General features: G+C 44.7%; 1 protein-coding gene across 1 annotated transcript; it reads right to left on the reverse strand.

Annotated features, from left to right (window-relative positions):
• Positions 1-2,492: 2,492 nt before the first annotated feature.
• On the reverse strand, positions 2,493-56,913 carry TPST1 (tyrosylprotein sulfotransferase 1). Its single transcript, XM_080940874.1, has 6 exons — positions 56,762-56,913; positions 35,267-36,212; positions 23,517-23,715; positions 8,124-8,174; positions 3,582-3,626; positions 2,493-2,881 (listed from the first exon to the last, which is right to left on the reverse strand). The coding sequence occupies exons 2-5, from the start codon at positions 36,109-36,111 to the stop codon at positions 3,609-3,611; spliced, it is 1,113 nt and encodes a 370-aa protein (XP_080797000.1). The 5' UTR covers positions 36,112-36,212; positions 56,762-56,913; the 3' UTR covers positions 2,493-2,881; positions 3,582-3,608.
• Between the last annotated feature and the right edge of the window lie 4,035 nt (positions 56,914-60,948).

The following is a 60,948-nucleotide window of genomic DNA, read 5'->3' on the forward strand; positions in this document are numbered from 1 at the left end:
ATATATTCTTAGACCAGAGCATGTTTCACATCTACAATCCTGGCAGAACTCACACCTGCAATCCTACAATTTTGAGGCTAGCCTGAACTACATAGTTAGACTGGCTTGGCCTACAAAATGAGACCCTGTCTCAAACAAAGCAAAACAAAACAAAACAAAACAAACAAACAAAAAAAAAAACCAGAAAACAAACAAAAAATTAATTAAAAAAAAAAAGAAAAAAGAAAGAATATACTTAGGCCAGAAAAAGATTTAGTGAATTAGGGGTGAATTGGGATTATTAGTGGGGGTTCAGAAAACACACACATCATGGACTTTTGTCCAGCCGTGAGTGAGTCCCTTAGGAACCTGGTGGAGCTATTAATAGGTCATTAGAGGTGTCTTAGTCAGGGTTTCTATTCCTGCACAAACATCATGACCAAGAAGCAAGTCTGGGAGGAAAGGGTTTATTCAGCTTACATTTTCCACATTACTGTTCATCACCAAAGGAAGTCAGGACAGGAACTCAAGCAGGTCAGGATGCAGGAGCTGATGCAGAAGCCATGGAGGGATGTTATTTACTGGCTTGTTTCTCCAGGCTGGCTCAGCCTGCTTTCTTATAGAACCCAGGTCTACCAGCCCAGGGATGGCACCACCCACAATTAATGGACTAGACCCTCCCTGCTTGATCACTAATTGAGAAAATGCCTTATAGCTGGATCTCATGGGGAGGGGTTGCTCAAGGAAGGTTAACTCCCCAGGTCAGAAATCTGGCCCCAGGGAAGCCTGTTAGCCGGGTCTCAGTAGGACTGTGCTGGGGTCTAATGGGAGACTGCTGCAGTACTGTGGATTCTAGCCGTCCCTTCTTACGGGGTGCACCTTTGAAAGTTAGAGCCATGTTTGGCTCTGGCCACTCTGTTCCCTGGGCAATCAGGCTCAACATCCACTCTCCCTTGCCTTCCCTCCATGATGGACTAGAAACCAAGAGCAGCTTTTCTTCTTGTGAAGTTGTTTCTGTCAACTATGTTGGTCACCAGCAGTGCAAAGGAAACCAGCACAGTTGTCTAGTTTTAGTACTAGAGCTGGGAGAATCTTCCAGAGGACTTGCAGAGACCTCAGGATAGAAGCGGCTACCAGGCCAGAGGGGAAGACATCCTAGGGTGAGAAACAATGTACAAAGAGGCCTGTGGAGGGGTGGGGCAGAGAGCTGCGGCTGGATTGCAGTAGTGTGGGCTCTATTCCCAAGGAGAGGCGGTCAGGACAAGAGTGGGACTGGTGGGTGGTTTAGACAATCTACTGTAATGGTGACTTCACAGATAGTGGAGTCTTTGATTAGGGTTGGGCAGAGGAGCTGGAGATTAAGGGGATAAATTCAACAAATCTTTGACAGTAGGATCAAAGGTCTTGTATTCCTGTATATGCAGGGGTGGGAAGAGAGGAAAAGAATCAAGGGTGACCTTTACATGTCTGGCTGAGCGACAGGGCACAAGGGACTTTAGTTAGTGACGCAGATATGACTAAACCGGGTACAGATGTGAAACCGGAATACCGCGTAAAACATCTTGTTCTGTGCCTGGCTCAGGAAACATAATCAATAAATGTGATTACTATTATCTATGCTAGACTGTGTTCCACAATAATGGCTTCTTGGAAGCAGTGACTTATTTGACCTTAAACACAGTACGCCAGAAGCAACCGGAACAGGGTTCATAAATGAATGGCAACGAGTCTTTGAAATAAGTTACAGAAAACTTCCCTAGGAAACTGAGCATAAGGACGCAAACCTTAACCCCTGTGCTCTGGAGGCAGAGGCAGGTGGATCTCTGCAAGTTCAATGCCAGCCTGATCTACCTAGTGAGTTCCAGGGCAACCAACCAGGGCAACATAGAGACCCTGTCAAAACAAATAAACAAAATGTCATTAAGAAGTGATCATGCCAAGGGCTAGGGAGATAGATGTCTTACCCAGTAGCGGGCTTGCTGTGCAAGTGTGAGGTGGTGAGTTCAGATCCCTAGCACCTGTGTAAGCCAGGCATGCTAGCTGTGCAAGGCTCTGTAACCCTGATGCGGGAGAGTAAAGGCAGATGCCTAGGGCTGCTGGCCAGCTAGTTTAACAGCCAGCCCAAAACAAACATTCCAGGTTCACTGAGAGACCTTGTCTCAAGAAATATGGTAGTGGGTGACAGAAGACACAGGACATCAACCTCTAGTCACACATACAGGCACGAGCATGCACACACACCCACACACAGAGAAGACAGGGGAGGGGAGAGTGAGGGAGGTAATGGGTGGAGAGAGAGAGGGATGGTGCAGAGAGTGCAGCTATAACACAGACCACAGAAGGAGTCAGTTCAGCACCATCTGAAGTCTGTGCCTCCGAATGACAGCACCGACAACAGAACCATCAAATGCTTCACATTTAAGCTTTTATTTTGAAAAATAAAATACAAAAGTCATTAGGTTGTAAATGTATACAGTAATTTCCAAACGTCTCTGAAACAATACAATGAATTATTTAAATAATTAAGGTATTTACTATTATCCACATCAATACATTTAAACAGGCACAAGTGTTCTACAAAACATCGGAACGTGTACAGAAAACCTATTCTGAATGAGACTGCCTGGTGTTTTTTTTTTTTTTTTAACAGAATGCCATCTTCAAACTCTCCTTTCTTTGAAATTAAAGAAGGATCTGGGAAGGAAAGACAAGGACAAGAGGAGCTGTGACAGAACTGGGTCCCTGCTGGGCTCCACATCTTGAGGGCCATGCATGTTACTGCGCTCAAGACCACTTGGGACAGGAGGCTGGCAGGTGATCGGGATCCACCGGCAAGGACACGCCCTTCTCCCAGCAGGCAGCAGTTCCGGAGATTTCCCTTCTGTAGACAAGGCAGTCTTCCCTAGGAAAACACACAGCATGTGGTTACAGGAAGGATGGGGCTGCTTCTCCTCTACCTCCCCCACCCCCGCCTCACTCCTTGTTTGTTCGAGGGGGTGAGTGGGCTTCTGCAGCCCAGGGGCATGAGGACTGACACCCATGAGCACAAGCCTCTGAGGGACAGGCATGAGGAGCATAGTTTCCCATCTGTGATGTTTCCAGTACCTGCAAGTAAGTTCAAGATACCAAGCAAGAGAATAGGAGGGCTGCCTCAGACCCTTTCAAAGGATGGTGACAGTCCCCTGCACCTGAAGCCACCACCAATGTCCACGGCTGGTCTTGTGACATAACCTTGACAAATGAATTCTCTGGGATCTCTTCCCACCAGCACACAGGTGGCTGGGCTCCACATCTCTTGAGCTCGCTGCCTAACGTTCCATAATGCTACAGTCCCCTTGCCTATGCCATGGCCACACTTTCTCTGTGCCAGACTCTGAAGAAGCCATGTTGGTTAGGTCTTACCACGGACCTCTGCTTAGCATACTCTTGCTTTTACAGATAAGGAAACAGACACAGAACTAAGCTACTTGGTGCCAAGAAGTGGCAGAGTCAGTGCCAACCCAGGCTGTCTGAGGCCAGAGGTGTCCTCTCCACCAGAACACACGGCTATCTCTGCTAGCCCACGTAGAAAATCCCACCCAGTAGCACCCACCAGGCCTCACCTCACTCGTGGGAAGTTATGGGCTCAGCTACTCCACTTGCTCGGTCTGTTGAAGGAACCAAGAGGCATGTTAAAACCCTTGGAGTTGGTCAGTTAGTAGAAGAGGTGACTGTTCTCACCAACACACCAGGTAATGGCTCAGCAGATTGTGAGGATTAACATTACATTTAAGGTTTACACTTACAGTGACTGAGAGAGAAAAAAGTCCCTAGCGTGCACAGACTGTACTATAGTGATCAACTTCCTTTTCCCCAGACATTGAAACCTATTCTTAAAACTGACCGATCTTGTAATATCCGCTGTTCCAGCAAGATCGTGGGTCATAAGACTTAACTGCTATTTTGTTTGTTTGTTTGGTTTGGACTTGGGTTTTTTGAGACAGGGTTTCTCTCTGTAGTACTGGGTGTCCTAGAACTCTGTAGACCAGGCTGGCCTCGAACTCACAGAGATCTACCTGCTTCTGCCTCCTGAGTGCTGGGATTAAAGTACCTCCTGATGACTAACTACTATTTCTGCTTTTGTAATAAAACTTCAAAGAGATGATTAGGACAGCTGCAAGACGTGTATGATGAATTAAGACCTCAAGCCCTGGGCTGACATGGATAGGAGCTGCATCTTGGGAATGCTCTCAGGTATAACCCTGGACCCGTGTTGGGGGTCAGTGACTAAATAAAAAGCCTCTTGTTAAAATTTATTCATGGTCATGGTAAATCTCCAAGGGACCCCACACTTGTAAGAGTATCTGCCCAGACTTTCAGATAAACTCAGCCTTAACTGTTTGAAGGAAGGAAGGAGGGAGGGAGAGAGACAGAAAGAAAGAAAACGAACGAGCCACCACCCACCCATAACTGGACTAGTCTTTCCCACACTCCAGGGAGAGCCTGACTCCTTTAGCATCTCCTGAGTAACAGGGACGCCTTTGTTTCTCATGAGCCCCATGGGACATGAGATCTCAGGGTGGGCTCGTCACCAGAAACATCAACACTGTGACCAGATGTTTACACTCTGAGCCAGCTTAGCCTCAATTCAAATGCTGGGAGCTAAAGTTCAGGGAACTTTTGGTTATTGTGGCCATGAACAAGGAGAAGAACTCAGACTCTGATTGGGAGAGAACACAGAGCTGTCTCTGAACCTCCCCCATCCCCAGACCTGGCCTGTGTACCTCTTCCTTAGTCCTGACTGACCTTGAACAACTCAACTATGTAGGAAGCGGTGGACTTGCAGTGGTCCTCCTGCCTCTACCTCCTGGTTCTGGGATTACAAACATGTGCTGCTGTGTCTAGCACATTCCTATTTTCTTTTTTCTTGCTGTGATAGGGTCTCTTGCAATCCCAGATGGCGTTGGACACTCCGTGCAGTTGGAGATGACCTGGACTGGAACTTGATCCTTCCACTTCCAATTCACAAGTGCCAAGACTACAAGCATGATCTTTCTTTTACATTTTTTTTCTTTATTTAACACATACGGGTATTTTACATACTATGTGTATGTTGGTGTCTGAAGAAAGCAGAAGAGGGCATCGGATAACTTAGAACTAGAGTTACAGGTAGAGTTACAGGTAGTTAAGAGCCTCCATGTGGGGGCTGGGAATCAAACATAGGATCTGGAAGAGCAGCTGGTGCATGCTACAACATGCATTTTCAAGATTTTATTTCTATTTTTAAATATCTGTATCTATCTGTCTGTCTAAGAGTACATACATGTAAGTGTGATAACCGAGTGTCAGATCTCTTGGAGCTAAAGTTACAGCCAGCTGGAAGTTACCTGACATGGGTGCTAAGAATGGAACTAAGGTCCTTGTAAGACCAGCTGGTAATCTTAATCACTAAGTCATCTGCACAGTCCCTAAGGCACAGTCTTTCATGTTCCAGCATGCTTTTAGGAAAGATTAAATAGTTGCCACAGTATTTGAAATGTTTATCAAGGTGTTCTAAAACCTTATTCACATGAAGACATATCTATTGTCAACAATTTAGTACTGGATTTAAAAAGTAACTGTTCTACTAAAGGCTTATTTTTACTATTTATTTATAATTCTTACAGTCCCAGCACCTGACAGGAAAAGGAGGCTGTATCTCTGTGAGTTTGAGGCCAGCCTGGTCTACACTGTGAATTCCAGAACAGCTTTGATCTACAGAGTGAGTTTCAGATAGCCAGAGCTACAGAATAGAAAAGACCTTGTCTCAAAAACCAAAATAAAAGCAAATTTTATTATTGGACTGGAGAAAAGTCTCAGTGGTTAAGAGTATCTGTTGCTCTTCCAGAGAACTCAGGTTTGATTCATGGCACCCACATGGTGGCTCACAACAACTGAACTTTAGTTCCAGGAGGTCTGACACTCCCTTCTGGCTCCCTCGGGCATCAGGCACACATGTGGTCCACAGACATACATGCAGACAAAACATACATACACTTAAGATAAAAATAATAATTTAGGTTTATTACTACTATTTTGGGACAGAGTCTCACTATATAGCCCTGACTGGACTGGAACTCATGATGCCCAACTCTGGCATTCAATTTTTTAAAAAATTACTTATTTAATTACTTATTGTGTGGCTGGTGCTGGTGTGGATGCTCTGCGGGGGAATGTGTGTACCTGTTAAGTGTGTGTTAAGTCAGAGGACACCTTCAGAAGACACTTCATTCCTTCCATCTTTATGTGGGTTCCTGGAATCAAACTCAGATTGTCAGGTTTAGTGACAACGCCTTTACCCACTAAGCCGTCTCACCAACTCTAGCATAATTTATTTGTTTTTTGTTTTCATTTTGTTTGGGAAATTGTTTGTTTAAGATAGGGGCTGGCAGTGGAGCTCAGGCTGCCCTGGAACTTACTGTCTTCTTGTTTCTGTCTCCCCAGTGCTGGGAAAACAGGCATGTGCCACACTGCCCAGCTATGATAAGTTGTAGTAAGTAAATATCCACAGGTCAGGTGTGTAATTTGTCATTATTTAAATCCATGCCTGAAGACATCTTTTCCTCAGGAGGACATGGGACACTCCTCTGGATGGCCTTGTTCCCGTTTACCCACCTCCTTCTCTATCTGGAGCGGACTTGAGTGTGTGTGAAGCACAGGGACGCCTTCAGTCCATTCTCAAATCGCCTTTCTTGGTTTCCTCAAGTTTCTCCTGCCTCCTGAATTGCTTTCTGGCCCCAGGTTCCCCAGCTATGAGTAACAGTCCATTCAGGAACTCAGCCAGGGCTCTGGGATGTCATGTGCACTTTCTGGCCCCACACTCCCCTCTATGCAAGAGTCAGAGTTTTGAGGTGGTTCAGGAGTTCCTTGAGGAGACCTTTCCTTTTCCTCCAACTCCTGAGGATGGATCCTAATTTCTCACTTGTAACAGATCCTTAGCAAACAATTGTTGAATCCATGAAAAGAATGGAAGAGTGTTAAAAATAGATTGCTAAGAATATGCCTTAAAAACACTTTTCAAACTCTCTAGTGTCAGCAATCAGTATGGAGGGCTGGTAACTCAGAGAGCTCAGGTTGGGCGGAGCCTTGTGTCTGGTGGGAGGCAGCGTAGTGCCGGAGGACAGCCTGCTTGCTTCCTCCAGGTATGCAGCAGGAGACACGGCTCACACAAACACACACGACAGCATTTCCCCAGCGATCAGCATTTCCCCATCGATCGTAACTGAAATGCTGTCTAAGCTCAGTACAGAGAGCAGCACCCAGCTTCATGCTAGATAGCAAAGCTGTGCAGATGGCAGGGACTATCCACTTCCCCCAGCTGTTCACAGGTGACGGGTGCTGACAGGACACTCTGGGCCACTTTAGGACATCTGCTATAACAGTCTCTGTTCTCCAACTCAGGACACAAGAATAGAATGCAAATGAACTAAAACATTACAGCTGTCATTGCAGACTGGTTTCTGCTCTTCTTCAGGCAGAGTCTTACTTTGCAGGCCTGGCTCTCCTGGCACGTACTATGTAGACCAAGCTGGCCTCGAACTCACAGAGATCCACCTGCCTCTGCCTCCAAGGTGTTACAGGTGCGCCACCACGCCAGTACTTTAAGTTCCTTTTAAACACAAGGACTGCAAGCTTTACCTCTCACCAGCTGTGGACAGCCATGGGAGAACAGTTGACACACCACAGATGTGAATGATAAAAATACCAGTGGGGGCTGCAGAGTCTTCACGCAAAGGAGATGCTCAGCAGGCTGGGCGCTCTCCAGAAGTCTCCTTATTTATATGTGAAACACTTTGTGGCTCTGTATCATTGTTACCAAAGCACTTCCCTAGCTTTGGAAGACCCTGGACTCTCTCAGATTGCAGCAGTCTGCTGCTTTTCCTATAGTCCATCTTTGTTTGCTTGTCTGTACACTGAGAGGGGTCTGACCAGGACCTCTGTGTAGCCTAGGCTAGCCCTGGACTTGTGATCCTCTCATCTCAGCCGATGGCTGACATTAGAGGCCTAAACCGCCACAGCTGGCTTTTATTCTCTCATTTTCACTTGAGTCTCGTTGTCGCTTCAAAAGCGTACTGGCTGGAAGAGGTGGTCTTACATAACAACAGGAAGGAGAAGCAGTACAGTACCTGGGGTTTTTCTTTCAGAAAGTCAGGTAGCTGAAATTCTCCTTTATAGACCTGGAAAGAACAGAGCAGGGTGAGTGTAAGGAAACAGGTGCACCCTGCCACACACGTGACCTCCATGGCCGCTGGGCTGCGCTACTCTAGGAGTCTGGAACCAGGGGCAGCAAGAGAAGCAGACCTTGATGAGAACCCCCCGCTCACTCTCTACAATCCCCCTGCAGTAACAGCTCAGTGCTCCTGAGCTGACTGGCTAAGAAAGGGCAGGTATGTCTGAGGAGGGGATCCAAATCAGAATGTCAGGGCTGCTCCTAGTGACTAGAAGAACCCAAGCCCTAGGCAAGCTGCTGCAGGATTCACTTTGGTTAGGAGCAAGCTTCTCCTGGCTGCCCATCAGTTCTCCAGTTACAACCCTGGAGTTGAGTCAACTTTACTTTCCTCAGTTTACCCAAGATCCTATTTAAGATGTATTATTAGAGGATCCTTAAAGTGATACCTAGTTTGAGACAGGGTCATCCCAGACTAGCCTCAAGATTGCTAGTCAACAATCACCTTGAATTTGTAATCCTCTGCCTCCACTGTCCTGGTGCTGGGATTACAGGCAGCCTTCACTAAGCTCAGTGTACACAGTCCTAGGGATCAAATCCAGGACTGTTGGCATGCTGGGTAAGCACTCTACCAACTCAGCTATATCCAGGCCCAAGCTCATAAAACTTTATAATAAAAACCAGACTTTTAATATGACAAAGGATGTTTCTAGTTTATGTAGTAACTAGGCAATGGTTTTTATTTTATATTCTAGGTTTTTTTTTAATTGTTTGTTTAGTTTTTTTTTCAAGACAGGGTTTCTCTGTGTAGCTCGTCTGTTCTGGACTTTGTAGACCAGGCTGTCTTTGAACTCAGAGTTCTGCCTACCTCTGCATCCCAAGTACTGGGATGAAAGGTGTGATATACCAATCCCTGCAAATTTGTTTAGATTTTTGTCATTTTATATGTGTTTTGCCTGTATATGTGTCTGTGCACCACATTCATGCCTGGTAGTGAGGAGGTGGTCAGTCTTCATATGGGTGCAGGGAATTGAACCTGGGTCCTTTGCAACAACAAGGGCCCTTAACCACTGAGCCAACTATCCAGCCGCGGTTTTTTTTTGTTTGTTTGTTTGTTTGTTTTTTATTTTTTAACTGCATTATTTGAACTTTTAAAACCCTATCAAATATCTAACAATAGATATAACAGAAGGGTCTGGGAGATTCAATACAGTAGTGATGGCTCCTTATATTAATCCAAATTAAATTCTCAGCATCTTTTTTTTTTTAAAAGAACAGTAAAAAGTATACTGTAAAAATTACATAGGAATGCATAAGGCAAGGTCTGGAGAGATCACTTTGTTGCTTTCTATGTAGCATGAGGATCTAAGTTCCATTTCCAGAACTCACAAAAATGACTGGATGTGGTGGAGCACATTTGTAATCCCAGAGCTAGGGAGACAGAGGCAGCAGTACCCTGAGACCCACTGGCTGGCAAGCTTGGCCTAATCAGCAAGCTCCCATTCACAGAGAGGGACCATGTTTTAAAAGACAAAACAAACACCTGAGGAACAACACTTCTACATACTCTTACATACAAACACACACACACACACAGACACACAGACACACACACACTCACAGAGAGAGAGAGAGAGGGAGAGAGAGAGAGAGAGAGAGAGAGAGAGAGAGAGAGAGAGAGAGAGAAACACATAGGGCAAAGAGTCAAAGAAATCATGAAAGAAAAAGCAAAGTGTGAAGGCTTATGTTACCAGATATCAACACACTGTACTCTACACTGTATTCTAATATATTAGTGCACTGTGGTGGTGGTTTAGACAAGAATGGCATCCATAGGCTCACGTGTCTGAATACTTGGTTCTCGGTTGGTGGGACTGTTTGGGAGGGGCTAGAGTGTGGCCTTGTTGGAGGAGGTGTTTCACTGGGGGAAGGCTTTGAGGCTTCCAGAGACTCATACCATTCCCAGAGTATTCTCTCTCTCCCTGCTTCCTGCGGATTAGGGGTGAGCTCTCTTCTGCTGCTTCTGTGCCAACATACCTGCTGCCATGCTGTTCCTTCATGACGGACTCTAACCCTCTAAAACCTTAAGCCCAATTAACTGCTGTCTTTTATACCCTGCCTTGGTCATGGTGTTATAGCAATCAAAAAGTAGCTAATACCGTGTGTATGTGTATAGTACATAGATACAGAGAGACACAGATAGGCACCTATGCATTCCTCCTAGACTAACTAGGTAGCTATATGATGAGGACAATAAAGTTTGACATAAGGGCATACGATGTAATAAATTATCACTTCTGGATGCAGCAGTCCTGTAGGACAACGTGATCAGAATGGCTATGTAAGCCAGGCCAGGGGTGCCCATCTATAACCTAAGCAGTGGGAGGTAGAGGCAGGAGAATCTCAAGTTTAAGGCCATTTCTGAGCGACATAGTGAGTTCAAGGCCAGCCTAAGCTACCTGACACCCTGTTTTATCAAACAAACAAACCTCCAAATGGGCAGGGTGTATTGGTGACCTCAGAAGCTGCACGCATGTTGTATATAAACATACATGCAGTCAAAGTACTCATATGCATAAACGTAGAATAAACTCCTTAAACATGTTTTTAAAAGAATGTATTGCAACCTGACTTCTTTAGGACACAATACCTGCAGGAGCCCATCTGACAGGCACCTGCTGAGACACCATTTATGGCCACATATCCTGCTCCCTGCCCTGCCTTCTTCTTGGGAACTGGAGAGCCTGGCCACAGGCTCGTGCTGTGAAACCAGGCCCATCCTCAGTGAGCTCTAGAAATTCCAGCGCCTGCCCACTTGGGCCTGATTCTTATCTCCAGAAACCCTGCCATGCTGTGTGTCTCTGCTCAAAGTCCCAACTACACTGCTGTCTGTCTGTCTGCCTTTGGCATTGATAACTATTCTAATAAACCCCTTGTCCCCCAACAGTAGTTTCCCTCTTGAGCCCCCATACCTGGACACTAAGATTATGTATGTTTGCTGTTCTAGGCTGCTCATACACCTGAGGGTAATGTGTTCTGTTTCAGCAAATAATCAACCCTGGATGAGACTATTCTGTTGTAACACATGCCTAAAATGTTGACAGCATCAGAATGGAGAGGCAAGTAGGAGCCAGGACTTTCAGGAGAGCAACTATTACAGAAGCCTAAATGGCCAAAAACTGAGTTAGTAGATTTTGGGCTTTGAAGAGTCTGGCCTGTGAACATTTTAAAGGATTTGAGGGACAACACAGAGGCAGGGAGAGTTTGTTAAGCAGTGGCTACAAGTTGAGCAACCTGGACATGCAGAAAGTAGAAATGTACCTAATGGACTGAGAGGTACAGCCAAGGAGATTTCACGCCAAGTGTTAAAGGTTCTACCTGGTTTCTTGATACACGCAGTAAACACTTAGGAAAGAACTCTCATTTTTGTTGTTTTTTTTAAAGAAAAGGAGCCAAGATGTGATGGTTTTAAAAAATGCACAGGCCTCCATCTTCACTGGAGCCGTGTGGCAAAGTCACCCTCCCTCCACAGATTCCATCAGGACAGCATTGTTCTACTGCCTGCCTCTCATAAGGACCTGAATTAAACCTGTAACCTCCTTACGCTAGGCAAAGAGACCACACACTCACATCGGCGCAACAGGAAGTGGGTGTCTGCACAGGCCATCATGCAGTTATCACAAGCAAACAGTGTATATCTAGGGTGTTACCCCTGGAATGGCCTGCAGTTTGTAGATGGGAACCCAGAGTTCTACACGGTGCTGTGGAAAACAAAGGTGGTATAGCCTGCACAGACCAAAACAAACAAACAAAAACAAAACAAAGCAGACCTTTTGCATGGGGTCTGGAGAGATGGCTCAGAGCTTAAAAACATTTGCTGTTCTCCCAGAGGATGCTGTAATAGTCTCAGCACCCACATCAGATGGTTCAGATGCTTCACAACCATCTAGAGTTGGAGCTCTGAGGATCCAATGTCCTCTCCCAGACTCTGCAGGCACCTGTGCTCAGATGTGGGATGTTACATACACATGCCATTAGATTAAGTGACTCTTTAAAACAACAAGCTAAGCAAGCTCTCTCTCACACTGTCTCTGGATCTTAACTCAGCTGGTTAATGGGACAGATGTGTATACCCAGGAAGTTCTCACAACTCCCACATAAGAAACCATCTGAAGCCAAAGCTGTGTGTCACACACACAGGAGAGAGGAAGCAGTCAGGAAAACTGTTAAGAACCAGAGTCTATGTTAGGTGTATACAGATAATAGCCTCACTATTCTTACAAGTCTTCCCTGAGTCAAATCGGGGAGATAAAAACTCCTAAACAACAAATACATTAACCTTACCAAGTTCACTGGGCTGGATCGTAAGAACCACAGCAGGGCTGATGGCCCAGTGGTTAAGCATATTTGTTCTTGCAGAAGATCAGGTTTTTGTGGCTCACACCACCCATAACTATAGTTCCAGGGAAGCTGACCTCATCTCCTGACCTCTTCAGGCACCAGGCACACATGGAGTAAGCAGACAGAAATGTGAACAAAACATCCACACATTAAAAAAAAAAAAAAGACTCCCATCCGGGGGCTGGAGAGATGGTTCGGCTGTTAAGAGCACACACTGCTCTTCAGAGTTCAGTCTCTAGCACTGGCACTGGGCAGCTCATGGTCAGTGGATCCACACCCTCTTCTAGCCGCTGTGTCCACCCCAGCCCCCACCCACAAACACATGTACAATCTTCTAAGGAGAAAAATAAAACGATGACTTAAAACAAGTGTGTGCCCTTGTGAAAGGACAGAAGCCAGAATACTGTGTAACAGAGAATAAGTAGTTTCGGCTTTGTGGGGCCACATGGTCTCTGTTCTGGTGCTCTGCCCTGGCAGGGCACAAGCAGGCGTACAGAACAGTCAAATGAAACCTGCTCTGGAAACAGCTGTCCACAAGAACAGATCTGCCTGTAAGGAAGACCTCCAACCCTTTAACCTAAAACCTAAAACAAAAAAAAAAAAAAACAAACAAAAACAAAAAAATTTTACAACGAGAAAGCTTTTTGCAATGTCTAACAATAAATCAGTAAATGCTGGTGTCCAGATTATGGACTTGGTACTAGACGAGACACCTCTGACTAAAGTGTTGCTTCTGTTCAGTTTTTCCAACATACACATACTGTGTTGTACTTTATACTTAGTTCTGCAGTGCTCTGGCTAGAGCCCAGGGCACGGCCTATTCAGACAGGCACTGTACCGCTTGCTACAGTCCAGCCCTCACTGCAAAGGGCCAAGATTGGTCTCTGTCTCCTCACACCCAAGGCTGTAATGTCAAACTGTGCTGTAGGTTAGAATACCTTTATTCTTCCCCCTTCTTTCTCTAAACTCACTACATTCCTGCTTTTTTCCTTCCAATTATATATAATTATGTGCAGAACTGGATTAATTTTCATTTCAGCCCCTGACAGAATCTCACTGACAGTCCATGCTCAGTAATACAATTTGTTGTTTTTATTACTTGAGGAATTGTAACTTGGTATTTTCACATGCAGAGAAAACACAATTCCAGCCAGGAATGACAGTGCAGGAAGGAAGCCAGCTTTGAAGTTTGCATTCCCGGTCCCTCTGGGCTTGTGTGACCCAGAAGAGACTCATTAGCTCCACACCAGAAATGCTAGCAGCTGGTAACACGCGTGTTTACGTGTTCTTGGCTGACTTTAAGGGTTCTGGCAGTTGTGCACATCAGACTGAGTTCTTAGAAAGTTCACCAGTCTTGTCCAGTCTGGAAACAAGGAAAACGATAATGTTTCCTATATTATGAAGATGAAGGAATTAATCAGCACAGAAATACAAAAACCCACTCTAAACACGTCTTTAATACAAAGCGAGGAATTTCATGCCATAACTGCTGAATAAGGACAAGTCAAAATGAGCTTAAGTTGTGACAATCAGCTGCTATTAAACAGAAAACTTACAGTATGTAGTATCAATACACAACATTTAGCAGTAAGACTTTGAATTCAGGCCCAGGACAGTGGAACTGTTTTCAGTCCCAGAACATAGGAGGCAGAGAAGAGGAGAATCTGTGAGTTCGATGCAAACTTGGTCTCCACAGTTTGTTGCTTGTTTTCAAGTTATGTGTGTGGGCAGTTTGCCGGCGTGTATGTATGGAGTCCGGAAGAGGGAGTCAGATCCTCCCTGGAATTGGAGTTACAGGCAGTTGGAAGTCATCATGTGGTTGCTGGGGATTGAACCTGGGTCCTCTGGACATGCTCTTAGCTATGAAACCATCTCTCTCCAGGCCCCACAATGAGGTTCTGAAGACTACAGCTCAAGATCAGTGTGCTGGACCATGTTTATCAAGGATGACAGCCATGTTACTGTAAGTGTCGAGTGCTCCAAAGAACCAGCGGCTGTCATACAGAGACTAGTATCCTAGCCCAGCTTCCCATTACTCTGTGAAGAGACTGGGAATACATACGTGTGTGTGTGTGTGTGTGTGTGTGTGTGTGTGTGTGTGTGTGTGTGTGTATAAAACCCAAGACCATTTGGTGTTGCTTATATGTACATGTGTTTAAGGCTGACCACCTGAAACTGAGTAACATAACCAGGGGCCTGACCCTGGAGAAAATTCCAGTCCTAAGGGATCAGATTCCTGAACGCTTCACACATGTGGTACACAGACATACATGCAGGCAAAACACTCATACACATACATTTTTTCAATCTAAAAATAAAAAGTATAAGAGGCAGTGGAGTGGGCTCTTCATTAGTGGTTACAGCCATCAAAGGGTTGAGACAGGATTGTAAGCTTGAGGCTAGCCTGGGCTATATAGTGAGTTCCTGCACAATTTAGCTACACAGCCAAATCCTGTCCGGAAAAACGGAAAATAAATAAATGTAAAGGAACCAGAGGCCAAGGGGCATGATACATAACACTCTACTCTCAAAAGCTAGTAAAAACATTAATTGTACAGTTACAAACCGCTGCCACGTGTGCTGTTCCTAACACTGTTGCAAGTGAGAGCGCTGCGGCCACGACTATTCCTGTTCCTTGACAGCTCCTCTCTGGTCCTCCCTCTTCCTCTTCTCTGGTGCTCTCTCCTCCTCCCTGGTCCTCTCTCCTCCTCCCTGGTCCTTTCTCCTCCTCTCTGGTCTTTCCTCCTTTTCTTTTCTACCTTGAAACCAAGATTCTTGAAAAGTAAAAACACTTCCACTGCCCCTAGTGGAAGCAGGCGGGGCAGTCCGTGCGCTGGGGTGCTCAACAGGCTAAAGTAAAGCTGGGGGTCTCAGAGCAGAAGCACACTGAGTCCACATGTCCAGCACCTTATCCCAAACCCATTTCTCCCCTCAACGTCAACAATCACAAGGAAGAAGCAGGAGGATCTCTGTGAATTAGGTCAGCCTTATCTGTGTAACAAGTTCAAAGCCAGCTAGTGTTACACAGTGAGGCTGTCTCAAACAACAGCAATAACAACAAGAATGTGGAAGGTCACTAAAACTACAAATGCATCTCTTGGTAGGCAGCTGGACCATGGTGTGTGTGTGAGTGAGTGAGTGAGTGAGTGAGTGAGTGTGTGTGTGTGTGTGTGTGTGTGTGTGTGTATGTGCGCATGTGCGCAGAGGGAGAGAAAGACCAGACAGAGCAAGACTGGGGGCAAGACTGCAACAGGCAGCTGACTTCCCAGAGTCGACACGATGAATTCAAACTTCAGTCCAGCTAGCTCCCTGGGGCATTACTAAAACAAATCAAGGAAATCAGTCCTTTATCTAGATAGCACATGTGGTGTGGGGATGTGGGAATTAGGCTAAAGGTCAGTATCTCCCTTAATTCACTTAACTCCAAGAGAAAACCAAAATGAAAAGCTGGTGTTCAACCGCAGAGAAGCTCACTTTAAGACCTGAATGACTGGTCCAGCTAAATGAAGGAAGAAAGTGTATGTGTTTCATATACATGTTTACATGAGTGCCTTCATGCGTGCATGCATGCAGAAGCCAGTGGTCAATGCCGAGTGTTTTCTTTGACTTTTTAAGACAATCTCACCGAACTGGTTGCTCACCAATTCAGCTAAGCTAGCTGGCCAGAAGTCCTCCATTCTGTCTGGGAGCACTGGGATTGCTGGCTCGTGCATGGTGCCTGGTCCAGTCCCATAGCTCTCCCTTCATACAAAAGGCCCAGCATGGCACCACACACCTAAGACACGAGGACACACAAATACAAATAACCCATAATTGTAAAGGCTCGACAGAGGCCCATGGGTGAAGACAGTGAAGGTGAGGCTATCTCTGAGGTACTGGCATGGGACAGACAGAGGCCCATGGGTGACGACAGTGAAGGTGAGGCCATCTCTGAGGTACTGGCATGGGACAGACAGAGGCCCATGGGTGAAGACAGTGAAGGCGAGGCCATCTCTGAGGTACTGGCATGGGACAGAAAGACAGAAACTTCAGCAGACATGAGAAGGGAAAGCCCCCCTACTCAGAAGTCTGGCTGAAGCATCTCACAAGCTGAGAATCAAAAATTCCAAAACAGGTGGCCCAGGCCTTTAGTCCCAGCACTCAGGAGGCAGAGGCAGGCACATCCTTTAGTTTGTGGCCAACAAGGTCTACACACGGAAACCCTGTCTCAAAAAAACAAAAACAAACAAACATTCCAAAACAATGAACAACATCTGCCGTGAGGGTTGCTGTCACAGAGGCAGTATGTCTTTTATAGAGAGATTTCAAATAAGAATATCTGTCACAGCATCGATCCATGTGTAACTCCTGAGCAAGTATGATCCTGAGGATACCTTTCCTCCTCTCCCAGATGGAACAGTCTCACAATCTCCCAAACAAGACTGTTTAATTTATTGTAAAACCATCTCACTTCTCCAATCTGGGATTTTTTTTGTTTTTTTGTTTTTTTTTTTTTTTTTTTTCTGCGCTGTAATCCTATGCAATGTACACCAGGAAACACCCTAGCATCTGACACTCCTTTGAAAAGACAAATTCAAAACTTTCCAAAATTATATACATAGCAGCAAAAACACAACGAGGCAAGTACCTCCCAAGAAATCCACACAAGTGTGTCCTATACCGATCTCCTCCTGAGCATCGCAAATGAGTCCTATGCTGATCTTCCCCTGAGCAGCTTTATTCCTAAACCTATGTTAATCTCAAATCAATGCCAAATTCTTCTCATAATACGCTCCAAATCCACTTCATATTAGCACTGAGGGAGGTCAATACCCCAGGCTTCAACTGAGCAGAGAACTTGGAAGACAAGCCCTTCAGGCAACAGCTCAGAGATGTTTCTGGCCAGTGTCACTGACTTACTGAAGAACACAGAAAGACGAGCATAATGGAGAGACGGAAAGTTCAAGAAGAAAAATGGAAATCCAAGGGCTGAAAAATGCACCATTTGAAATGAAAATGTCACTGCACCCAGGAAAATTAGAGTCATAAGAAAAAAGGATTCGTGAATTAAAGAATTAAATTTAGTTTAAAACTAATGAAGAGCCAGAGTGGGGCTAGGAGATGGCTTAGCAGATAAAGCACTGTTGTGCAAGAATGAAGGTCCACAGCAGTGCTGGGTGGGTGTGCTGGCTCCCTGCACCCCCGGGATTGGATGGTAAAAAGGAGGGCTCCCCAGAGCAAGCTGGCCATCTTATCTGTGAGATCTGGGTTCAACAGAGAGACACTGCCTCAAAGACTAATGTGCAGTGACTGAGGAAGATGACTGGAGTCACTCTCTAGCCCCCACACACATCCCCAGCACACACGCAGATACACATACATAGAACCAGGCATGGTGGCTCTTATGCACCTGTCCCAATACAGAGTAAATACATGCAATTAAAAAGTTCTCAGAGAGAGACATTTTAGCTTAAACACAAAACTAAGAGAATTAGTAGCTAGTGAACTTTAATAAGGCAGGCATCTGGCTGAAAAGATGTTGGAAAAAAAAATCTGTATCAAGAAAAATAGTACCCATGTGGCCTACAATGCATAAAATATTTAATAGCTGTCTGTTTACAGGAAAAAAATGTGCAGCCCTTGTTCTGGAGCAACCATAACAGACGAACACAAAGCACAGCTAAAATGAGGAGATAATTGCCACAGTGGATAAAAGACTAAAAAATAATAATACTAGATTAATCCAAAAGAAGCCAGAAAATAAAGGAACGAAGACAGACAGTTGGGAATTAAGAAATAAGCACTCAGTGGCAGACTTCAGCCTAAGCAGATGAGTAAGGAACTAAACATCTCATCTAAAGTGAAGGGACTGTCAAACCATCATCCCATCACTTTAGACACACGGACAGATTCAAAGTCAAAGGATGAGTTAAACAGTATGTACGTGCTCTGCCGAATCAGACAAGGCCGGCCTCTAGGAAAGAACACTGGTGCCGGTGCTCCTCATAGAAGGTTATTTCTTCGACCACTGACTGCTGATCCTCTCAGAGATGCACACTCAAAATGCACGAAGCAGGCTGACAATGAAAGGAGAGAGGCTGCTGCCACAGCATTCTTCTCACAGCCTATAAATCAGCTAAGAACTATCCGACTGAGCAATATGGGAACAGTTACAGAACGTCATAACTGCACAACAGCTTTTCATAGGAACACGAGGCCATGTGCTGGCCACAAAGCAATTTCAAACATATCTGAAGAATTGAAACCATAGTGTGTGTGTTCTCTGACCACAGAACAAACACATCAAAAACCAGGATCCAAAGAAAACAAAATCCCCAAATACTTAAAAAAGCAATCTAGACTATCTCTCCCACACTAAGAATAGACCTACTTAACAATATATTCTTAAGATTTATTTTAATTTTCTCCCCCCAACCTCCCTCCCTCCCTCGATTCCTCCCTGCCCCTTTGTGTGTGTGTGTGTGTGTGTGTGTGTGTGTGTGTGTGTGTGTGTGTGAGTGAAATGCTTTCGGGTGCCTGCAGAAGCCAAAGAAAGTATCAGATCTTCTGGAGTTGGAAGTTGGAGGTAGGTGTGACCTGCAGGTCCTCTGCAAGAGCAAGCACTGTAACTATGAAGCCATCTGTGATGGTTGGTATATCCTTGGCCCAGGGTGTGGCATTATTACAAGGTGTTGGTGTTGGTGTAGCCTGTTGGAGTGGGTGTGTCACTGTGGGTATGGGCTTAAAGACCCTCATCCTAGCTGCCTGGAAGTCAGTATTCTGCTAGCAGCCTTCAGATGAAGATGTAGAACTCTCAGCTCCTCCTGCACCATGCCTGCCTGGATGCTGCCATGTTCCCGCCTTGAAGATAGTGGACTAAACTTCTGAACTTGTAAGCCAGCTCTAATTAAATGTTGTCCTTATAAGAGTTGCCTTGGTCATGGTGACTGTTCACAGCTGCAAAACCTTAAGGAAGACACCCTCTCTCCACCCTCTATTCAAGAGTTTTCCCATGGAGTTTGTGACACTAGGTGATTCTAGGGTGAATATCAAGACAACTAAGAATGCTGTGTACAGAAACAAACACAAGCAGGAGCAGCTTAGGCTGGGCATAGGCACCTGAACGTGCAGGTTCTAGAGCCTTCTAGGCTCTAGCGAGTACTGGTTTCAATGGCAGCAGTTCATTCTTTCTTTCTTCCCCTCCTTCCTGTCTTCCTTTCTTCTATAATGTATTAAAGTATGTGTGTTAATGTGTGTGCATATGTATGTGTGCAGGCATGCCATGGTGTGTGTATGGAGGTCAGAGAACAGCTTTCAGCAGTCAGTTTTCTCCTTCCACTGAGGTCCCATGGATAGAACTCAGGATGTTAGGCTGATGCAGCAGGTCCCAGAGCAGCTTCTTACTGCACAGTCCAGACCATTAACCCAACATCCCTCATTTACTGCAAGTTCCCTCCTGTCTTCTTCCATGGGCCCTGTACCCTGACCCCTGGTTTCCCACTGACTACTTCTTTTCTTGGTAGGGTCTACTGAGGTTCCCATGGTATACACCAGTCATAATCGGAACTGCTTTGCCTCCTCTTCCCTCTTTTCTTTTTTGTTTAAGAAACAGGGCCATTTATTTTTGTTTTGAGAGTTTCATACATGAGTACTGTGTTTATATCACGTCTACCCCTCCTCCCTCCATTCCAACTCAGTCCATGTCTTACCCTATTTCCTCTCAGATTCATAACCTCTTCAATTATTACTGTTATAGAGCTTCTCCTTTTTCCTTTATTTTTTTAATGTGGATGGATGTTTTACCTGCCATGTATATATGTGCACTACATACGCCTGGTGCCCAGAGAGGTCTGGGAGCTGCCATGTGTGTGCTTACACAATAGCAGCAAATGCTCTCCACCACTGAGTCACATGTACCTTTTCTTGAGTACACGTGGGCCCTTATTTTGTAGTTCAGGCTGGCCTGGAACTCCAGGGTCCATCAGTGTGGCTCATAATGGTCTTTAGGCTCTGCCTCCTATACCTGCCTTGGAACTTCTTTCCAGCTCTCTGACCAATCATACTGAATTTTTTAGTAGCACAAGGGATTGGATCCAGAGCCTCACACGTTTTAGCTAAGTGCTCTAGCAACAGTTACACCCAAGACTCCAACTCTCTAAGTTCAGCAACCAGGTCTTTAAACAGAATTGGGCTTGCCTGACCTGTGTACTCCAGCTCCTCTCTGCTCTCTGGCTTGCAGACTGCACATGTAGGACATCACAACTACACTCCTATTACCTCGTCTAGATTTCTTCTAGTCATGGAACAATTCCAGCCAGCCCCCACCTAGCAAGCTTCAGTCTGCATCTGGAACTTGAGGTTCTTTGGTGCACCCAAGTAGCAGTTAGGAACAATGAGCTTTGGCTCAGCAAAGGCCCACTCTGAAAAAGCCCATAGTGTTAGTCATCAGCAAATAGGATGTAATAAAAGTCTTAAAAGTAGATGAGCTTGACAAGAACACTACGGAACAGGAGATTTTAACCTGTGTCCACCAAAGTTCAATGTATGTATGTGCCTGTTTCTGAGATAGGAAAGAATCTATATTCTATTACTCTCTCAAAGAAGTCACTAGGTCTAAAAAGGCTAGGAAGCAATGGAAGAGGGAGAAACTGGAACGTGACCTGGGGAACATCGTTTATTAAAGTATGCCACAATCTGGGGATTAGAGCCTTGTGGAAGAGGGTATGGAATGTGTTAGCATCTCGTTTGCAGTTTACTGTGTGAGTCACGGCAACCGCAGCACACATGACTTTCATTTAGAATTGGACAATGCACTCCTAAGAGGTGCTGACTCAGACAGCACCACTTTTGGGCTCTGCACGCTCTATGAAAACCAACATTTTTAGGACTAGAGATATGGATGTCTACTTCCCAGTCAAATGGGATTTTTCTCCTACCCGCTTCCTTCCCACTTCCCACATTAGGTAAATACACAGTTTCTCCAGCCACCATCTTTTTTCTCTGGAGCCACACAACTCTGACACTTGGAGAGCTTTTCGTAGTATATGACTGTGATGCAAGCTCACAACTGCTGCTTACTGTCAGCATCTGAGTCACCACAGGCACGCGGAAAAAAATAAAAAGGTAAAGTTTTGAAGATGCACAGGATTTGGTCTGAAATACAACAGGTGCAGACCTGGGCAAGCTGAGTCTGACTCCCGGAACCCACATACAAGTGAAAGGAGAGGAACCTCTCCATAGAGTTATCTTCTGACTTCCACATGTGTGTCACAGCCTGCAGGCTAAACGTGAAACAACTCCAGGCACATTAGCATTGCATGCAATCTTATGAAAGGCTCCAACATGGAACTCATCTCTTCTTTCTCAACCGCCTGCCCCCGGTGTGCGTCATGAAGCCCTTTCAAAAAGCCACAGTGAGTAAAACATGTCCTCGAGTCTCCTGGTTCATACCACAGCATTTCTCCCAACCTCCACTCAGGGAAGCCAAGAATAACCTGGCCACGACTACTTGCACAAGTAAGACTCTAACCTCCTGGGAACCCCAAAATACTACTGACACATGTCTCTTGGCTTATGGAAATCCCTTCCATTCTGTGCACAGGAGAAAGCTGGTTATCAGCCCATTACAAAAAGCATCTCAGGGATTGCTAAGTGGGATGCTGGGCTGATGCTGATTTGATATTAAACAAATGGCAGTTCAAAACTTCAGTCAGTGTAACAAAACTTTTCAGAAACTTAAGGGGGGATTCGTAAAACACATAAACAGCTAATAAACCGGAAATGTTCACTTACATTAATCAGAGAAACATTAAAATTAACAGAACGCTAGAAGACATCTCCATCATGCTGGTTTTTCAGGTCTTTTGTATACATGCATGGGCACCAGCATATATCAAGCACCTGGTCTAATTTCACTTTTATTAATCTAACCTTAAAGAAAACCCAAAAATACAGAACCTGAGCTCAGTGTCCAGCATCTCTGCTACATAGTGAGTAAAAATTAAAGACCAATCTGAGCCAACCAGGTGACGTTGTCTGAATCCTCCCCAAACCCTGATCCCAAAAAAAGTTTTAAATTTTATGTTTATCTTAACCAATAAAAAAATTAAACAGAAATGCAGAATAATGATTTGAAATCAGATTTAACCATCAAGATATTTATTCAGATTAAGGTTTTAGCACAGTGTTTTATAAAGCTGTGATCCTATTTACTTGTTTTTATTGTATAATTGTTTTGCCTAAATGTAAGTGCACCACATACATACAGTGCTCTTGGAGCCAAAAAGGGCATCAGACAGTTGTAAGCTGTCATGTGGGTGCTGGGAACTAAATCCAGGTCCTCTCCAAGAACATCCAGTTCTCTTAGCTGCTGGGCAGTCTCTCCATGCCGCACTGTATTCGTTTTTATTATGCATGTGTGCTTACACTTGTTTGGGGAAGCGCATGAGCACATGTGTATGGTGGTGGACTTCGAGGCCAGCTTCTCTGTGGGTTGTGGGGACTGAACCCAGGACCTCCTATCTGAGCAGGGAGCCTTTCTGACTGAGCCATCTCTCCAGCCCACGTCTTTCAACAGAGGACTAGTATATATAATCATTCTTCTCATGGAGATACCGGCTAGCCCTCAAGAGGTCAAGAAACCACACCTCATCTAAACAAAGTCTTAAAGGCAAAGTGGTCCTTGCACTTAAGGAGAGGAAAAGAGAAACCAGAAGCAAGGTCACTAATAATTCTGTCGTTTGTGCAAACGTTTGAGCAAAGCATGCTGCTTGCTGTCCCACAGCTTCTGGGAAGAAGGGTTTTGCCGATGCTGCAGACTTCCGATGATAGAACATTCAGCAAGTTAGACAAGGGTAATTTAAGATAATTTTCAGGTCATAAAGAGCAAGAAACAAAACAAGACAAATCTACTCAAACCCAAAAAAACGTATCTGTCTTCCCTAGTTCTGTTGGAGGGGGTGGTCTCACTTACCCTTCTGGTGTTTTCAAGGATCTTGGGGTCAGGTTTTCCGTAGTTAGGGGGATTGGCGTATGGGTCGTATCCAAGCTTGGCTAGCATGGGCGCAATCACTGCCATGTCTTGTAAGACATCTGGGGGGATCTTCCCAACCCACTTCGATAGAGCCCCCACATTGACAGGTTTGATGACTTGGTCTGTTGATCTTTCCACTCTGAAAACAACACCATAAACAACTGTTTATTTAAAATATAAACAAACAAACAAAAAACAAACCAAAACATGTGGCATGCATAGAATCCCAGCACTCCAAAAGCAGAGGCAGGAAGATGGGAAGTTCTAGGTTATTACTGCTTACAGAGCAAGTTGGAGGTCATTCTGACTACATGAGACTGTCCTTAAAAAGAAAAAAAGAAGTGGGTACCCAGAGGGGGTTCCCCCTTCTCAGGGAAAGGGAGGGAGAAATACGGGGGGGGGGGTCTGAGTGACAGAGTACTTGGGAGGAAAGAGGGAACTAATATTAGGATGTAAAGTGAATTGTCCGAGCTGGTGAGATGCCTCGGTGGGTAAATGCATTGAAGTCTAGCTTGACGACCCACAATGGAAGAAGACAACTGACTCTCAAAACTTATCCTATGACAGTGCACATACACAAGTACACACACACAGTCTCTCCCATACACAGTCATGCTTACCACACATGCTCATGCTTACCACACACACACACACACACACACACACACACATACATACACACTCTCTAATTTAAAAATCATAATTGTCTGCATTATAAGTCAATTAGCATAGACGGTATGGGAACTAGATGTGCTGGCACAGCACATGGGAGACAGTAACAGGTGGATTTCTTCAAATTCAAAGCCAGCCTGGTTCACTCTGAACTCACCATATAGTTTAAAGTCCAGGGGCCTGGTCCCAAGCAAACAGAACAGACAGCATGGGCCAGCGGCATGGCTTACCTCTGTACTTTCACAGAGCCTATCAAGCAGAGTTCCATCCCCAGGACCAACATAGTAGAAAGGGGGAACTCACACTGGTTGTCCTCTGACATGTGCTCACCCACCCAAACTCACACGAGTGCACACTCGAGCACACACACACACACAAAGTTAAATGAATGGACAGCAGAAGGGAACATCTCCTTTAGTCTTAGAAAGCAGCCGACATGTTCTTAAAGTGTGCCAGGGCTTTTGGCTAGCATTCCGGCACCCTCCGTCTCCCCGGAACTGTCACTCATGATGGTCCAGCCTCTGTTCCCTTCTCAGCATCACTATGATAGCTGCTCAAGAAGTTTCTTGAGATGGAGCAGAAGCAGGTGGATTTCCATGAGTCTGAGGCTGACTAGGTCTAGTTCCAGGTCAGCCAAGGCTACACAGGGCTTTTCTCTTTAATTCACTAATGGATTCATTTATGTTGAGAGTTGCTAAAATAAAAGTTATTTGGTCATGATAGCTTAACAGCCTTTGAAATACAGTTGAATTCTTTTTATTGCTATTGTTTAAGATTTGAGCATCTGAGAGATATTACACCTTTTATCTAAAGCTTCCTTCCTTTAATTCTATTGACAATTGTGATTAAATCAAGTGACAAGCTTTTAAAGATTAAATTTTTAAATTATAGTTTTGTATTATGTGTATGGGTGTTTTCTTGCATATATGTCTACATATTACATGTGTGTCCGAAGAGAGCATTGGAGCCTCTGAAACTGGAGTTTCAAGTGGTTGTTACCTGTCATTTGAGTAACAGGAATTGAATCCAGGTCTTCTGCAAAAGCAGCAAGAATTCTTAACGCCTAAGCCTTCTCTCCACCCTTATTTGTGTGTGTGTGTGTGTGTGTGTGTGTGTGTGTGTGTGTGTGTGTGTATGTGTGTGTGTATGTGCACGCATGTGTGTGTGTAGGCACGAGTACCTGAGTGTAGATGCCTATAGAAGTCAGAGTTGTCAGATCCTGTTTTAGTCAGGGTCCTGTTGTGTGTTGTGCACATATTTGTGTGTGTGTGTTTGAATTTAAGTAAGTGTTAAAATAGTAACATCAGCCAATTCACATCTGAGAAGCTGAGAGCCAGGTAGTTTTATTTGGTTCTTGAGGATGAATGTCTCAGTAGCTGTCTCTAATTGGAGGATGACAACCAATACTCATTCTACAAGGAGAGCACCTCAGTAGTCCCAATCAAGTGCCAGAATCCTGGAAGCTTCCCGGAGGGCTGCTGGTCTATCCCACAGTGAAAGCTTGGATCCCTGGTTCTATTATCTAAGGGATCAGCAACAACAGAGCAAATTCACCCAGCAGCAAGAAAAGCTACTCAGGCCACACAAGCACAAGTCTCCCTCCTCACAAACTTTCTGTATCTGGGCTTTTATTAAAAGGTGCCACCTACAGTGGGTGGTGGGTCTTCCCACACCAATCAGAGCAACCAGGACAGTTCTTCAGGTGAGTCTAATCTGTGGCAAGATAACGTTAAAACCACACACAATTGATCCTGGAGTTACAGCTGGTTGTGAACAGCTAGGAGTCAAACTAAGGCCCCCTACAAAAGCAGGACTCCCCTCAACCACTGAACCACTGATTTACACACCTTCCCTGTTTTTTTGTTTGCTTTTGAGATAGGGTCTCAAGCAGCCAGTTGGGTGTCTGTGCTGGGTAGTTTTATGCCAACTTGACATAACTAAAATCATTTGAAGGAGGGAACCTCAATTAAGAACATGCCTCAGCTGTGGAGCAGATTCCTTCTATGAAAAACAGCAATCTGGAAGTGTAAGCCAAATGAATGAACCCTTTCCTCCCCAACTTGCTTTTGGTCATGGTATTTCATCACAGCAATAGAAACCTTAACAAACATAGTCTCAAACTCTCCATGTAGCAGACCCTGGCCTTTAACTCCTGATCCACCTCCAAAGTGCTGGGATTACAAGTGTCAGGCACAATGCCTCTCCCTTATGATTTATGTAACATTAGAGTATCTTCTTTAATGGTTGGAAACAATCCATTTGTAATCATCTCATATAGAACAATTGTTTACCACATTTAATTTCTTTGAAGTTAATCAACCTGTTTAAGCTCAATATTCATCTTGAAAAGTCGGTGATTGTCTCTGGAATGAAATTAATTTTAAAAATGCATTTTCATGATTGCTTTAAATAGTTTTAATCTTATTGTTTCTCCTCATCTGCTGAATAAAAAAAAAAATCTGGGGAAACCTGTTTCTGTGTTTTAGAAACAGTGAGCATTCCCTGTTTAGAGAACAGTTAACCCAAGAACAAGGGGCATAAGGTCCCCTTTAGTCAACGATCCACTCCCACGCATGTTGGCCACGCCTCAGTCTTTTTTCTTCCATGTTGGGTGAAAGCAGTTCTGGTGCAGTTTGTCTCTGGTTGTCTTAGTTTCTTCTCTGTGGAGCAACATCTTGCTGTGTGGCCAGCCAGAGCTGCATTCTTTATGAACAACAGATCTGATTTCATTTTTTTAATGGCCTAATGTGGTTGTAAAAACACTGCATCCCAGTTCCCTCACTAACACATGCTGCTTTGGCCCTCCAGCATGAGGTAAACAACCATGTGGTTAAACACTGCTTACAATTACGATGAGCATTTTCTGGACTTCAAGAGTAACATAAGGGGCCAAGGACTTAAATGCCAACTAAAAGTCTATATGCTAACTGGCTTAGTTTTCTTTCTGTCACTGTGATAAAATCCCAAGACCAAAAGTAACTAGGGGAGGAAAGAATTTAGTGGGCTTATACAGCCCATCTGAGGGAAGTCAGGCAGGAACCTGGAGGAGGCATGAACTGAAGCAGAGACCACAAAGGCCACTCTTTCCGGAATGCTCTCTCCATGGCTTGCTCTGCTTGCTTTCTTACACAGCTAAGAACTATCTGCACAGAGGAGGTTTTCTCTATTTTTAAAGACTTACTCGTTTTCATTCTGTATGTGTGTTACTGTTTTGCCAGCATGCATGCATGCATACCATATGCATTCGGTGCCTGTAGAAATCAGAAAGTATTAGATTCCTTAAGACTGGATTTACAGCACTATGTGGATGTTCTCCATAAGAACAGCAAACGCTCTTAACTGTTAAGTCTTCTCCACAGAGCCCCTAAAAAAGCATTTTCCCAACTGAAGTTCCCTCTTCCCAAATGACTGGCTTGTGTCAAGCTCACAAAAACAAAACACAAAACAAAACAAGACCTCAACTATCCAGCACAAAAACCAACAGACTCATAATTAGATTTGGGCTTATGTTTGGGGTTTTTTCTTTGTTTGATTGCATTTTGTTTTGCTGTTGTTTGAGACAGTGTCTTACTGTGTAACCGTCTGTCCTGGAATTCACTATGTAGACTAAGGTGGCCTTGAAATTACAGAGCTCTACCTACCTCTGGCTTGTTTTTAATTTAAAAATCAATTACTCAGAGTTTGGGAGATAGCTCCATCCATAAAGTGTTTGCCTTGCAAGTATGGAGAGCTGAGTTTGATCCTCAGAACTTTTGTAAAAATGTGCGTGCTTAATAGAATCCTAGTGCTGGGAAGGTGGAGACAACAAATCCCTGGGGCTCAGGAACCGGACAGCTTGGCTTAACAGAGAACTTCAGACCAAAGGGAGACCCAGTGTCAAAAGAATCAGGGTGGAACGTACTGGAGAGACATCCAAGGTTGACTTCTAGCCCCTGCAAGCATACACACATGTGCACCAACATCAGCACTTAGGTGTACCCCACACTCATGAACACACACAGTTTGTAGTCTGTGTTGCTTAGTATATCTTCTTCAAAACGGACCCTACAATGTCTGTGTGTCTTTTTTGTTTCGTATAGCACTGAAGTCTGTGTTTGTCAGACTGGTTGTGATGGTTCCTCATATGCCTCAGTCCACAGAGCTCTGTGTGTATTTGGAGCACAGTATTCAGCCAGTTGGTTTCTAACTGCCTTTGCCTCTGTCTCCTGCTTCTGTGGAGCCTTGAGATCAACCAAAATCTTCCCCATAATGCACCCATGTCCAGGACCAAGGCTATCTGCACTTGCAGAAACATGTCAGAGTTCTTGTATGTTTTCAGGGTTTCTGGTGTCTGTCCACAATGCTATCTACTGACTCAGGCAGCATGGCAAAACCTCTGTAAATGCTTTTGATGGCAGCTTCAGGGATAAACTAGTTCTAGGGCAGGAGGAATAAAGAGACTTTTAAACTGGCTTTCCAGGCAACTACAAAAAGAGGAAAACAAACAAACAAAAAATGGTAATAATGCAGGCTGTCAGTTCAGTCCCCCTGATTCAAGAATGATGAACAGGCCTAGGGTATTAAAACACAACCAATACCAACTTCAATACTACAACCCAATCAATACCCCTGAACTTCAGATAGGTTAAAAATAAGTATCCCCAAGATGGTTTTAATAAAGTTTTATTGTACACACATGAGTGTTTCTGCCCACAAGTATATCTATGCACCGCAGGCATGCAGTACCCACTCAGGCTAGAGGAGAATGTCAGGATCTCTGTACAAAGTTACAAACTGTTATCAGAGGCTTGGAGTGTTGCGAACCTAACCCAGGTCCTCTGCAAGAGCAGTAAGTGCTCCTAACCACTGAGTCATCTCTCGAGCCCTAAACATCTCTTGATGTTTAGAGCTTGTGACTAATTTCTAGATTTCTCAAAAACTTGATTCTTATAGGTTTGGTTGTTTTTATGTGAGTTGTATATGTGTATACATGTTGCTCTTATGGAAAAGAGAATTCCACAGTTCTTTCCTGCACCTTTATTTTCTGATGTCACCATAAAAGAGCCAAATATTTTATTTTTAATTACTATTTGCTTATTTAATGTGTGTGTGTGTTATGTGGTGTACATGTGTGGTTTGTGTGGTGTATATGTGTGGATTGCGCACGTGCATGGGCACACATGTGTATGTGTGTGTTTGTGTGTGTGTGTTGCACACGAGATCAGAGGATAACTTGTCATTTTCTTCTATCATATGGGTCTTGGGATCAAGCTCAAACTCAGGTCATTGGTCTTGAAGGCAAGACTGACAAGCCACGGAGTCATCTCACCCACCCAGGAAAACACTTTCAAAGTAAGTTTTTTATTACAATCACTTTTTAGAGGTGAACATGGAATAGTAAGTACGGATGTAAGAGGACTTTCGAGGATTAGTTCTCTCTTCCACCGTATGAGTACCAGGATCAAGCTCACATCATCGGGTTCGGCAGAAAGCACCCTTATCTGTTGTGCTAAATCAATGATCTCAGCAAACATTTTAAGATTAATTTTATTTCATGTATATAAATGTCTTGCCTGCATGCATGTAAGTGCACCATATGTGTGCCTGATGTGTACAGAGGCTAGAAGAAGGCTCTGGATCCCCTGGAGTTGGAATTACATACTGTTGTACCTCAGAGTGCTGGGACTCCAACCTAGGTCCTCTGCAAGAACAGCTAGTGCTCTTAACTGGTGCGCCATCCCTCCCATCTCTTATTTAAGATTTACAGATATTTCTTTGTGTTATTATATGTGTGTACCTGGGTGTATGTACATGCATACGTTTGCAATTGTCAGTGGATACAAAAGAAGGCATCAGAACCCCTGAGACTAGAATTACACCTACTTGTGATCCACTCAATGTGGGTACTGGGCCCTGAACTTGGGTTCTCTACAGGAGCAGCAAGTGTTCTCTAACCACGGAACTTTCACTTCGGTCCCCAGCAAAGCACTTAAAACCACTTGAACACGCCCCTTCCCTCCAGTCCTGTTAGATCAGCGCATCAAACACTTCCTGCCAACGCACGATGTTGTAAAGCTATGAGAGAACTATGACAAGTTCTATGACAACTGATACTGAATTCCGAATGAACCTGCAGCAGAGCTGTGACCAACATCAGTATCCAAGCCACCTGAGTGGAGAAGACTAGCCTCGGGCTTTCTTCAGCCTCGGCATACTAGGAATACACAGTGAAAAGTAACACAACTGTGTTATACAGAGACAGCAGAAAACTGAGCACTCACAACAGCACAGTTCCCATGACAAAAGCCAGAATGTATTAACACATTACAGAAGGAAGAGGGGATGGGACTGCTGGCGCATGCCTGAAATCTCAGTTGAGAAAGGAGAAGTAGGAAGATGAGAAATTCAAGACCATGTGCTGGCTATTCTTGGTGTCAACTGGAATGAACTACAATCCAGAAAAGGAGGGCACACTGCTGAGAAATCTTTTACTTGGTTTGAAATGGACAGATCCACTTTTAGTCTAGACCTTTGAGGCGGGAGGACACATGGCTTTGGTCAGGATCTTGAGGTGGGAAGGCATGCCTTTGATCTGGGCCATTCCTTCTGCTGGGAGTGGAACTAAGGATGCAGAAGGAGGCCTTGCTCTTTGCCTGCCCTGACCTTGCTAGCACAGCCATTCTGTCACTGGCACTGGAGTCTATTTCTTTGGGACTCCAGCATGTCCTGAAGACTAGCTGAGACAAGCAGCCTTGGACAACTATTAGATTCTAGGACTTTCCATTCACAGCCAGCCACTGTTGAATTAGCCTGGGCTACATGCCAACAAATCCCCTTTATGTATATATAGATTCATTCTATGAGTTCTGTTGCTTCTAGAGAACCCTGACTGATACAACTATATAGAGAGTTCAAGGCCAGTCTGAGCTACATGTCCCACCATGAAGGTGGATTTGGTGGACACTAAGAAAAACCAGAGCAGAAAGACCCAAGGAAGGGAGAATGGCTGGAGCTTTCAGGACAGAGACAAAGGTGAACAGGGATTCTAGAGCTGTGATAAGGGGGAAGAAACGTGGAAAACAATGTGGAAGTGGCACAGACCCTGCTCCTACCGTCCAGGTGGGAGGAATCTATGCAGGAGACAGCCTTCAGGAAGGCCTTGATCATAGAAACATAAAGTAAGCATCTTCTGACTCACCAAACAAATCATACCCACAAAATCCCAACCACACATTCAAACTGGCCAAGTAACTTAACTGAATTCGCTCGATATTTATAGAGTATTTATAGAAAGTACAAATATAACCGAGACCCAAAATAGTAATGTTGACAATGTCCAGCACATAAATGAGCAGAAAAGTGTTATTAATAATGAGGAAAATAATCACACAAAAGTGACCTAGATTTAGAATCAAGAAACACATTTAAAGGCTATTCCACAGATTTTTTTTTTTTTAAGCTAGGTGGATAACATCACATCCACACAGCCTAGAATAGAGAGCAGCGAATGAATGTATGCTTGTGTGTGTCTTCTTACTCAGTCCAGGACCCCAGCTCATAAAACAGAGCTGCCCACATTCAGGGTGGGTCTGCCCACCTCAGTTCCAATTAAGAAAGCCCCTACAGACCTGTCCACAGGAAAATGTAACCTCAACAGAATCTCTCTCAGATTTCCCTTCCCAGGCGACTCTACTTTGTGTCAACTTGACAAATGAAATGAATCATCCCAGGGGGTAACTAAACAATGCAGCTCCCCAGGAGCACAGCTTGGCAGCTTCTAACCAAGCTGATCGTATTTTTATGATCCAACAGCCATGTTCCTTGGTGTTTATGCAAATGAGATAAAAACTTACACCCACACAAAAATCTGCATAAATGTTTATAGCAGCTTTATTCATAACTGCTGAGTCTCTAGCTTCTTGGATGAATAATAATGAATGATGAACACATGAAACTGTGATACATATAGACAACAGGATATTATCAACACCTTAGTCCAGGAACAGAAGGAGAAAATGTAAGTGCAATTACTAAGTTGAATATGCCAATCTGAAGATGCTACATACTTATGGTTCCAACTCTATGCAGTCTAGAAAAAGCAAAACATTGCCTAGAGTACAGAAAAACCAACCAACCACACAAACAAACAAAACGATGTTCAGGGCCATGGGAGCACTGTTAGGACAGCGAAAGTACTCTGCACTCTGGGAATACTCTGCAGAAACGGCTCTGCGTTTAAGAAAGCTGTTGAAACTCCAGTTCTTAGTTGCAGGATCTGAGTTCATATCCCAGTACCCGTGCTTCACAGCTCACCACTGCCCATAACTCTACCTCTAGGAGATCTGAAGCCCACATCGGGCTTCCACAGCTACACGTATCAAATGTCCCTCTAACTGATAGGCACTATAATTACCTTAAACATTACCTCTTTAAATTCTACTTTGGGAATATAAGAATCTAATTGGGTTTTTTGTTTGTTTGGTTTTCAAGACAGAGTTTCTCTGTGTAACAGGTCTGGCTGTCCTGGGACTCACTTTGTAGACCAGGCTGGCCTCAAACTCACAGAGATTCACCTGCCTCTGCCTCCTAGTGCTGAGATTTTCTCCTCCTCTTCCTCCTCCTCCTCTACTTTTTTTTTTTTTTCTCGCTAACTGGGTTTATATCAATAGATAACTAGCATTAGAGCCTCCAAGCCAACACACACACATAAGGAATGAAATACAGTCAGCCTTCGATGTTAGGAGGACGTACTTACTGATACTCCTCAAATAACAAAATCTGTACACACTAAAGACCCAGACTAAATGACACAGCAAGCATTTCCACAGAACACATTCAGGTCCTTTCATATACAACACTAATACAATTTAACGCATGCTCATACCCCCCCTTCATTCAGTGCAGGACCCCACTTGTAAAACGGAGCTGCCTGCTCCATTTATGTACTATACATTTATATTACACAGTTCAAAGAACAATAACAAGACAGGGTCTGTGTGTTTAGTTTAATTTTTTCTAAATACTTTTGGTCTGTGGTTCACTGAATCCATGTGTACAGAATCCTCCCAGGACACAAGGTGGTGCACAGAAGGACCAGGAATTCATGATCTTGCCCAGTGAGCTACTGAGACCCTGCATTAAAACCATTTTAAAACCACTTAGTCTTTTATCTTGAAAGGGCAATAAATTAACAATGGCAACTGGAGCTGTAACTTCCTCTGAGTCAGCAACCTATATGAGGATTAATGTACATAAGCAATAACTGAAAGTCAGGTAGGTATAAGCATACAGCGATTCCTTTAAATCATCTACATGAAAAATCAGTATTTACCATATAATTCAGGACCGTGACAGGTGAGTCTACAGCTGAACCACCCATGTACAAACCATAGACACTGAGAAAGAAAAAAGGAAAAGAAACAAGAAGCTTCCTTAATGGAAGCAAGCTGGCACAAAAGGACGGGCCATGGCTTTTCTTTTTTTTTTTTTTCCTAATGAAGCAAAGTTGGAGTTTTATTAAGAAAAATATTCTAATATGCTGGTCATGGTAGTGAATGCCTTTAATTCCAGGACTCGAGAGGCAGAGACAGGCAGATCTCTGTGAGTTTGAGGTCAGCCTAGTCTTCATAGCAAGTTCTAGGACAGCCAGGGTTATAAAAAAAAAAAAAAAAGTGTCTTGAGAAATAAAGTAAAATAAAAAATTAACACAGGGTTAAGCATAATTAAAGGACAAAGAAGAGCACTCAGAAAGACCCACACAAAGAGTATAGGTGTGAGGAGCTCTAAGGGAGCTGATTAAACTGGGGGAATATACATGAATAGAAGTGAAGTTTTAAGTATAGCCAATTTACTTTCCTGAATTTAATAGCAACTTCCATTTGCACTGCAGAAAAAAAAATTGGGTTATCGGTGTCAGGACAGCTATAGCATTCAGAAGAAAGGAAGCAGGCACTGACATTTCACAAAATACCAAAGTCATTGTATTATGCACACTGAATCTAATAAACTTCTTATATAAACTAGGTGCCCAAATTTTGTAGCCTTTTATAAAAGCACAGTGTATCCTTCACAGAACTCAAGAAGCAAGGCATGGGGCACAAGCCCTTGGAAAAATACAGGAGTCCAGCAAGGCAAGCTCTGGACATCTTTCTGTGGCTTACCAATCTCTTCCCTGAAAGAGATAACAATGTGCTTGTCCTCTACATAACGCTTTCTAAAGTTAGCCTGGGGGTGTGACTCAGTAAGGGCTTGCCTAGCATACAAGAAGCCCTGAGGTCTATCCCCAGCACTGCACAAACTGGGCCTGGTGTGTACACCAGATGGTGGGGTAAGAGGACCGAAGTTCAAAGTCATCCTCAGCTAATAAATTATTCTATCGCTAGCCTGGTAGCTTTGAGATACTGTGTGTGTGTGTGTGTGTGTGTGTGTGTGTGTGTGTAACTAAATGCTTCAAACCCACTAAATGCATGCACACATGGTAGATGTACTTCCTGATATAAACTACAAAAAAAGCCAATTCTTCTAATTTGCAAATGTACCTAGAGATCCGAAGTCACTGAATCCTAATGAGGACATGGAAGTCCAGATCAATGAGCAAAGCCTTCACTGCATAGAAATTGGGTCTAGAGTGATCAGACAAACACAAATTACACACACACACACACACACACACACACACACACACACACGAGTAAATGGAAATACAGGGAATATACTGGTAGTGAAAGAACAAAAGAAACCAATGAAAAACAAGCACAAACACAGGCTTGTGTTTATCTTTTCTTTTTTTCTTTTTATTTTCTTTTTTGAGACAAGGTTTCTCTGTGTGGCCCTGACTAGCATGCAACATTTCATAGACCTGGTTGGTCTTGAACTCACAGAAGTTTGTTTCTACCTCCCAAGTGCTGGCAAGATCCACCATAAGTGGCATAGGTCCATATCTTTATCAGCTGAATACAGGGTTCAAGAAACGGGGGTGGGGGGGAGTTCCGGGGGAGAGAAAGACAGGCAGACAGACAGACAAGAGTATGTTTACTCACTTTGACAGAGAAACACCCCCAGCTTTGCCGATCATTTCTTCATGGTGCAAAACCGAATGGTTCCATGGAATATGCAGGAACTTTAAGAGCGTTCTCATCCACCGTTCAGGGTGTAGGACAAGCTGTTCATAGTGAACCAACATGCATTTCTTATAACCGACCTCCATACACTGGTTGTACATGGTTTCTATGGCCCGGTTCCACTTGGTCAGACAGTCCCGGTAGCTGTTCAGGTCAAATCCAGCTATTGTAACTTTCCGAGAAATCATTGAATGTACTGACGCGCGGCCATCTCGGACCATCAGGAGAAATTTGGCATTGGGGAATAACCTAGCAAGGTAGGTCAAGGATTTCAGGGCAAAAGGATCTTTGTTACATAAATAAGGTGCCGGCTCTCCATGTTTAACAATGACCTCCAGAAGGAAGGCTTGCATGGCAGAATCCAGCACTTCATCTGTGACACCAGCCTCATCCAGGCGGATCTTCTCTTTACTGGACCGAGACCACATCTGCTTCAGGGCCAGGATTCGAGGGATGACCCTGGTTTCCTCACCACAGCGGATGTCAGGATGTGCATCCAGCATAGCCCTCATGAGAGTGGTTCCGCTCCGAGGCACACCTCCGATGAATATTAAAGGCATATCTTTGTGATAGGTGAATGTTTTGTTGGCTTTGATGTCCAGACCAGTTCTCACAGTTGCCTTGGGGTTTTCCAGTCTGGCTGGCTGGCTACGTTCCTCTATTCGGTGATGGCACTCCATGGCGTGCTGGCCCAGGTAAAACACTGTCACCGAACTAATCACCAGACACGCCAAGAGTAAATTCTGCTTCAGCTTTCCAACCATCTTGATGTGGTTATCTTCTTGTTAAACATATATTTTGCTCAAAATTATTGTCAAGAAATGTTCAGGCCATGGAGATTCTACTGCGGAAAGATGATCAGCATCTGGTGGAAAACAAAGATCGCCATCACATTACAACTGTCTGTGAACCAGTCATCAATGGTTATAGCCAAAAAGCAACGGAAGCAATCTGGACGCTCTACTGTCCTAAGAATAGAAAAGCCACAAATGTGAGCAAAAACAAGCCAGTCAAGCACAGTGGTGTGGGCCTATAACCCAGCTACTCAGGAGGCTGAGGTGAGCGGACTGCATTGTAAGTACCTCCGAGGCCAGCCTGGGCAATTTCATGAGATCCTGTCCCAAAATAAACGATGCTAGGAATACCGCTTAATGGCAGAGTGCTTGCCTAGCAGGAAGACCCAGGTTCAACCTCTAGAAAAAAAAAAAACCACCCCTAAACAAACAAACAAACAAAACTGTTTATAATCAGAAATAGCTTTTTTTTTTAGTTAAGAAATCTGAAGCTATGTATCTGACTCACAATGGAAAATAATTTTTAACAGCAAGTTTAGCAAACATTTAATACATTACAACATTAATGTTAGAGTCTAATCCAATGCTGATCACTTGTATTTAAACTGCAATGCCCGCCCCCATCACTAGCTGTGTATTCTATAACAGAGATAAATTACTTCCCTAGAGCCCAGAGAATAACTCATATGTGCCTAACTGTCCTCTGGAGTTTAATTTGCAGCTCTGCAATCACGGAACCATTTCCTTAAAATCAATCTCCTAGTTGTCCCACGTCCCCCCCTCTGTGTGATGTGTCTCCTAAGTGTATCCTGTCCTATGTTCCCCTCTCTGTGTGTGATCTTGCTGACTCTGTTTCCCAGCAGAATGCTAACTAGAACAGTAAAGAAGTTTACATACATTCTGACAGGCTGGAGAGGTGGCTCAGCACCTCAGCACGTGCTGCTCTTGCAACGGACCTGGGTCCAATTCCCAGCACCCACATGGTGGCTAATAATCATCTGTAACTCCAGTTCCAGGGAATCTGATGCTCTCAGGCACACATGTGTGTGTGTCTGTGTGTGTGTCTCTCTCTCTGTGTGTGTGTGTGTATCTGTGTGTGTGTATACATACAGACAAAACATCCATACGCATAAAATAAGAATAAAAGTCAGGACTTTCAGCTCTGGCCTAGTGACAATGCAGACAATCTCCCACCTCCCAAAACCACTATTATAAAGCTTGATTAATAAGTGGGTATTTCAGTGCTCTGGAATCAGTCAGAGGAATAGAACAACCTAAGAACCTTTACAACCAACAACTGTAGAAGCCAGTCAGAACATCACAGGTCTGTAATTCAGTCATCTCCCGACTCAGCAGACACCATGCGCAGGACGGTACTGACAGCACTGGTAACTTCTGCTCTCAAGTGGCAGGGAGCTTGCTGAATGTGAGGTAAACAAGGCACATGCTCAAGCGCATTGTCAAGCTCCACAAGAAAGTAAGCTACTCCAGCAGGCTGAAGCCGCCGCAGTCCTGCCTGGGCGACTCAGGCACTAAGGGGTCAGTCCAGGAGAAGCTTGTATGGTTCCGATTATAATCCCAGTGCAGAATGCTGGGCATTTGGCACTAGCATGGGCTGTACTTTGAGCTCTAGAGGTCAGGCTGGACTATAGCTGCCATACAACTATCTAAAAAGTCCTAACTACACACAGAGATACAGTATATCCACACAGGCAAGCATACAGAGACAGAGAACAGACTGCAGAAGCAAGGGTTTAACTGCCCACAGCAATGTGGGACTTTCCAAAGCACATAAAAACTTTTCTGACTGTCAGAGTTGCACAACTATAAAATCTAATAAAACCACTGAATCCTACACTAACAATGGGGGAGGATTATGGCATACAAATCACACCTCAACACAGCTGTTTTCTAAATATGAATACATAACTGAAAAATATCTTAATAGTCTCAATGAGCTACACCACCAACGGAGAGCTGGGTTTTGTTTATTCACATATTAATCTATTTGATGTATCTGAGCACATGCTATTCTGACAGGCACTGCACAGAACTTCAGTCAAGAATCCTGAAGAATAGGTTGAGATTAAAAGATTGCCTTAATAAAAAAAGACTACAAAGAAGCAGCATCAATTTAAGATAATTGGTAGCAATACAGCATTAAAATGTCTTAATACACAATGGTATCCATTATATGGAAGACACACTTAAGATGCCATCCCAGGACTCAATTGAAAAGGGAGTGTGTGGGAAGAAGAAACAATGGTGAAAAGACATCCAACAAAAAGCACAATTAGATCCAAGCTTAGGACAGTAACATTCTGGTTGATGAAATTAGAAGTACATTGTAAGGGGGGGAGGGACTTTCCCAAACTAGACCGGGCAGGGCAATCTATAAATCTGGGGGCCGGGGACAGTCTATAGAAGTTGAGGGTCTGTTTCACCCAGATGACAGTGGACAGGGGACATAGCTTGACATTTTAACATGCAGGAAATAAGTCAGCAGGGCAGCTAATAAAAATACAAAGAACCAATGGGCTAAATAACTACCTGGCAGCATTAGATGCCTCAACTAGAGTGACAGACAGTGGTGAGCCACCTGAGACGGGCGCTAGGCACCAAACCTGAGTCATTTGGAAGGGCAACAGCAAATACTCTTAGCCATAATCTAGTCTCTAATTCAGTATTCTAAATAGAAGCCAATCTGGTCCCACCTCCCCCTCTGTCTCTCTCTGTGTCTCTCTCTCTCTCTCTGTGCGTGTGTATGTCAGATATATAGGAATGTAAAGATCAGAAGTCAGCCTTGAGTGTACTCCTCAGAAACACCACCAACCTCTTGAGACAGGGATTCCCACTGGCCTTGAACTCACCATTTACCCATGCTGGCAAGCAGAGGAGCCCTTAGGCCAGGCCGGTCTCCACCTTTCCAGCACTAGGATTAAAAGCATGCAGCACCACACTTGGTTCTGGGGATCAAATTCCCATCCTGTGCTGGCTAGGCAAGCACATTACTAAAGCCATTCCTCAAACCATCTTCCTTTTAAAGTGGCAGTTGGGCTAAGATGTGAAGACTGAGTAGGAGTTAGGCAGTGTCAAGTGAAGGGCGTGCCAAGCACAGGAGCCCATATTAAGAAGGCGTTCGAAAGCTGTCAATAAGTTGAGAAAAGGCCAATGTAGTTACAAGGCAGGGAACAAGAGCAGAAATGAGATGAAGCCAGTCAGGGCCGGACTACAAATCTTGTAGGGCAAGCTAGGGGTGGGAATTGTGTGACATAATTAAATGGAACAGACTTAAAACATTTTAAGCGAGGAGTCACTTGATCAAATTTAGGTTTGTAAAAATTTCATTCTAGCCAAAACAACCTTAACAGAGAATAAAGCTGGAGGACTCACACTTTGCTGTTTCAGAACTATAAAGATATCAGAATGGTGTTAACCTAAAATGACTAATGGACAGATTGTCCTAAAGATGGAAGTTCAGTGAGCAGAGTACTTTAAAAAACTAGTACCACATTTCCACCCTCAAAATCCATGTTGTGGGGTAGGGAGGGAGCTAAGAAGGTAAAGGCCTTGAAGCCAGAGTAGAAGCAGAACCGACTTCCAATGTCTTCTTTGACCTCCAGACACTTGTTTACATATACACAGGCGCACATGGCACATTTTAAAAGCAGGGCATATGCAAGCACAAATGCTATGTGCTTTTGTGTGCAATCCCAGCACAGGGAGGTGAAGACAAGTCACTTGCCTAACCTACTTGTAGAATAAAAGGTGGATGGCACCAGAGGAATGAAACTGGAGGGAGTTGTAAGGCCTCCCTACACATGCATGCCCACATGTGCACTGCACAGACAAAAATTGGGAAATTGCTTGCCTATCACGCATGACATACTGGGTTCCGTGCCTAGTACCACATAAATCCAGCATGGTGGCACACGCCTATAATCCCTGCACTTAGGAGGTGAAGACAGGAGGACCGAGAGTTGAAGGCCAGCCTTGGCTATGTGACACTCCATTTTAAACAATAACAACAACAGGGAAAAGGTCAGTCTTTCTATATGTAAGTTTTGTTTCTTCTTTTTAAAAGATTGCTATTACTAATTAATTGTATTGTGTGTGTACATGCATGCAGGCGCTGGTGGAGTCCAGAGGAGGGTGCTGGATCCTCTGGAGCTAGAGTTATAGGCAGCTGTGAGCAGTGGGCACAAGAGAATGTGCTCTTGACTACCGAGCCATCTCTGCAGCTTCAGTCTTTCTCTTTTAAATGAGGGAAAATAGGAGGGAAAGCACAATGCCTCTCATAGAAATGAGAGGGTGGATCTAGGTCAGGAGGCCACGCCCCTAAATAGTCCAACTGCTACACAATGCCTCTGATCAAACAGCGCTCAGTGCCATGGGTTCAGGGGCAATGAGTGAAGTGAAGGATGAATTTTACTGATACCAACAGGAAAATGATCCTAAGGAAAAGGCTTTCATCTTGTCTAATTTACAAACTCTTCAGTGAAAATTTCAAAATAATTGAAATCTGGACAAAGCATACACAATTAACTCAGTGAGACAGAGCAGAGTTTTTAGGGACTTGAATAATGGTTGCTTTCTCTTCAGATTGTCACAGGAGTGGTTTTCTAACATTCTATTTGTTTTAGAGCAAGCTACAGGAGAGCTGAGAAGTAAAACAATAACAGTTCTTCTGAACTAGCAAGGCTTTTTGATTAAAACGTACACTGTTCATATTTTAAATTACATTTAACTTGTTAACTTTTGACAACTGTCAGGATTCAATAGCTGACAGATGACTGAATGTCTTTTAAAATTACCTTAGCATTACGGTGAAAGTCAGCTAAAGGATGTGGCTCAGTGGCTGTGTTTGTCTAGCACACACAAGGCCTTGCTTCCATCCCCAGCACTCAGTTGTAAATCAAAAACAAATAACTAGCTGCCCCTCTGAAATAGAAAATAAAAGGTATACCCCTAACAAAAATTAACAGGATGCACTCACTGGGCATGGCGGCAAGTGTCTTTAATCCCAGCACTTGGGAGGTAGAGGCAAGTGAATCTCTAAACTGGGGGTCAGCCTGGTCTACTGAGAGTTCCAGGACAGCAGACTACACAAAGAAACCCTGTCTTGAAAAAAAAAAAGATTAACAGGGTGGGCATGCCTACTATCCCAGTGTTTAGAAGGCCCAGCAGGAAGATGAGGAATTCAAAGCCACCCTTAGCTTTAAAGCTATCCCTAGCTACATTTTGGAGTCTGGGGCCAACCTGAGCTGGAGACTACAGCTCAAAAAGAAAATGTTATTTCATTACCAATTTCCCACTGAAACATCTCAACTCTAGTTCTGAGCATGCTGGCATGTGTCAGTAGATCCTCCAATGTACTCTCAGAACACAGATCTTTCTGACCCTACCTGTGACTTCTGCACCTCTAGCCAATCGGATGTCCCTAGTTAAGGACAGAAGGACTGCCTGGGCATGCTGACCAGCTAAAAATTAAAGAGGGGGTCTTTGGCTTCGCCTTCCTATCTTCTCACTTTCCATTGGCTTACAAAGACCGACTCCCTCTCTGGATGGTTCTCAAATTGGAAGTTCACAGATCCATATTGCGTCCCTGCTAAAAGGGGCTTCTGGGTCGGCCCACTTCACAGGCTGAGGTTCAAGCAGTATATTACCCTCAGCACTTCTCCAAGTCTCACCAATTCTTCCAATGTCCCTTTGCAGTTTATCTTACAGACTGTATTTATCCCAAAAGATGTGCAATCCCTAAAGCCCATAGGCTCTGTCTGCACTGTGTATCTACCACAGCAGGCTTAGCAGGGGGCCGACTCTCACTGTGTGCCGCACCTCCAGAAAGCTTCTGAAGTAAGCCATTAGGCAGTTTCTGGATAAGGGACGGTGTTAAACCTGAGGGCTCTACTTACATCTTGCTGTGGTTCTTTTCAAACCCTTGGCAAACAGCCCTTTGAGAAGAAAGCACCAGGATATGGTTCAAAGGACAAAGCGCTTGCCAGGCAACTGTGAGAACCAGAGTCTGGGTCCCTAGAATCCACATAAAAAAAGCTGGGCAGGCTTGGTAGCTGCCTGTGATTGCAGCACTTGGGAAACAGAAAGGGATTCCCCAGGGCAAAGTGGCCAGCTAAGACCAGCCAAAACAGCGAGTTTCTGGTTCAGTGAGAGACCTTGTCTCAGTAAAGTAGGCAAAGACTGAGAAAGACACAGAGAGTCCAACCATCTACACTCATATCTGCATGAACACACATGCCAACACGAAACACACACAGATGCAAAGACGGCAAAGACACACATACAGAGAGAGACAGAGACAAAGAGACACAGAGAGAGACAGAGACAGAGCTCAGAAAGGAAAAAAAGACATGGTAGGGGCTGGAGAGATGGCTCAGTGGTTAAGAGCACTGACTGCTCTTCCTGACGACCTGAGTTTGATTCCTAGCACCCACATCAGGTAGCTCACAACTGCCTGTAACCCCAGCTCAAGGAGATCTCACACCTCTGACTTCCGTAGACATCTGCATTCATATGCACATACCCCCATTCACATCATTAAAATAATAATAATATTTTTTAAAAAGACATGGAGGTACAAGGGCTTGGTGGGAAGAAGGGTTCAGCAGAGAAGGAGCTAAGAGGGTGCTGGGAGGGACAGATGAAAGAGATACAAAGATACCAATGAAACCAGGAAAGGCTAGAGAAGTCAAACAGGAAAAAAAGCACAGTATATGCTGACCTGACCATGTCCCTTACCCATGCTGCCACTGCATTCGTGCAAGTGTGCATAGACATCTGTGTGACACGGGCACAGACCCCTCTTCCCAGCACCTGAAATGCTCCGTCACATCTTTTCAAAGTAAGCAGTAGCGGTGTGTTCTCACCTGGGGCCTATGCGGAGGTACGCTCAAGAGCACAGAGCCCTAGAATGTTTCACTTTATTTTTAGCCTTAAGAGAAAGAGAAAGAAGTGAGGCGGTGTAAAACACAGCTTGCAACGCTATGAACAGAACGGTTCCACTGCCCCATTGTCTCCACAGGTGACAGCGGTGACTTAGAAAGAGCAGAGAGCTTTTGGGCTTGGAAAGTCACAATCTCCCCACCCCTACCCCCTTCTTCCCCTTTCATTGCCTGTGTAGAGTCAGAGAGCAAATAAAGGGCTTCGAGTGCTAGGCAAGCATCTTACCTTCACTCCCCCAAATCTCTGCACATTTTACAAAGTAATTCCACTTCTTAGAAACAGCACTGAGCTGGAGAAATGGCCCAGATGTTAAGAGCACTGGCTGCTCCTCCAGAGCAACTGGGTTTGGTTTCCAGCACTTACATGATGGCTCACAACTGTTTGTAAATTCAGTTCTGGGGATCCAACTCCTCTTCTCACCTCTGTGGACACTGCATGCTTGTGATACACAGAGAAACAGGCAAACCACCCACACGTATAAAATAAATAGTAAAAACATTTGTCAAATGTGGTGGCACACACCTTCAATCACAGCACTCAGGAGGCCAGCAGGTGGACCTCTGTGAGTTCAAGGCCAGCCTGATCTACAGAGCAGGACAGTCAGGGCTACCTAGTGAGATCCTGTCTCAAATAAATAAGTAAGTAAGTAATAAAAAATGAAAACAGTAAGGACTGGCCATGATGCTTGCTGCTAACCTGATGACCTAAATTTAATTCCTCAAACTCGCATTAAAATGAAAGAGAAGCAATTCCTGCGAGTTGTCTAACATCTACATGCATGCCATGGTACCAGCCCATCATCCACCTCTCCTATATCCACACACACGATAGACAAATAAAACGAAAATGCCACAATGCTGGTCCTGGTATGGATTCTGTAGCTGTTTTATTGACTGGGAGGAAAGGCTGGTGGGGCTGGGGAGATGGTTAAGCAATTAAGAACACTGACTGCTCCTCTGGAAGACAAATCCTAGGTTCAAATCCTAGAGCATGGCATCTCACAACTGCTGCTACTGCATTCCAGGGGATCTGATACCGTCCGGCTTCAGTGGGCACCAGACACTCATGTGATACATACAAGCAAGCAAAACACCCATAAGTATGACATAAACACTTCAACACAACTCCTGAACCTAAGGCTCAAAGAGAAGTGCAGATGAAGGGGAGGGACACTGTAAGAACACAACAGGAAGGTGCTGTGAGAGTTCCTCTCCTAGACACTAGAGAGAAGCCACACCCACGAATTCCCACCAACTTGGCTGCCTGACCATGATGTGAACAAGGATGACATCTGCAGAGAGGCTAATGTGGATGGATGTATGCTCAGGAGGCCTCAACCCTAGACCATGAACTCCAAGGAGACCTGACTGGCAACAATGAAGAAATGAAGAATAGGCAGACAGACAGACACAAACAAAAGCTGGGATTGTATGGTCTGGGCTTTCTGATTGAGAAACTGTAGCGCCCTGGAGGCTCAGCATATTTGTTCTATTGAGTTTGGCCAGGGGAGAGAGATTACAGCATCCAGCTGAACAAGGAAGCAGAGTTATTACACACAGATAGCCAAGAAGACAGAGTTTGTGGCTTATAGCTGGGTCATGGGGCAAGGTTTAGCTAACCTTAGTAGAAGCAGTCTCTGTAGGGGAGCAGTCTTCAGGCTGTGAATGAATATTTGAGGAAAGAATTTCCTGCATATACTATCAACATCCCTACGTGGACTACAGGAAGGCTTTGACATTTCCAGTGGGTCCTGGATTGTACCCGTGTCAACAACATATACCCACACGGGACTTCACTGGCTCATGGATTCCTCTGGTCCCTGTAACAGACAACTAAGGAACACTGAGAGCAGGAGAAAGTCTGCTCCACTGAAGAATATACCAATTGGTTATCCAATACCAAATGCTCAATCCTGAAAACATATACATAGGAGTAACATTACATGGCTCGAGTGGGTTGTGTTTTTATATTAAGAAATTTATATGCATATATACATATATATGTAACAACAATTAAAAAGAGACAAAGAGATGGCTCAACAGTTAAGAGCACTGAATGTTCTTCCAGAAGACCAGGGTTCAATTCCCAGCACCCACAAAGTATCCCATAATGGTCTGTAACTCCAAGATGTGACACCTTCACACACACAGGCAAAACAAAATGTACATAAAATAAAAGTAAATTAAAAAGAAAAAGAGACCATGAATTTGAATGAGACATGAAAAGATATGGAGGGAGGAAAAAAAGGAGGAATGATACAATTAGATTATAATCTCAAAGAATAAGACAAAAATAAGTCTCAAAAAATTGTAATAAGAAAACAGTCAACAAACACAGGTACATGTTGGTGGTTAGTTAGCCCATGCTAAGACTCACTTGCACACACAGACCCAGTTATATGCACTCACGGGCAGAGCTCAGACATCCTGCTATTACAACCAGGAAAGTAGCCACATTCCAGGTCCAAAAAGATGCTTAGAAAATGTGTCAGGTCAAGATTAAAAAAAAAAGAACCAAGCCCCTAAGCCTTTTCTTTCCTTTGCTAACTAACCATCAGCTCCCACGGTTAATCATGAACTCCCCACTATTCAGTGTAGCAAAGCCACTGGCATCCTGCCAGCCAACAGCCATTCTGTGGTAGCTTCTGCATTCCCTTCTAGCTCCTAGGCATAAAGAAAACTCACTGTAGTTCATGACTGGTTTCACCAATGCATGTGTCCAGCAGTTAACCTCAAACAACTCTGCCATTCAGCAGCAACTTCAAATCCTACCCAGTGAGCACACTTTTACAAGCCCTGCACCATGTCAGAGCAGGCAGAACGCATGGCCAGAACACTTTGGGGGCTGGCTGTAGACCCAAAGACAAAGAGCAAAGAACAAGAATAGAATGGAACCGCATACTTTAATAAGCCCGTGGTCAGGAGGAAAAAAGGGGGGCCACAAGCTAAAAACTGAAGCTTATTTAAATGAAACAGTGTCTGGGAGCTGAGCTGAGTCTCAACCACTGGAGGGCAGGTATGTGGAGGAGGACATTTGACATGAGACTGGTAAGCTGACTTGTTGAAATTCAGTGAGGATCACAGAAGGCTCAACATAACCATCTGTTGTTGAACATGTATGACATTTGTCAAGAAGCTAAGATGGGGCCAGCAAGACGGAGTGGAGCAGGTGATGGTACTTGCTGCCCAATGATGCAGGCCTGAGACCTGAGTTCTGTTTCCAGAACCAGTATAAAAGAGAAAGAACTTACTCCACAACGTTGTCCCTGGCCTCCACAAACAAGTTCGCAGTGTTGTGTGCGCAGACATGCTGCCTGATTTTGCTGGCATATTCCTCTTCTGGATTCTTCAAGCTCATGTTTACAACCAGCTGTAACCCATGACACACACACACACACACACACACACACACACACAGAGAGAGAGAGAGAGAGAGAGAGAGAGAGAGAGAGAGAGAGAGAGAGAGAGAGGGAAATGTGTTCCATCTGTTTATTTCCAATCAGTCACTCAGTCAAGATGATAGCTTTTCTACCAACTCCGTACGTTTTAGAATGAATCTAGACAAAGAAAAGGAGAAGAGAAGAAGGTTCTGAGTTGGTCTAGCAGAAACCCAGTTAATTACTAGCGATGAGAGAGCTGGGCTCATTCCGAATCTGGCTTCTTAGTCATCTGGCCTTAGATAAAGCACTGAGTCATAGTTCTCTAATCCACAAAACAAGAGCAACAGTGAGCCTCTTACAGTGGTCGGAGTGGAACTGTGAAAGGCAGAAGCAGGGAGCAGAGGAAGTGAAGGACACTTGCAGGTTCTCCGTCAGTGCCGCGGAACCAAGCACGTCACGGTGTCTTCTTCTTTAAGAGACAGTTTCATGTGGCCCTTGAACTTCTGACTCTCCTTTCTTTCCATGTCCTAGCAGACTGCAGGTGTGGGCCACCATGCTTAGTTTGTGCAGTGCTAGGGGTGGAAGCCAGAGCACCGTACGTGCTAGGGACGCTCTATTAAATGACTTTCCTCCTCAGTCCACATGTGGAAGAGCTTTTAAAGAGCAGCTTCCAGGGCACCCACACACTGGTCCTCCCCTCTCCCCCAAGCAGGACTGGTGCCATGGTGCCTGCCCTCAGGACTACTCCCACCAGCCCCAGCTGGTCACTAACTGCCTGTGCTTGCTCCTTTTGCCCTTATGCACATCTCCTCAGGGAAGCCTTCTCTGGGTGCTTGTGTCCCATCCTCCAGTCCCAAATCAACCACTTCCTTTTCTGCAACCTCAAACTACTGGGTAGAGTCATGTGTGTGCGCTTAGACCACTGCACTGTGGTTAGTTCACTCCACTCCACTGCAATCTGTTAAACCCATCATCATGCAGGATGCTGGGGATACTTGAACAGAGGGTAAAGATAAAGCCAGGAACCACAGGTAAATATGGAGTAAGTGCCATTCCCTAATCTTCTTGGACCGCTTAGAGTCATCTGACACAAAGTAAATATTCAGCAAAATAATCAAAGAGTAAAGCAAAGAACTGCAAATGAACAGAAACAAAGTGACAAAGTTTTGCAGTTATAAATGTTATCCTCAAAGGTTCTTCCTAGTTTTGTTGTATGTGTGTGTAGTGTCTGTGTACCATTTATGTGCCTGGTGCCCATGGAGGCCAGAAGAGAATGCTGGGGCCCTGGAGTTGAGCTAACAGATGGCTGTGAGCCACTGTATGGGCCATAGGAAATGGACCCAGGTCCTATGAAAGAGCACCCAATTTTGTAATTGCTGAGTCATTTCTCTAGCCCCATTTTGCTGTTAGATCATCATCATCATCTTTTTTTTTTTTTCCAATCAACAAAACTACAGAATTCTAGCAGGACCAGTAAGATGGCTCAGTGTGTAAATACACTTGGCACCAAGTCTGCCAACCTAAGTTTAAGCCTAAGAAAGGAAAAAAGCAACTCCCTCACGTTGCCCTCTGACCTCTACTCCTTTGACTGTGGTGGGTAACTCCATTTCCTCTTTTCTGAGTTTTGACTGTCTCCATTCGGTTCATACACAGTTCAATATGCAAACACACTCAGCATTCCCCTGTTTAAGACCTTTCAGTGGGCAATTCATCTCAGAAAGTAACCCATACCTAAAATACAAGGAAACTCCCTTATGGTCCAGCTCCAGCCTTCACCTGCTACTTGGTTCCTGTAACCCCTCCCCACCACCACTGGCCTCCCTTCTCTCTCTTGCCCAGTGCTGATGTGTCAACCTGAAGCATCCCTGAGTTGCGTGTGTGAGGCAGCCCGTTTATGCTAACACCCACGCATCCTTCAGCATTCAACATCAGCCCATCCTCACTGCTGTAGTGCGAACACCTACCACACCACTCCATGACAGGAGAGGGCTAATTTGTCAGCTTTTCCAGTAAACTGTGAGCTCCTTGAAAGTAAGACTTCATTTATTTTTAACTATTGAGTATGCATGTCCGTGTGTGGGTGTATGCACTCAAGTACAGGTGCCCACAGAGGTCAGAAGATCCTGTAAGTCTTAGAGCTGGAGTTACAAGTGATTGTGAGTCCCCAACCTGAGTGCTGGAACTGAACTTAGATCCTATGTGCTCTTAAGCCCTGAGTCAGCTCTCCAGCCCTGAAAACTGCAATGAGTTCATTTTGAATGAATTAGTTTCAACTGCCAAGAAGTTAGTGATGTTAGGGATGGCTGCAACAAGTCTGTTGTGAGTTCCTGGAAGGCACTGACAAACCCTTTGGTTTTCTCCATGGACTACAACATAATACAGGATATGCATACCGGTTATTTAATAAAGCACAGAATGATCACATTTATGAATTTCCTTACTAACATTCTAGGGAGCTAACACTTTCCTAAGATTAGCCTACTGGTTCTTTCTTCAAAGTTTAGTGTTATCATTTCCTTATCTTTATAAGGGCTAGAAATACATCATTCAGCTTCTGCTTTCCTTTTGCCTTCCATGGTTTGGTTTCTTTGCATGTGCATGTGTGTAAAATGCATGCACACATGTGTGTGTGTGCATGAATGCAGAAACTCAAAAGTCTCAGTACCCTCTACTTTACTGATCTGTGATCTTTCAGAGATTTGGGCTAGTCTAGCCAAGCAGCTTTCTCCTGGGATCTTGTCTCTGCCTCCCGAGGGCTGGGAAAACAGACAGTTGACATGCTTACCTGGTTTCTGCACAGGTTCTGGGACTCTGAATTTCAAGCATCGCACGAGTGTGGAAAGTGCTTTACCCACTGAGTCATCTCCCCAGCCTCCTTTGTATTTTTTTAAATATGTATGGCTGTTTGCCTGCAAGTTTGTCTGTCTAAGCACCACAGGCATGCAGTGTCTGTGAAGACCAGAAGAGGACACTGGATCTCCTACAACTGAAGGTAGAGATGGTTGTGAGTCAGCATGTGGGTGCTGGAAATTGAACCAGGGTCCTCTGGAAGAGCAACAAGAACTCTTAACTATTGAGCCATCTCTGAAGCCCCTAATCCACTCTTCAGTTTTTAGTCTATTACATCTGCTTGTGTCAAGTCCCACTCTCACGGATGTATAAAACAGAATCCTAAGTTTACTTTGATCACTTATGCTGGATGCAAGGATAAGGTGGGCTGGGCTGCAGAGCCTGGGTTCAAGTTCATGCACTGTAGAATGCAGGGGGAGGGTAACGAAAGTAAAGGAACATTTCTCAGAATAACTTCAGATGTGAAGAAGTAACTGAGGCACAGGAAGATGATTTCCTTCCTACATTACTTGGCAAACTACTGGCCAAGCCAGAACCCAGCTAGGCCTCAGTTCGTGTTACGGTGCTTCCCAGACATTAGGGGTGACATGAACAAAAAGCCCTGTATGTGTTGTAAGAGAAATGAAGTGAATTTTAGGATTTTCATAAGCCAACCTCTCATATTTTCTCTGGAAGAACCATCTCGAATATACTTAGAACAATGGAAGAAAAACCCAAGCCATGTGTTGACTCTTCACGTGCATGAGTGAGAAGCACGCATTTCCCACAGCTTTTGTCTCCCCATAGAGCTCACCTGGATGAGCTTAAGGATAGAGAACTAGGCCTGATCTTGGGGTAACCGAGCTATATGGAGGATAGAAAAGACATGGCCAGGTAGTTCTGCTTTTCTTGTGCTAAGGTTCTGTTGCTGCTCTTGTTTGTGGGTTTTTGTTTTGTTTTTTGAGACAGGGTCTCATGATGTAACCCTGGCTGATCTAGAACTCGCTCTGTAGACCTGGCTGGCCTTGAACTCACAGAGACTCACCTGCCTCAGCCTTCTGAGTGCTGGAATTAAAGGAGTACTGTTCTCAGCTAAGATTTTTGAAATGTACATGTGTATGCCTGCATGAGTTTATGTGTACTTCATATACACAAGTGCTTTCAGAAGCCTGAAAAGGGTATCAAATCCCTTAAGAGTGAATTTACAGGCAGTTGTAACCTGCCTGATATGAGTGCTAGAAGCCAAACCCAGGTACTCTGCAAGAACAGTGTGGTAGTTTGAAGAATGACCCCCATAGGCTCAAACAGTGGACTATTTCATCATCAGGGAGTGGTACTATTTGAAAGGATTAGAAGGTGTGGCCTTGTTGGAGGAAGTGTGTCACTGGGGATGGCTGTGGATCGGGATGTAGCTCTCAGCTACTCCTCCAGCATCTGCTTGTACCTCCATGCTTCCTGCCATGATGATGATGATGGCTAAAAATCTAAAACTGTAAGCAAATCCCCAATTAAATGCTTTCTTTAAAAAAAAAAAAAAAAAAAAAAAAAACAGTGATTAAGGGCTGGAGAGATGGCTTAGTGGTTAAGAGCACTGATTGCTCTTCCAGAGGTCCTGAGTTCAATTCCTAGCAACCACATGGTAGCTCACAACCATCTATAATGAAATGCTCTCTTCTGGTGTGTCTGAAGACAGCGACAGTGTACTCATAAAAGTAAAAAAAAAAAAAAGCTTTAAGAAAAAAAAAAAACACTGATTAAGACAAGCACAAGTGCTCATAACCTCTGAGCCATCTCTCCAGCCCCAGTGTAGCTTTACTTTGTCCCAGTCACTGTCCCGTGTAAGCAGGTTCTCCACTTATGCTGTGGGAAATTACTGCCTCCAACCTAGTTACTCACAGATGAAAGTCTATCATCTTTTTAAAGATAGATATGAAACTGCTCATCAGAAACCACTATTACAATTTTTATGAGCAAAATGGAAATGCCTTATTACTTAATTTTCTTGCACCTTTCTGAGGACTTCATGAGAGAGGCCTGAATACTTTTTCTAGCGTAGGACGCATCCTTCAATTTGGTACTAAATAAATAAAATGCAATCCATGGTACCACTATCTAAAATGTAAGCTCTTCTTGCCATGAAGTCGGACTCCTACATCTCTGTCAAACACACAGAGCATACAAACAAGTGTAACTCAACATCTGCCTGCAAAGAAGTCAGGAGAAGAAACCTCCACACAGGCCATGATGGTATGATAAAAGGTCATATGGGAAATCGGAACAGACATCCAGAACAAAGGAAGATGTATATCCATGGGCTAGCCAAGGGCAGGACAGGGGAAATGACACTAGAGTAGAGGACAGGCAACAGCCCCACTCTGGAAGTCTCAATGTGGAAGAGGGCACGGACACATACTGAGGGAATATTAAACAGTCAGTTTACTCTTGGTGAACAGAAATAACATTATAAAACAGAAACACAGATTGGAGTGTTTCAGAGTTACCAGTGGCCTAAGCAAATGTGCTAAAATAATGCAGGAACCCCTTCACCATAAATGAGAGCAGAGATAGGAAAACAACTCCTGGGTCAATTAGAGTAGGACTCCCAAAAGTCCATTCTTCCTGGAAGTGCAGGAAATTGACTATTCGGTCAAGACCAGCTTTCTCAGAACCCTGAAAACTCACCAAAGGCTTACAAAACTCCAAGGAATGTTTATACAAGAAGCCCAATTCTCAGCAAGCAGAGTGAGCTCTGCGGCTCTATAATTTGCCTCACTCCCTTTCCCCAACTCTGAAGAAACCTTGAAAACCAACAGCCTCGTAGACATGGTCTGAGTACCAGGAGCCACTGACAGGGACAGGACACAACTCCAGCTCCCAACAGAACAAAGGCCTCAAGAGCCTCACTTACCCAGTCTAGCAGCTCACTGAAAAAGTTCCATTTTTATGTCGTTTGAATGGAGTCAGGGATGCCTTATATAATGGTCAAATCCACAAAGCCTTTGTTAAAAATAATCAGACCCAACTAGTTAATGCCACAGCTTCAGGCAGTGGCAACCACAGATGGAACAAACAAACTAAAGATCTGGGGAATGACACACTCAGGGAGAGCTTAGAAAAGCCCTTAAATTGTCCCAAGAATGTCTCTCAGCACTATTTGACCTGATGTTCTGTACAAACAGGAAATATGGACTAAGGCACAGTGGTAAACTACTCGCTAGCACACACACACACACACACACACACACACACACTTTTCTACAAATCTGCTCTTCATAAAAGTAACAAGAACACTGGCAAATGGCTAAGACCAGCTTTCCCAGAACTCTGAAAATGCATCAAAGGCTTCCAAAACACCAGGGAATTCTTATACAAGCAAGAAGGCCAACGATTCTGAGCAAGCAGAATGAGCTGTATAACAGATACTCCACTAGGTTTCTCCTTTTCCATTTAAAGCCTGTTCCTTTTCTAGCATTTCCTAACAGGATGAATAGATACATCACCAGGATAGTTACCAAAGCCAGAAATGGAGAAGCGGGTCTTAGGGCTTTTGGTGTAGTGCAGATCAGTAGCAGCCTGCTTGTTTAGCTAGATGCATAAGACCCTGAAATTGATACCCAATTTCCCAACGCTATCCTCAAATCTATCCCTGAGCTCCACAGGCCTTACCATCTTCAACGACCACCCTGTGTTGACCTGCATGAAGCCAGTCTTGTCTCTGTTTAACTGCTCTTCCACAAAACACTACCAGAGGATCAGAAGGCTCTTTTCAAAACAGATTCTCTAAGCTGGAGCCATGGACGACTCAGTGGTTGCTGCTCTTGCAGAGGACCCAAGTCTGATTACCAGCACATCAAGAGATCTGATGCCCTCTTCTGGCCTTAGCAGGCACTATACTCACACAGACCTACACATTCACATACAGAAATATACACACACGATTAAAAATCAAATAAATATATTCTTTTAAATCTATTCTCAATGTCTAGTCATGTTACCTGACAGAGTAGAGGATGCGAACATGGAAGCCCATCTTGATTCCAAGCCCCACCCTTAGGGCTGAGAAAGAGGAAAAGGATGTAAACAAGCAAATGGAAGCATCACAGGTATTTCTGACAGTAAACATAAAAGACAGCCCAGCATGATGGCTCATGCCTGTAAAATTAGCACTCAGAAGCCTGAAGCAGGAGAATTGTAGCAAATTCGGGGCCAGAGTGAATTTAGAGTGAGAGCCTATCTAAAAAAGGGGGGGACACAAAGACTGGGAAAATGGTTCAGTGGGGTAAAGGATGAGGACCTTAGTCTATATTCACCGGAACTTATACACAAGGCCAGACACAGTAGTGTGTGCCCATAATCCCAATGTTCCCACAGACCAGGAAGGTGGAGACCAAGGCTCCCAGGAAGCTTTCCAGTCAGCTAGCCTGACATACAAGGTGAAGAAACAGAAGAGACTTTGCCTCAGGCAAAACAAAGTAGGTGAGGACCAACTGCACCAAGGCTGTCCTGATACGCACATGTGCACCCACACTCACACAAACCTCCACAGAAAGAGTTCAAATCCCAGCAACCACATGGTGGCTCACAACCATCTGTAACAGAATCAGATGCCTTCTTCTGGTGTGTCTGAAGACAGCTACAGTGTGCTCATATAAAATAAATAAATAAATCTAAAAAAAAAAAAAATGAATGGAAACCCTTTCCATAAGTGGGGAGGTGGTGGCACCACCTTTAATCCAAGCGCTAGAGAGGCAGAGGAAAGGGGATCTCTAAATTCGAGGCCAACCTGGTCTACAGAGTGAGTTCTAGGGCAACCAGGGCAACACAGAGAATCCCTGTCTCAAGAAAGAAAAAAAGTAAGAAGGGGGCGGGGAAGGGAGGAAGGAAGGAAAGCATGAACGGAGTGGTGGGGGTGGGGGGGCACACGGTTTTCTATAAAGTGGACATGCGGTGAGATCTGACCCCACCCCTTTCCTTTCTTTTTATTACACTTTATTGCTCTCCCTGATGTTTCCCACACCAGTCTTCAGGTAAAGAGTCAAGCATTCTTTTGGAGGCTGAAGAGATGGTTCTATTGTTAAACTTATACAGTCACAAGGACCAGAGATGTCCTGCTCTGGCTTCTGTACATACACTGGCACATACACCTCCAACACATACACATGTGCACGCACTCATACATGCAGACACATACACATATATAAATAAACCTTTTAAAAATATCACTCTGGGGGAGTCGGGGAGATGGCTCAGAGGTTAAGAACACTTGCTGTTCTTCCAGACAATCCAGGTTTAATTATCAGTACCCACATGGCAGATCACAACAAGCTCAGGCATTGGCTGAGCACAACCTTCTGTCAATGAAGGCAGAAAAAAGACCTGAGGTCATAATAGGACACAGGACAGACCAGAATCAAGGAGTAAAAAACCAATTTGTTATTTATTATTAATTTATTTAATTTATTATTAAAAGTGTATTTTTTTTGTGCATGTGTGTGCAAGAGTGTGGGTATATGCACATGACTGCAGGTGCCCCAGAGGCCAGAAGAGGGTGTCAGATCTAGAGTTAAGGACAACTGTGAACCGCACAACATAAGTGAACTTAGGTTCTTTTCAAGAGTAATACAAGCTCTTAACTGCTAAGCCAGCTCTATCTACAAGTCCCTGGTTCTAAGAGTTCTAAGGAAAAATGATTAGGTCACAGTTAGACAGAAGAGGAAGGAAGGGACAACCAGCCATGTTGGAAATGCTGAGATGATTGCACCTAACAGAGATGAAAACCGAGAGCTGAAGTTTACCAGAAACAGGAACTGAATAAGACAACATGGCAGAAAAACACTCTGGGCATGCTGGTGCCACTGCCTCTAATCCCAGCACTCTGAAGGCAGGTGGCTGGGTCCTCCTTAAGAATGAGAATTTCTCTTCCTGAGATAAAAGGACAGATCGGAATCAAATAAGAAGAAACAATAAGCAAAGTGGACAAACCTTTCGGAGCCCAGGCCTAACGCCCACCAATTTACTCTGTTAAATGGGAGACTCGTGCACATGCAGAGAGAGGGGGATGGGAGAATATGCCAACAGTCAGAGCCAAGTGGTAAGGACATCAAACAGCAATGTACGTTTAGTATACAAGCAGAAGTCAAGTACTGTAAACAAGGTTGGGGCTACCTTCCATGTGCTAGACTTACTGTGTAAGTGACCATGAGACTTTACGAAATACAGGAACAGCTAACCTAAGGACAAACTGTGTTTATTTGTAGACACATCTCACATCATTTATTTATTATGGCGTGAGTGCCATATGCCATGGTTCTTGTGGAGGTCAGAGGACAACCTGCAGGAAACCAGTTCTCTCCTTCTAGCATGTTCTGGGTTCTGAGGCTCTAACTCAGGTAGTCGGGTCTGCCAGCATGAGCCTTTACCCGCTGAGGTCCTGCTTGTCTCCAGCACTGTTGAAAGTATGGGGCTCAACTGGCACAGTTCACACCTGTCATCCAAACAACTGGGAGGCTAAGGCAGAACTGCTCTGAGTTCAAGACTATAGTCAGTTCTGGCCAGGCCCTGATTCATGGGAGGGGGCTCGCTGGAGCTAGTGCTCAGGGATTTAGAGCACTTGCTCTTGTTGAGGACTGGAGTTCAATTGCCAGTACCCTCTTGGTGGCTCACAACTAACTCCAGCTCTCAGATACCCAGCGCCCTCTGCTGGCCTCCTCGGGCACTAAGCATAGGCATCGTGCACATACATACATGCATTCATATATATGTAAAATAAAATCTAAAATAAATAATAAAGGAACTGGCATCCGGACATGGGAAATGTCTCAAGTGTCAAGTGACAAGAGAGGAAGAAAAGGTAGACGCTGATTAAAGCCATAGATGAATGGAGTATGTACCACTCCAACTAACATGGAAAGGGGGTCTCACGGTGCCTCATGCTTTTCATCCAAGGCTGAAACACGAAGACCACCACCAGCCTAGTCTACATGATGAGCTTGAGGCTAACCTGGGCTAGGTGGTGATTCCGAGGTCAGCCTGGGCTACAAAGTTAAGTTTGAGGCCAGCTTAGGCTACACAGTGAGTTCGAAGACGATGTGGGCTACAGAATAAATCGTGTTTGAAACCAACAAGGATTACTTTGAATTCAAGGCCAGCCTGGGCTACACAGTGAGATGTCTCAAAAATAAAAATAAATATAAAGGGGGCCTCAAAAAAAAACAAAAATGGGATGACGGTTTCCATCAAGAATAAGGATGCCACAGTGAGCCTGCGCAGGTGAGGCGGGGTACCGTGAGTGGAGAGTCGAATGCCTGCTAAGGCAGACGCGGCAGTGGCGCCCGGGACTGCCAGGCGAAAGGAGCGGGACGCGCCGGGCGGCCGGAGCGATGGGGGAAGGGGCAGGCGGGATGAAGGATGGAGGCGTCCGGGGCTCGGCGCCCGGAGCGCGGCGCCGCTTACCTACGAAGGCGGAGGCGCAGCCGTGCCGTCGCTCCGGCATCTTGGGCTTCGGCCGCTTCTCCGGCCGCCCTAGCTGGTGGCCATGGCGCCCGCCCCGGGAGCGTGTCCTCTCCGCTAGGCGACGGCCCTGCCCGGCCCCGCCGAGAAGTGCACCCGCGGCCGCCTCAGCAGCGACTGGCCGCGGTCGCCGCCTCAGCTCCTGCCTCCCGCCGCCGCGTGGCCGCAGGATCTCACGCACGCCGCCATTGGCTACCCCGGGCCGGGCCGCGCGATGTGTCTGCCTCTCTGATTTGTCGGTTTCGAGGGAGGCGGGGTTTGGGAGAGAGCCCGTGGGGCAAGCGCTGCGGGGTGGGGTCTGACATCCGGGCCCAGGGTTTGTAGAACTCGCAAAAGGGGGTTGCCCTGCTGCTGTCTACGCGGGTAGTTTGTTGCTGGACTAACGGAGCCGGTGGCCTAACTGGAGGAGAGCCAGGACTTGTTCGAGGCCCTCACATGTCCAAGAAGGCCTTCATCCCTGAAACAGGGCAGGGACAAATAAAACAGCGTTCCTAAGACGTCCCCTCCACTGCCTGGCCATTGCTTGATTAAGCACACAAGTCAATTTGCACACTATTCCATACCACAGACAAGTAAGTGAGGGCTGAGGATGGAGCTCAGCAGGGAGAGTGCTTGCCTAGTAGGCGTGAAGACCTGGGTTCCATCCCCAGCATCAATGTGATATGGTGGTACATACCTCTAATGCCAATACTGAGGTCTAATGAGACAAGAGGATCAGAACTTCAAGGCCATCCTTGGCTACAGAGGGAGTCTGAAGACATCCTGAATAGCATGAGCCCCTGTCTGAAAATAAAATCGTATAAATGAAAGATGACGAGATGACTTAACATCTGTAATATCTCAGAGGGCTGAAGCAGGAGGATTGCCAGGAGTTTGAAGACTGGGTTGCTTAGTAAGTTCCAGGCCAAAATGGATTACAGAACAAAATCTTCCCAGGAATCAAAGCTCATCCTCAGCTTCACAGTGAATCTGAGGCTAGTCTGTGCTGCATGAAGTTCTATTGCAGCGAACAAAACATGAAGGGGGTGGGGTGGGGAGCATGCCCACAATCTCAGCACTTAGGAGGGAGAGACATGAGATCAATAGTTCAGGGTCACTCTAATCACGTCTCTGCCAGGTTCTATCAAAGCAGTAATTTCCACTCTGTTGACATGGACTGGAGATTGCATGGGCTCAGAAACCTGGAAGCCAAATCTAAACTTCCTGTCATCCTCCTGTGAACAAATGTCACCTAGAAAATTATGTCCAGTCTTAGAGATTTACTGAGACTAACGTCATGGGCTCCATAAATGTTTGTGGAAATGACATTTATTATCACCCCACAGGTAGGGTCCGGGAGGCATCACTCAGTGGAAGAACTCTTTCTAGAAGCCCCTAGTGGATGGCCAGGGGTGGGATTCTGCAGTGGAGCACTTGCCTAGAATCCTACAGTAAAAGGCTGGGGGTGTGTCTCTTGCCTAGACTCATACAGAAAGGGGTGGGGGGTTGTGGCTCAAGAGTATGGCAGCTGAACTGGAGGGATGGCTCAGTGGTTAAGAACACTGACTGCTCTTCCAGAGGTTCTGAGTTCAAATCCCAGCAACCACACGGTGGCTCACAACCATCTGTAATAAGATCTGATGCCCTTTTCTGGTGTGTCTGAAGACAGTGACAGTGTACTCACATGGAATAAATAAACCTTTAAAAAAAAAAAAAAAAACAATAGCGGCTACCTAGAATGCCCAGGGTGGTGCTAGGGGTATAACTCAGCAGTGCAGGCCTTGTCCAGCTCACTCAGGGTTTAATCCCCAGTACTGCAAGGGTTACTGCTATGACATCATCACTCCAGGATCTGTCGTGGCAAAAGGATGGAGCAGATGGGGAGGTAAGAAGCTCTGAGGTGCAAAACTGAGTTCGTGAGACTCCAGGAATGAGAAGGCTGTGGCAAAGGAGTGGAAAGGTAGGTTAGGGGTGCAAAGGAGGAGAAGATACAAAGTGAGGATGCAGATGGGCCTATGGGAAGAGCTCTGGACCCAAAGAGGGCTGAGGGGTATAGGAATGATGTGGCAAAAGATGGTTGTCAGTCCAGCCTCTGACCTGGCACTGCCTGAATGAATGGGTGGATGGATACGTAAGGAATGAATGATAATTCCACAGCTGCTCATGAGGGCTACCAGGGACACGGGGAAGGAACAGGAGAGCAGTGGGGTTTCTCGGCTAGGGAAAGGCAGGGACATCACAGTTGAGAACTATGATGCAAACATCGGAGGTTAAGCTGGCATTCCATAAAGCTATCCAAAAGCCTTTGGCTAATTTGGGACAAGAAAGTGCTTGCTTACCTGTGGGCATCAAAGAGGCGGTGAGCTACAGAAGACCCCTCCTCGTTCTTTCGGAGCCTGTGGGATAGATTGAGTGGAGGCAGGAAAAAAAAAGAAAGAAAGAAATGATTCAGTTTCAAGGAAAAAGGAGGAAAAGGAGCATGTCTCCTCACTTTTCTCCACCTCCAGGTACCAGAGCTCTGGCCAGGTCAAGCCCCTCAGCCACATCAGCATCTTAAAGTCCAGCCCAGCCTAGGACCAGGCATTTTCCACATGGCTACAGAACCTGCACCTTCCAAAAATACCACTTCAAGTAACCCATGCCAGGGAATAAGGGCCACATGCCCAAGCTAGAGGCAGCCAATGGGATGTCCTGAGCCCCAGGAGCTGCCACCCACGTGCTCTACAGACCCCAGAGACAGGAAATGCTCGCTGCCTGGAAAGTAGTCCAGGCCAGCAAAAACCTACGGCAAAGCCTCAGGCTGAAAACTTTAAGCATCCTTTGGTTGGTTTTGGAGGTTCCCCTTAACTTGTGATAAACCTCTGGCCTCAGCCTTCTAACTGCTAGGGTTGTAGAGATGAGCTAAGGCACCTGGCTTTCCTTGTTTTGTTTTGTTTTGAGACAGAGCCTCCTGTATCCCATGCCAGCCTCAAACTTACTATATAACCAGGGATAGATTTGAACTCTTGACCTCCTGCAGAGGCTGTGATACTTTATTGTTTCTTGGCTACTACTCAGTAATTTCTTGCAATTATGCAGCTCACTCATTCTGTAAGTGTTCAACACTCTATACACATTTACATATCATTACAAAAATAGACTGGGCATAGTGGTGTACATTCACAGTTAGAGGCAGGAGGATCGGGAGTTCAAGGCTAGCCTAGCCTACATAGTGAGACCTTACCTTAAAAGATACTGAAAAAGAACAAAACCCTTTATTTAGAAAAAAAATAATAATAATCATTAAAACAGATGATGGGGATGAAATTAACTCCATAATGCTTACTTTTCAGCAGGGAACCAGCTGTGGGTTCGGCAGTTCTAAATAGTTATCATAACTGCTAAATATGGAAGACAGGTAGATGTTAGGTAAGTAGATAGATAGAAAAAAACGACAGATAGATAAAAGAAATATATAGACGATAGATAGATAGATAGATAGATAGATAGATAGATAGATAGATAGATAGATGATAAGAGTTGATAGATGGTTGACAGACAAAAGATGACAGATTACAGATGATAAATGGATGAATAACAGATGCATGCCTAGATAGACAGATGAAAGATGACTGACAGATAACAGACAGATGGACACACACATCTCGTAATCCTTTTCACTACTGATCCATTCGAGAGTAAACTTCTTTCTTCTTAATTACTTCACCAGCATCATGTTCAGTCTTTGGAAAACATTTTATTTATATATTTAGTTTTAATTTACGTACATGTGTCTGTATATGCCACAGGGGCACAGTGCCCACAAAGGCCATAAAAGGAAGTTGAATCTTAAGAACTGGAATTAAAAATGGTTGTGAGCTGCCCATTGCTGGCAGGTGCTGGGAACTGAACTTGTGTCCTCTAGAGAAGCAATATTCAGTGATGAATTTAAGATGGGTATGTTGAGCTTGGTGCAGTGGTACAGGACTTTAATCCCAGCACTTGGAAGGCAGAGGCAGGAGGATCTGAGTTAGAGGCCAGCCTACAGAGCAAGTTCTAGGACAGCCAGGGCTACAGAGGGAAACCCTGTCTTGAAAAACCAAAGGAAAAAAAAGGAACAGGCATGTTGGCACACTCTTCCAAACACAGCAAGCAGTAAGGAGGTTGGAGCA

The sequence above is a fragment of the Micromys minutus genome, assembly GCF_963924665.1.
Source record: "Micromys minutus genome assembly, chromosome: 29".
NCBI classification, from domain to species: Eukaryota; Metazoa; Chordata; class Mammalia; order Rodentia; family Muridae; genus Micromys; species Micromys minutus.

Coding starts and splice junctions, on each gene's coding strand:
- TPST1 (XM_080940874.1), bottom strand. CDS start 36,111: ATGGTTGGAAAGCTGAAGCAGAATTTACTCTTGGCGTGTCTGGTGATT. Junction 23,716..35,266: donor GGGGGTGTTTCTCTGTCAAA/GTGAGTAAACAT, acceptor TGTTGTTTTCAG/AGTGGAAAGATCAACAGACC. Junction 8,175..23,516: donor TCCTTGAAAACACCAGAAGG/GTAAGTGAGACC, acceptor TGTTCTTTCCAG/GTCTATAAAGGAGAATTTCA.